General features: G+C 47.4%; 2 protein-coding genes and 1 non-coding gene across 3 annotated transcripts; 2 read left to right on the top strand and 1 right to left on the bottom strand.

The window, feature by feature from the left end:
• The first annotated feature begins 12,388 nt into the window (after positions 1-12,388).
• Positions 12,389-12,460, top strand: Trnaq-cug (transfer RNA glutamine (anticodon CUG)). The gene has a single exon. It is a non-coding gene; the product is annotated as a tRNA-Gln (tRNA).
• Positions 12,461-23,176: 10,716 nt separating this feature from the next.
• On the top strand, positions 23,177-31,749 carry LOC119435193 (FK506-binding protein 2). Its single transcript, XM_037702114.2, has 3 exons — positions 23,177-23,463; positions 28,646-28,922; positions 30,251-31,749. The coding sequence occupies exons 1-3, from the start codon at positions 23,279-23,281 to the stop codon at positions 30,416-30,418; spliced, it is 630 nt and encodes a 209-aa protein (XP_037558042.1). The 5' UTR covers positions 23,177-23,278; the 3' UTR covers positions 30,419-31,749.
• Positions 31,750-50,193: 18,444 nt separating this feature from the next.
• Positions 50,194-56,702, bottom strand: LOC119435192 (neprilysin-1-like; the record flags this gene model as incomplete). The annotated part of the gene is made up of 2 exons (XM_037702113.2): positions 50,194-52,413; positions 56,384-56,702. Coding segments are annotated over 2 exons (2,124 nt in total), but the record flags the coding sequence as incomplete, so codon positions are not given.
• Between the last annotated feature and the right edge of the window lie 3,299 nt (positions 56,703-60,001).

The raw sequence follows: 60,001 nt of genomic DNA, 5'->3' as shown, positions 1-60,001 counted from the left end.
GTACTAACATACGTGGAATCATCGCTTTAGTTTCTATAATTCCTCGCGTACATTTACCTTTGTGGGAGCTGATTATGCCATACCCCGGGCATCTGACACGAGGGTTCTATACAGCGATATCTAATAAAATTTATTTCATGCAGTTATCATGTCCACGTTTACTTGCCTCAAAAGCTGCCAAAAAAAGAAAAGAAAACTTTCTTTGCTCGCATAAACAATTCTACCTTGGCACCATGTTGGTCATGGTACAAACCAAACACCCTTTATAGGCCCATAATGTTGTTAAAATGTTTACTACGCACGCGAAAGCGGATCTGTGAACTGCGCTACCGATTACGTTACGTCTGCTCTGTAGGTTCCATGACATTGCACGCATTTAGCGCGACGGCCGGCGTTACATCCGCGAGTATTAAAGGATGTTGGCGATACGCCGCCACTCCCGCGCCCACTCTATGGACAGGCACATCCCGCGTTCCCAGGATGCGGCGGCGGTGAGTGGAGTCAATGCCACCGTATCAATGCAGAAGTAAATTAACGCACAGTACGAGGTCCTGGGCTTTAAATGTTCTACAATCTGTAGTACAGAATATACATCATAAAAGACGGCCTGGAAACTGGTGACGTAAAGGTATACAAGGAAAACACAGGGTTACGACGGATCTAGATGTCCGAGAATAGACGTTTGTAATCAACAGGGCAGAACGCAGATAAAGAGAGCAGACGACAACGTTGAAACGTCTCTTCATTCGCTGTTCGCCGCTTTGAGCAACGCCTTCGCCAAGTAAGTTTGGGCTCGACTATCAACCTGGCTTTCCGAGAAAATTAACTTCATTTTATGCCTGCACGGAGTGTTCGACAGCAGCGCCGCGGCGACTTCTGTGACGTAACACGCTGTAGTTCTCTCTATAGACCCCACTAGAAAGGTTAAACAAGAAGACGGGGCTTGTATTCAAGAAAGTGTTCGTACACTAGAACAGTTCGTAAGAGCAGGGTCCAGCCAGTTGTAACGTTGGACATCTATCTATCTATCTATCTATCTATCTATCTATCTATCTATCTATCTATCTATCTATCTATCTATCTATCTATCTATCTATCTATCTATCTATCTATCTATCTATCTATCTATCTATCTATCTATCTATCTATCTATCTATCTATCTATCTATCTATCTATCTATCCAAGAAGGCGGCCGGGGCCAATGACAAACAGCTCTTTTACGAATGAAAAGTTCTTGAATCCGGCTCCGGTTTCGATGCAAAGGAACTTTTGAGGCCCGAGCCACTACTTCGTTTCAAAGGGGTGCTCATAAAATCCATTCACACATCCTAATACACCCATCAATCCAACGCCGCACGCAGTCAGAAGGTACGCATCACCCCTGGCCGCTGAAGCACAGCAGCATCGCCTTGTGAGAGGACGAGGCCGCTATCACTCGCTCTCCGCTGAGAGAGCGACGACGGAGCGGAGGCCAGCGGCGCTCGGTTCATCGACCTCGCCCGATCAGCGTCGCCCGGTCGCGCTGCTGCTGCTGCTGCCGCTTCTCCCGCTGGCTGCTCCGAGGAGGAGGAGGAGGGGGAGAAGAAGGAAGGGGAACTCCTCATTTTTGCACGCTGCCGCCGCTGCACCGAGGTACTGCTCGTAGAGAAAGGCAGTAAAACGGGCCGCTAGGGAATAAAAAAACCAAAACCAAGAGGCGGACGAAAAAAAAGAAAAACTTTGTGCTACGGCGTTCTTCCGTCTCCCGCAGGAGCCCCAAAACGTCCCCAAGGGAGTTTTCCCAACGCCTTCCCGCAAAAACCGCTACAGGCGACAGGAAGAATGCCCACGGAGCTGTTGGTTGCTAAATATATATACGCCCAGTTTGCAGGCGAAACGAAGGACAACTTTGCGAGCGCCATAAACAGGGATGAGGAGAAAGGGGAATATATAAATGGAAAGTGCAGAGGACGGCGAATGGACAGGGTTACGATAGATTCGGGGCCCCAGTAAATGCAACGCGAGCGACGAAAGTTTTCTTTTAGGCACCTTTCTTCCCGGAAGAATTTCGTTTAGAAGCGCTGACATTCCGCTCGCATTTTCTATTTATAAGGCCAAACACGCGTGCCAGAAACGATATCAAAGGCATCAAGCTTAACAGTTTCGTTAGTTCTTCAAGGTCCACGCTCGGCGAACACATTCCCCATATAACTGGCCTGCCCAGCAAAGGCTTCCGAATCTGTTCGATAGGATGACGGCAGAATGACTTAACCCTGATTGAGCTGTACGTAAACAAATTGTCGTATGACGTTCTCTCTCCCATCCCACCCCTCTTACCAAACGAGTATCATTAGAGAAATAGAGAAAAGGAAAAGGAAAGGCAGACTGACAATAAATAAATCAATAATTGCGCAGAAACGACGGACGGTGATTATTTGTCAACGTAAACGAATAGCCCGAACTAACCAACGAACGCACGAACGAGTGAGCGAACGAACAAACGTTTCCCTTGCCAAGTCGGACCATTGACCGCCAACCACCGACCAACCACGAAAACAAGCCAAAGAAAGCTATTTCGCATTAATAAATAAATACATAAATATTATTTGCAAGTGTCATGCTCAGTGGCTGGGTATCGTGGGCGTAGCACGGGCTTCACAAGTTCTGACGTCAGCAAAATGCGTAGTAAAACGCCTTTAAATTGACCTTAAAGCAATAACTCGGTTCTTTTCTGAACTCGTTCGAAACACTGCTCCACGCTGAACGCCTATCAGTTGCCAAAACCAAAGGTCACATTTTCCTCTCTTGAATTCTGGGCCTACAACACAGCCTCAATGACGTCATGTGTGACGCGGCGGATATCGCTTTGTCCTCGCGTAATTGTGAAATACTTGGGGAGGGAAAGCCTGCTAAAAGCTTTCGGCTAAACTTATCGCCTGTTTTGAAACTCGAACGATCTTTTTTCCCCGTAAAGAAACGATTACCCAGCCTCAGCCAGATGTCGCCGCGACAGATGCCGTCATGTGTGAGCACATTAAGAAATTCGAAGCTGGCGTCAACGGCGTCGCCACTTGTGATCTCTGCGTCGTTTGCTCGAGCATGCATGCTAAATCTGCTCTTTGTATGTCACCCTTTCGCATTCCAGAATTACACGATATTTTCCTTCGAGTGGCATTCATTAGCCCACTGGCATTTGTTGAAAGAACAGGGATAAAGCGCTTGAAAAGACGAGGACCAATAAAGACGATACAACGGGAGCCTTTATTCGTTCTCGTCTTTTCAAGGGCTCTCTGCCTGTCACTATGCTATATACCAACAACGCCAAACGTCAACCCTTGTTGAAAGACCTGTCGGTTGCTACACAATACGCGTGACTCGAGAACGTACGGATTCGAGCCATGCAATGGTCGAAGAACCTGCATTAGACGACCCGTTGGCTCGCTCAGTTGCGCATTCCGTTCACTGCCATGGCGATTGCGCATCGATGGGGGCGGGATGTAACCCTCCCCCCCCCCCCTCCCTTCACACACACCAAAAATTAACAAAGAGAGAGAAAGGCGGTCAGAATTAAACCGGAGCCCTCCACTACGAAACTTCTCTCATAGCATCTAAGTCGCCTTAGGTCATTAAACTTGGTGAATAGATCAGGAAACAGACCGAAAATGCGAAAAATACCGCCCTGTTGTCGAGTCCAGCCATGCTGCCGTTCTTTTTCTTCTTCCTTTCTCTCTCTTTGGAGTAGACACACTTTATTCAAGAATCCAAACTACATGTGCAAATCACTGTTTCTACAGATAGCTTAAAAGCTAGTAGCCGGTCTAATATCAACTATGCGCATATACAGGTCATGCATAAAAGAGGCGCATTTTGAGCCAATGATTGCCATCGTAGCCGCTCAGTGAGCCAACCAGAGATGAAAAGATGGCGAATATGGTAGCATCTATAATAGCAACCGGGACCCGACGTCCGCTTCCATCCAATAAAGATTTTCGGCTACATCAAGCTGCACAGTGTCTCCGTAGCTACCAGAATCGATAGGCATCTCTGTGGCGGTGATGAGCCATCGAGAGATGATTCCAATTTTTTTTTTTTTTTTTTTTTTGGGGGGGGGGGAGGACACAGGGTAAACCACCTAAAGACAAGAGGCGATACCACTCGAACGAAATAATAGAGCTAGTTAAACAAAGGGAGAGGGGGACATTTTCCGCGGCGGGCACGATCTATTCAGCGGCAGCAGAGTAGCCATAAACACTGGGTATTCCCAGGTGGTCTTCTGAGTCCGGAATATCACCAACTCCCACAGCAGGGCCACCGAAAGCGGTTGCGTTGTTTGTCACAACTGCCCGCGGGTAAAGCACCCTCTCACGAGGGCTTGCATTGGGCTCATTGGCGTTCGCACGGTGACGCTGGCCCTCCTCGAGAGCACTCGTGTTGGAACACGAGCACTTTGAACTCTTCGTGTTCCTCTGTTCACAAAGCGCCATGCGAGACTCGTGCTGGCGATCAGCGCGCGTTTCCGTATCGAATACGATTTCTGCGGTCGCCGAGCGGGAGCGCGACACACACGCGCGTGCCACGCCTGCGACTCAGTGCCTGCCTCATTGCGAACCACAGAGGCCTGGCCGCGCCCTTCTTCGATTCCTTCGGCTCGACCTGCGTCCGTTTGAAAGCGCGCGCGCGTAATGATCATTTTGCGGGGTGGACTCGCGTGTACCCTGCAAGGCCGACCACAGCAGCGGAACCGTCATTCTCACGGTGGTCCGGTCGTCCCAGTACGGCAGCTACAAAAATACAGCCGGAATCCCATTACGGACCCCGAATTACCACCGCACGATGCGTGACGCCACAATAGTGCACTCGGAGTCAAAGAAGCACGGAAGTGCATTCGGAAACTTTTTTTTCTCTCTCTCTCTCTCCACCATCTCCGCCTTTCACGCCGCGATCTCGCACACCCAGCAACGACGACGCGGGTTCGATTCCTGCATGGTTCACAATGCAAAGAACGCGCGTGTACACCAACTCCGTGCAGCGCAACGAAACCTACGGGTCGCGCCAGCGCCAACTAGAACAGAGGACCAGACGAACTCCCCCGTTGCCCGCCTCTGATCACCCTCCGCGAGACACCAACGGAATGGGAGCTTCACGGAAGTATTATACAACTGCACAATGGGCGATCGATGCCTTAATTACTCCATTCCCTGATACACGCAGCCGGCTCTCGTTACTGATCGGATGGCACGAGCCTTATATATATATATATATATATATATATATATATATATATATATATATATATATATATATAGAGGCTTCGCGGTACTGCACGGAGTTGGTGCTTTGCGTGTTCAAAATCAATCCGCGTGGCCTTCCAACTATAAGCTAGGCGTTTCTCATGCCGGTAGTGCAACTTCGGGACGTCAACCGCAACTCCTGACGTCACATGGCGGGTTGTCAGATCTGACAACCCACCAGCCTCACTCCCTTCTGACCCTCAAGCTTTCGTCGAAGCTCAGAATAGTCCACTCTACGAGGGGGGATACACGTGCACTTTACCCCCTGTGTGTCTGCTTGCTTCCCCGCAACCTTTCCCGGGTGGAACAAGTTTGTCTTCGCAGGCTTCGGGCTAGGGTAGGGTCCCGACACCTATACTGTCACCTGGGTCTGGGGTTCTGAAACTGACAACCCTGGAACGCGCGTGTCCTAGTTATAAGTGCCCGGCTTCTGCACCTACGGCGTACAATCATTTATTTCTGTGACTGTGTCCTGTTACACCAGATATTAGGCGCAAGATGCTCACGGAGGATTAACTATAAAGACTATATAGCGTTCTAGAGGAGCATGTACTCGTTTGATAACGGGAAACAAATGCGTTAATTCATCGCTCTATATGCCTGCATCAAATAGGGCTGTGCTTATTTGATGCTCTTTTGCTCATTTTTTTACTACACATGCCTCGCTGCAAAACCACCGAATAAAAAACAAAAAGACTGCTGCGGGACCTTTACAATTCTTGCAAAGCGGTGGCACCGCACATAGGTATTGTGATGCTGTTTTTCCTCTAGCCTTTACACGATGTAAAAAAAAAAAAAAAGGCTGCAGGTTCTCGCGCTATAGGCCCATTATAGCACAGTGAAAGGATTGTGAAGGCGCGCGATTGCTGGAGAGCCGAATACCGGACAACGCAAATAAATTTCACCCGTTCCGGCAAGCAGCTGTCGCTAAGCGGACGCGACCGTCAAAGCTGGCGCGGTCGTAAATATCAGGCACATCAGGTCGCACATATCGGGCTGCGAAGGTCGAACAATTTCTATGGAGCAACTGCCCTGACTTTTGACACGTGGGTAAGCACTTGAGTGCATAGCTATAGTGCGCCGTAGCGCAGCCTTCCTCTTTCTTAACGCAAAGCTGCACTTTCTACATGTGTACATATATAGCCAACGCTGAATAGGCGTGCGTGTGTGTGTGTTTGCGGGCGAAAGGGGGGAAGAGGGGAGGCACTGCGTTTTCGGTATACTGTTTCCACGAATGGCGAGAACGGGAACAGAGTCGTTGGTATTTACTACTGAAGGCACTTGAAAGGCTATAGGAAAGGCTAGGCTAGGCTAGGTTCTGGCGATTCCAATAAACGATTTCTCGCTGTCCTTAAAGGGATTCATAGCAATTCACACGCCAGCGTTGTATAGCGTCGGCAGAGTAACAAGGGGCTGGGAGTATAGAATGAGTTCGTTAAACCCTCTCCCTTCCCCCCAACTACCCATCGTGGGAGTCAACAGTGGTGTTCTAAGTGTGAGCGCACCCTTTCCGAATACTTGCTAGAAAAGCGCATTTGATCACGTCACACAAATGAAGAGGAACACACACAGAAAGCGCTTGGCAGCCCGATAGCAAGTATGCCCCGTACAAACTCAAGCAAAATCTTGAACTTTAGCACCTTTTGGAAATTTTATTGATCCCATTAAACTCCTTCTTCCATATGAACGTAACAAATACATGGAAAGGGAACTGGGATGAATCCACAAAGCTTTTCGTTCGCAATAGCTTCAGCAAATCAGTCGATGGTCATCGATAATATTAAGCTTGTGAATGTGTGGGCTATGGGGACAGGTCAGGCAGGAAACGTTCCTCCAAATAATGTCCATAGTCTATTATTATTATTATTATTATTATTATTATTATTATTATTATTATTATTATTATTACATGCATGGGAACCTATCAACACCAAAGAGGGGGAAAAAGCAGGCTTGCAATTCTTTTGAGAGAGAGAGTGATTGCGGAGAGGAAGAGGCGCTATTTTCTCCAACCCTTTAGGGAGCACGGCTTGTGAAAGGAACACCGTGACCATCCGCTTGGAGAGGAGGAAGTGAAGGAGGACAAAGGGGGGAAACGAAGGCACAGCACAACGCATCACAATCCTCCAGAGCGGTATGCGCCAAAATATACTACTATTACTAACTATAACTGGTAATACTACCACCGCCACCACCAATAATACTACTAATACTACTATCACTGGGGGATCCAGACACAGAAAAAAAAAATTAAGAAGGGGAGACATGCCGGCAATTAAGCGCTGACATAATTGAGAGTACAGTAAGCTATCCCCCCCCCCCCCCCCTTTCATTCCCAGCTATCTTGGTGGTGTATGTTTAGATAAGACCCCCCTCCTCCCCTTGAGCGTGCCTGGATCCACCCCTGGCTAGCACAACCACCACTGATACTGCTGCTACTATACCACATCCCACAGGGACCGAAGAGGATCATTATCCTACAGACGTTCACAACACAACTCTGCCGCTTTATTCCACACAGAACGCATGCCCCTCGCTCGCCAAGACCGTGAGGCAGGTCGCCACGGCTCAGTATGAGCTCGTCAGCCCACCGATAACGCAGGCGCGATCTCATTCATTGATATGTACCGTCTCAGACAGCCACCCGCGGAGCCGTCCGAAGGGCGCGCGCTATCTGTTGAAACTGCTGGAAGCCGATGCCATCGGATTACTGTCCTGGATGTATAACACTCACAGACGAGGAAATGCGCTCAGCTGCGTTGCATGCCCGAGAGCAGTGCCTGCAGCTGTGCCGGGGAAATTGCGCTTCTGTTATAACAAAGGGGCCACAAACAATAGCCAGAAAACAAGCCAGAAATGACGCAAGAACCAAAAGACGGCTGGCGATGTCGCCCCGAAGTTCCCGCACCGCCTCGCCGTGACGTCATGGATTTTGATAAGCTCTATTCGGGTATAGTTAATTGTTAACCGGTAAAGAAGGAATGCGCACTGCGTTCTAAAGGAAACAAAGACTCAACCTTGAGAGTTCCAAGACCTTTTAATTTGCGCTAAAAGCGTCAAAATAGGAGGATATAGTCGGAAATCCGTGACGTCACACTGACGTAGCAGAGCTGAGGTTTCGGCGCAAAATTTAAAGAAGGGAAACTCGGCCTTCGTTTGTGATGCTATACGACCTTTTTTATCCTAGCTAAAGGAATGGAAATAGCCGCTTGGCTACGCTATGTCTAAAACTCCCTTACGTACGCGGTGCGCGGAGCTGCCCGCGTACGTCGCTTTGCGTTTGACGTCGGCAATTGGAGCGCGTTCGTGCGGTTGAATTTCGGCATATGCACGTAAATCCGACCTAATTAAGAAAGAAACCGGGTACCAATGGCTGCGAAGTCTTCATGGCGACTTCTATCAGCCAACCTTGCTTTACCAGCATCGTACGAGCTGTAAGACTCCCCCCCCCCCCCCCCTTTCACTTCCTTCCAAAACTAAAGTTTCGGAATAAACATGCTCGTCATTCCATCCCTGCAGGTGGTCTCAGCAGTGGTACATACGGTACACGCACATGTGCGCGAGATCACGGGTTCGACTTTTTGACCAACAAAGCCATAGCCGGGATACTGTAGTGGAGGCGTCCGGGTTAATTACCTTGGTGTTCTTAATGTACCCTCGCGAACAGTACGAGATGGATCTCCAGTTTGTCCACCAGCACCAATTACTCGTGATGCCCAAGTTCCTACCTGACAGTTAAATATGTACCAGATAGCTTCCTGGTTGAACATCTCGTATAACACTTATATCCAGCATAGATGTTGGGGCCGCTATGGCCTTCCAAAGGCAAATCTGGGTCTTCCCTATCGGACTGCACGCGGGGTCAAAATCTGAGCGCCCCAGGCGTACGCTTTCTTTCATTTGTTCCGAGGTCATTGTCCTCCTGACACGGTCCTGCGCCCTTGCAATACGGATCCATCGGAATGCGACGGTCAGGAGTCGAACCCGCGATCCGGTCGGCATCGAAACGGTATGCCCACTGCGCCACGGAGCGCGGCAGCAGGCGCTGAACATGCCGCGTCATGACACGATGGCGCCCCCCGGCACCCAGCGCTGCGTGTCACGGCGACGTCGTTGGCGCGCTCGGCTGGCGTGCAGCGGCCGCAAACGGCGCCCGCGAGCGCTGGGGTGAGTGAACTCAGTCGACCCAGCGACGACGGAGTCGCCGGCCGCCGCGTCCGCCGCGCGAAGCCCAAGGCGGCGCCCCTCACCCCTCGCACCCTATCGTTTCGTTTTTTTTTATTTTTTTATTGTTTTAATTTCTGTCCTCCACGCCACCGGTGATGATGGGCCACGCAAGGGCCAGCTAGATGGCCGACCGTTCCGTGGAATCGCCCAATACGAAACCGATCCTTCGTTGCTCGAGTTATCTGGCTACGAAATTTTGCAGAGCTCCTGCCAATACGTGCAGAAGGTTAGGCAGCGGTATGCGAACCACAAACTCATTCGTGGCCGCAGTTAAGAATCTTGTCTCGTATAACCCGGCTGCTTCAAACAATCGGACGAACCAGTGTCCTTTGCATAAGAGCGGTCTTTCTATTTTAAAGAACAAAAAGAGAGAAGTTCAATCCCACGATAAACAGTGGTTCTTAAATATGGGGTTACCACGAGGAAGAGATCGTACCTCACCTGACTACGGCATTGTCTTCGGTCCCCGCTTAAGGGCGACGGCATATGCTAGTAAATAACAAGCGTTGACATCTGTGTGCTTTCTGAGGAGAACGCAGTAACCGGGTATCGGGTAAGCGACCGGCCGCAAGTCTCGCTCGCAGCCAGCGTTCTTTCCTAACAGGAGTAATAAAAGGTGGGATGCTACACGTTCCAGAGCAACCACGAACAGTGCGAAGAACGGCCCACCCACAGCTGTACGCGAGTAATGAACTTCGATGCCCCGCCGCCCTGTCAAATATCATTGTATTCGGGATGCCCCCATCGAGAAACCCCAAGCGTCTTTCACCGCACTATCCAATCAGGGGTCTGTGAACTGCCGAACGGTTCCTTCAGCGGCGATGCCCGTCTATAGGTAACGATTGCTTCATCAAAAGCCGGTGTACGGCGAACTCTCTGTGACCCCGCAGCCAGCTGGGCCGCGCAGAAGACACAAATGTCTTCGCGTTTCTCGTATCAGTCAAATGGGCAAAGTCACGCTGCCTTCCGCGGTAGAATGACCAGAACGGGAGCACGACGGTGTCCGCATCAGCAGGCCGAGATCCCAGTGAGCGACACCACACGCACCACGGGATGCGCCATTCTCTACGCGCGCGCGGCCCGAAATGCGGCCGACTGCCTCACCGGGGTCAACGACATCGCCGCGCGCGCCACACAGCCGCCAAGAGCGCAGCAGCAGCGGAGAGAGCTAGCGCGCCTATGGATTCCGACGCGGGACCCGAAGCCAGCGCCGATAGCTGCTCTTCACAAAAACTTCGCCGCCGCCGGAGCATCTTTCGGAGTAGAGGATACGCGCGAGGCGCGTTATTAATGCGTGACAACAGGTTGATGTATGCCTTCTAGATGTGAGCCGAGCCTCCGGCGAATTGTGGCTTCGACGACCCACAAGTATTTAGCCGCGTTCTTCAGAGCGTCGGCTGTCGCGGAGGGAGCGGCTGCGGCAGTCCTGAAAATATATGCGCATTTTTGCCCCCGCCACCGCCTTTGCATCGTAAGATACGCGGATACGCTAAAAACGTATTCCAGGAAATATTCTAACGCTTATAACTGGCAGTGTCAAGGCTAAACAGCCATTATGTCATCCCCCTGACGCACAGTTTACTTTATTTTTTTATATTTTGTTTCGTTTTCAATTAACGGGCCAGCTTTTGTATGCGAGGATAAGGTTTATGTTTTGTTAATTTTGCATACAAGAATGCTTCAGCAAAGTAATGAAACTCCAAATTAACTTAATATAATGAAACACCAAGCTTGGAGTGAGCCTTAGAATGTACTTCAAGAGTTTCCCAGCTGCATTTTCATCAAGTTTAGCTTTTCATTTTGTTATCTTTCTGGACGAAAAAAGTGAAATGTTAGGCAGAATTCAAATAGAAGTATAAGCTGTAACTTTGTAACGCGAATTTTTTCATCCCCCTCCCCCCCTTTTATCTTTCTTTTTTCACAAAAGTGCACACGCGAGAACGTGGAAACTAGGAGAGGCTCGGAGGCGTCATCGACCTCTCCGGCACACGTTGCACCGTCACGGAGAATACGCGAAATGAAGTGTTACATTAAAAGATTAACACGTCCAAAGAGGCCAGCGAAAGGAAATTAGTCTATCTACCTATTTCCACAAAAACAAGCGATAGAAAAGCATAGGGCCCACAGCGGGACAGCGCGCACTACGTTCCGTCGCAATGGCCGATCGGCCAGCGCTCCCGTCGTGTCAACGGCCCCGAGAACGTCCTCGACCATCAAGTTCGCGGCAAGTCAGTAAAATGCCACCGAAACGCCAAAACGTAACTTAGAACCTGCTTCAAAACGCGTTTGTTGTCAATATCACTGCTTATTGTGCATGCAAACACTCACATTTTGCAGTACGGCGACAGTGCTCAATCCAAGGTCATTGACACGAAGTCACTGCACTCTGAACGAACGGCCCCAACTCCGGCGCTGGTCCCGGGCGAGTGTTTAATCCGGCGTAGCTGCCACTGCATCCACGGTCACTAAACGGTTGACAACAGCAGGTGTATTCTGTATCCCAGGGTTTAAAATCCAGGGCACAGAGGACGACGTCTCTGCTCGGGCACAGGCGAAAACACGGTCCCGCGGCCGACCCCACACACTTCACTCCGCGCACACTGTGAGCGGACATAGGCACATGGAGGCGGCTTCATTCCAGCGACTACAGGTGGCGTCAAGACCGCGTGACGTCACATCCTTGTCGTCTGCTACTTCCTCCGCGTCTGCTCTCCGCCCAGGCACGTCGCCTTTCAAATGCTCTCATTTCGTCACGCATTTGTTAGAAAATTGCGAGAGACGTTCTAAAAGAGCACCAAGGAAATTTTGAAGAAAAATTGTATCGTCTTGGTCTTTGTTAGAATGTTTTACCGAGCATTCATAAACCCTACTTTTAGCGCTTCGCCAGCGCGGTCCCATGGTGTAATGGTTAGCACTCTGGACTCTGAATCCAGCGATCCGAGTTCAAATCTCGGTGGGACCTAAATTTTTTTTTTTTTTTTCCTTTGCAATAATTTTTTTTATGCAAAGCGTTATTGCACTATAATTTATGCAAGCACACACTCCGTTTCTGCACAGCTGACCACATATTTTAGCGTTCCCGGAGCTTCGGCCGAACGTACCGCAAAGGGATAAAAGAGTAAAATAATGTTTTTCGGAACCGTCGTTATAACATGAAGTGGCCAAACTTTTGGCATTCTCAGGTGATTTCTTTCTTCTTTTGCGGATAGTTAATCTGTGTTTGCACGGAAAAACAGTTTGCTGACGTATTATAATCGACTGGATCGGTTCGCACTTGCCTATCGAGCTAACGGCTCTCAATTGTCTTTGTGCTGCTCATTCCTAATTGCACAACGGTGGATACTGTTGGGTTAGCTAAATACACGCGCGACTGTTCTTACATTCTTTCGCATTCATTCATTGCACTTAGTGGGCGAACTTCGATTAATGTCCGCCCCTTGCCACGCTTTCGTAGGTCGAGACGTGCACGAGAAACGCTACCACGATTTATATTTAGCTGCAGTGATAAAAAAAAAAAGCAAAATAGCGTTTGCATATTACCAACGTTGTCCTTGCGCCCAGCCAGCGCGGTTGAGCAACGTAGTGACGCGTTAAAACGAGGAAATTCTTCCAGCTACACGACATCCGCGCAGCGCAAAAGGAAAAAGAAAGAAAGAAAGAAAAAATAAAGAAGTCAGCAGGAGCAGCTGCTTGTGAGAAAGGCGCCATCTGTAGTCATATCGCCTTACTTTCCGTCTTATGGCACGGCCTTCGAGATTGCTAGTCCTGAGGCCGACGCAGCGGAGATCCTGATTTGACAAAGAAATTTCTACTGCTAACGTGAACCAAACATAGCTCAGTTGCTGCGCAGCTGGCATGTTGGACAGTGCGTAATTTGAAAAAAGGTAACGTCGGTGGTTGAGGTGGTCGTAGTGTCGGTAGTTAGTAGTAGTAACGTTACTAACGTAGCTGCAGTGGTAGTATTGTAACAGTGGTAGTAGTGGTAGCAGCTAGTAGCAGCAGTCGTAGTAGTAGCAGCAGCAGCAGTATAGTAGTAGTAGTAGTGGTGGTGGTAGTAGTACAAAATCTGAATTCTATAAAAAAACGGCACACGAACAATCGCTTTCGTTTTCCTTGACATACAGTAATGTGCCGTATTTGCGCGTATAAAACAGCACATCAACTGCACACAGGTGGCTTGAAAAGTGGAAGCGACGCGCAAATATTTGCAGCACAGCCTCATTCATTATGCCCACAAGGCTTGCAGATGCATCAAGCTATCGCCTTGTAACCACCGTTGCACTGTGCTGCACCACTTGACACATAAGGTAGGTGGAGAAGCCAACTTTAAAACGGTGTGGCACAATGGTTAATTGGAGTTTGTTTACTCTTATTGCTCGGACATCTTGTGGTCGAACCAAATGTAATAATAATAATAATAATAATAATAATAATAATAATAATAATAATAATAATAATAATAATAATAATAATAATAATAATAATAATAATAATAATAAAGAAATATCTCCGCGCAGTATTTGTAAAGTGGTAACGAACAAAGCGCGAACAGTTTTAAGCTTGAAATTTCAGAGAAAAAAAAATACAGCGGCGCTGTAGTCGCCCAAATACAGTACTATGCGAAACAAAATTTTTCAGAACATCGGTGATAAAGTATAAGTGCACAGCTTATAAGGAACATCACCGTCACGCGGGCTGCGTTCGCAATATACAAGCGTTCGTAATACGCGAACTAACCGAGACAAGAACGAAAAATGAGACGAAAATTTATATCGAAAAGAAGTTCAAAGCAGATAATTACTCGTCACTGAAGCCTCCTGAGAAGATACTCCGTTTCGATGATAATATATAATCACTGTCGGGGCAGTTACCTTCGTGGCGCGAACAGAGCAGATGAAACAAAGCCCAGTGAGGAAGACAGGGTGCGCCTGGTTCGTGCTGGATGGCCACCATACAGTATATTGACTCCTAGTGTCGGGTCACGCGTACTAGAAAATATGCGCAGTATGCCTTTCTTCCAGATACAATATTGTGACGGTGAACTGGAAGGAGTGCTGGTATATATTTTCGATGTTGCAGAAACTGCACCATACGCTTCTCGCACTTAAAATGACCACACTTAGCGATCGATGAAAGTTTGGAGAAACGCATAAGGTATTTTTATTCGATACTAAAAGTGTCTCGCAATTCAAAACCCGGCTCCATCGACATTATCGTGACCTCATATGACGCAGATCAAAAGTGGCTGACATCGTGTACGTAGCCAATAGGCTATAGCTATAATGACGATGTTCGTTAATAATAATAATAATAATAATAATAATAATAATAATAATAATAATAATAATAATAATAATAATAATAATAATAATAATAATAATAATAATAATAATAAAGGAGTGCAACTTACGGTTCTTCTGGCTGCGCTAGCTTGAGGCAGCTGTGGTGATCACAGGAACGGAGCGAGTGAGTTCCTGGGAACCTCCTGCGAAACGATACCGAAACTGGCTCGTAGAAACAAGTGTGATAGTAAACTATATATGACGCTCTGGCGCTTACTGTTAATTGTTTAATAGTTTTCGGACGTTCGTTTAACGCAAGAAAAAAAAAACGAAATAAAGAAGCCGAAAATGTCATGTCAGTACCCTTTGACCAAAACTATGGTGGGGAGGGGCGACGATCAGTCTAGGATGGTAATCGATTAGATTCAATCAGGTAATTTTGGATTGCCAAGCAAACATTTCTGTCGCTGAACCCAATAATAGAGGCTTATTTATTTACCTATATTAGATTTTTTTCATGATTTCATGAATTCACGATTTTCTTCCTATTCTTTTTTCCTCTCACAAAAATTTGACTTTCTAAGCTCGAACATTCAAATGGTTAATTCCCTTGCCTCGGTTTTATCCACCTAGTTTAACCACTCGTTTCGTGGCCAATCCCCCAGTGTGGGTATGCGCCACAACCACTCAGGACGACGACGACGACGACGACGACGACGACGACAACAACAACAACAACAACAACAACAACAACAACAACAACAACAACAACAACAACAACAACAACAACAACAACAACAACAACAACAACAACAACAACAACAACAACCTTTGAAGGAGAACGACAACGACTGCCGCTCTAAGAACGAAGAAAAACAACACATCCTGTTCCATGTTGGTCAGTGCTGTCTCTGTTGCATAAGTACGTCGTGTAACAACACCCGCGTAAGATTTTGATGGAAGTACTTCTGCGATTTAAAGTTTGTTTACGCATTTGCCATTATGTTTATTTCTTTCTTTTAATGAAGTTTGCATGCATTTGAAGTGTTCAGAGTCAGTAACAGCTCAGCCGCCCTTCATTTTCGTCACTAGACGGATGAGTCTGGCGCAGGTAAGTACAAAACTAACTAATACTAATACGTACTTATAAACTTCCGGAGTGGAGGGGATTCTCCAAAACTGAAGCCGGTCTACGCCATCTTTCTAGAGGCAAGAAGCCCCAAATGCCGTAGACGCTGCAGCAAAACGCGTAGTGCTTATCGAGCACTACGCGTTTGTGCGCTGTTGGAACAGTGTTTAACTAATCGTGGAATGCTTTCCGAGGGCATTACAACATTTCAGTAGATCATGGCTGCACCAATCACGTGAAGATGACACCGGGTATAACGTTCCACTTGTAACCTAAGCTTTCGTCACTTGAAACGCCCAGCTTCATGTCTTGCGTACCTTTGCTTCATTTGGGAACGGTTGGGTAGGTGCTCGTGTGTACACACATGTCAATATTAAATTTAAGCTTAAAAAAAAAAAAAACGTTGGCACGTCACTGCATGCGGTTTTTATGTAGTCCATGCATGGGCTCCAAGTTAGAAGGAGAGTGGGATTTCGCCACTGGCTTGCAACAGTTTCGTTGTGCTATAAAACACAGTCGTGAGTCTAGCGATAGTCCTGTGTACGTCTTCCCTTGTTTCACTTGCTTCCTATTCATTCACAAGTATATGCCAATTAACTCGCCCAGCAAGAAATTATGTTGTAGGGTAGCTTGAACTCAAGAGCGCTTGTGCTCAACCCCTATTAGAAAAAAGAAAAAAGATATTGCAGGTTTCGGATACACCACGTCACTAAAAAAGCTAATCGAACGAATTGTGAAGAAAAAGCGAGAACACTGCTTTGAAGACTTGCAATATCTAAAATTGAATGGACACAAAACGTGAGTTCCAAACTGAGCTTGCAGTGAACCTATATACATTTAGAAAATTTCAGGCGTTTATTGGAAGTGTTTTCTGCTGTTTCTATGTCTGTCTAGCATTTCTGTTACAATAACAATAACAATAGCTGTTCTGTTCCGACAATAGCGTCCTGCCTGGTAGCTTTTCTTGCAGCTTGCAACAAGAAATGGACGCAGGAACTATTTTCTTGACAGCAACGACACACAGTTGTTAACAGATATACATCTTAAAGAGGTTTCTTCTCCATTTTTCATCGTAAACTGCGAAGGCTATCGAGCGGCGCAGGTAATCTGAAGCCGCCTATGCTCGGTGCGCCCTCCTTTTCTTCCTGCAATACGGGCGCGCCGCGGCTTCACTGGCACCTGTAGGCCGCTGCAGGGACTGCCACTCCAGAAGCTTTATGTAACCTCCTTGGGTAAGTAGTTTAAGTCACGTTAGGCATCACTGATGGATCTAAGTGAAGAAACACAAAAAATAAAGGGGAGAGAGAGAGGATATTTCCTTAAAAAAAGAAATTATACAGACCACGCAACCCAGAGTCAGTACGCATCCCTTCGCGTGATCTACCAATTTCCCAGTCGTACGACTGGAAAATATGACCGACCGACCGATAGATAGAGAGAGAGAAAAAATGTCACAGTTTCGCCCTAAGGGCGAAGCGATGAATGCGATAGCAACACAGCAATGTCATACGAAGTAAGGTGAGCGGCTTTGGTAGCAATATGAATTGTAGTAAACATGAACTGATTAAGTAAGCAGGTGTGCTGCGGCGCAAGTAGACCGACATGAAGAGAGACTCGATGACCACGAGAAGGCGCGTGTGAAACGGTGGTGTAGATGAGAAGCGCTTCCCGTGGGCAGCGCGTGCGAAGGGACACACCTGTAGCGCTGCACTGCCGATCCGGGCAGCATTGCATGTGTAGCGTGCGTTGGAAAATGTGGCCCGACTATAACTAACTGAATGAACAAGCGTGGTGTGAGCGCGCACAAACAAACATGAATAGATCACACTGAATGACTGCAGACAACGACTGTCAAAACGCTGGCAGCAAGCGCATAAGCGTGCAGCGGGCGAAGGTACGTGCGGTCTATCGCTTCAACGGAAACTGAGCGGCGAATGCATGGCGCATAAAGGTCAGAGCCGTGTGGAGATAAGCGACGGTGCGAGCGAGCGACGAGCGCGGTTGTTGGCAGGGGAGAAGTGCGCCCCCCCCCCCCCCCCCCGCTCCCTCCGGCGCTGGCTTCCCGCTTCCTTGCTTGCGCGTGGGAGATGAGTGCGTTCGCTCTCCGTGATAGCGCGCGTCCCCGCACGCTTCCGCTCGGGCATACGGCGCGCGGCGAAGATTTTATCTATAGGGAACCTCACGGCGACGGCGACGACGGCGACGACGGCGACGACGACGGCAACGGCGACGACGGTGACGGCAACGGCGACGACGGTGACGGCGACGGCGACGCCGACGGCAGAAATCCGGTTGAAGTGTCCATATAATTGCTATCGCAATAAAAGTTGATGAGAAAGTCAACCCGGCGTGGTTGCTTAGTGGCTATGGTGTTGGACTGCTAAGCACGAGTTTTCCACGGCAGCCGCATTTCGAAGGGGGCGAAATGCGAAAACACCCGTGTACTTAGATTTAGGTACACGTTAAAGAACCCCAGGTGGTTCAAATTGTCCGGAGTCCCCCACCACGGCGTGCCTCATAATCAAATCGTGGTTTTGGCACGTAAAAACCCATAATTAAAAAAAAAAGAAAATCCCCCGACCAGAACGAATTTCTTTCTTCAATTGCGAAGCTTTCTTTCTTACAAACCCTTCCTTCGTGCTACACTCGGGTGTACTCTCGGGTGGATGACAATTTGTTTCTGTCAGATACTCTGAGAGGTCGGCCTGAAGTACATTCCCCTAGCCAGCTACTCTGCGTCGGGGGGAATTAAGACACAAAAAATAAATAAAAATAAAATAAAATAAAAAGGGGGCAAGATGGGTGGCGATATCCACAGAGCACATCAGGGCCGTATACAGGAATTATTTTCGGGGAAGGTCTTGCGTGGACAGCTGCGGCCATTTTGAAATATTTATATTCACTTATTCTGGCGTGTGACTCAAGCCCATCACTGGCAGTTGATAGCATAAACGTATAATATATGTACACTGAAACGTACATTTAATTATCTGTGTATGTAATTTGAGCTGCAGCGATAATTTCGCGGGCACGGGGGGCCTGTAGCACGTATACATCTGATTTGACTGGACATCAGGACTACTGAAATTGCGCTGAGGCCAGGCCGATCACGGCTATGCTTTTTGCTCCAAGCTGACATTCTCTCGAACTCATCCCGGTGCGAGCATGCCTCACCGGCCTGGGGATTTACTGTTGTGGACATCGGCGAATTTCGCTATAGTGCCAAATTCTGTTATGGCGACATTCAGAGAGGCCGTAGCCAGCCGCACGCGTAGCAGCCCTCTGATGCAATCAGAGCTGATAGGATAAAGAATTCGCCGATGTCAAGAATACCACCCTTTGGAGCGAGGGGGGAGGGGGGCTATTCTGTAAGTGTCCACCTGGTGGACATGTCCATTTCGTCTGCTGCTGAAGTGCTGATTGACTGGGCTGACGTACGCGTCAGAAGGAGACAGGCGCCCCCAGCCAATCAGCACTTCAGCAGCAGACGAAATGGACATGTCCACCAGGTGGACACTTACAGAGCACCTCCCCTGTTCAGACAAAGCCTCGCCCTCCCCTGCGCGGATACGCGGCAGGACTGCTCAACAGCGCGGCAAGGCGTGCCCTGGAATGGCGCACCAACGCCGCCTCTCTGTCTGTGGCGAATTGCGGTTTCGCATTTTGACATATGTAATCAATTTTATAATGCATTAGGAGTGTCAAAGTGGAAAAAAGTGCGTGCGCGCGCGCGTGTGTGTGTGTGTGTGTGTGTGTGTGTGTGTGTGTGTGTGTGTGTGTGTGTGTGTGTGTGTGTGTGTGTGTGTGTGTGTGTGTGTGTGTGTGTGTGTGTGTGTGTGTGTGTGTGTGTGTGTGTGTGTGTGTGTGTGTGTGTGTGTGTGTGTGTGTGTGTGTGTGTGTGTGTGTGTGTGTGTGTGTGTGTGTGTGTGTGTGCGCGGATGGCAGCAGCAAATGGGGCCCTGGACTGAGGGCTCCACCCTCTGGGACTTTATTACAAAACAACAAATAAAGTTTTCTACTGCTACTTACTACTACTGCAAGGCTAAGTGACGCGCTCGTCACTTATTAGCCACCATGGTGGCTAAGTCACGTCTCATATCGTAACGCGGCATTTTACCATTGCTGGCTCATGAAATATTCGTGTACACCGATTCCCACTGTGCGTGCAATCAGCATAATTTTTTTTTCGGACAATGCGCTCGTGGAGTAGTGGTACAGAACACCCACATCACAGCCTTGAAATTATTACTTGCAACGTCCAACTGCTGACGAGAATTATTTCCTTGATTCACATTGCAGAGGCATTCGAGCATGACGTCACGTGATGGTGCAGATAGCCCGGGCGGTTCCGAGCTCTTAGCGCACTATAGGCCTGAGACGTGTAGACGAGCCGGATCATGTATGGTTGAAGCCCCGCACTATTTATAAATAGGTGCAGCCACGTACCTTTAACTCCTCGTCCATTGTTCTATACGGTTCGACACACTCTGTTTCGAATTCATCACCGCGTGGCCCTGTCACTGAATCACATTTTTTAAAATAATACAACGCCGTACTCTAAACAGCCATCTGGCTCACCGCGGCATCGATCTAGAGAATAGGGAAAACAAGACGTCCCACAAATAACAGCGGCCTTGTTCAAGTGATTGAATGTCCACGACGGAAAAAAAAAAAAAAAAAAAAAAAAACCATCCGGCTCAGGGTAAAATGAGCGAGAAAAACTCCCAGGCCAGCCCACAGACAACGCTGCCATCACCAGCAACTCACAACTTCCAAAAAGCGTAATTTCTTTTCGCTAGTCGCCCCGCGGCGATGTTAATTCTTGCTGGTGTTGCAGACGTCACGGGGCGCCCTTTTTTTTTTTTTTTTTCGCCGCGCACACTGTCCCAGACGCCAAATTACGCGTCTGAAGAACCTGACAGGCGTGAGTGGCGTCGCACAAGTCCATCGAGCTGCCAGCTATAGGCCCCGAGGGAAGTGAGAATTTGCGCAAGTACCAAGTTTAAGCAACGTGCCCTTATTTAGCGTACTTTGGCGGCGAAACTAAACGGGCAACGGGATCACCAAAGCAGGAATCCGGACGGGTCCGTGGGTAAGGTACTCGCCATGGCCTGTAGCTCCGCGGCGCGTGTTTGTAAAATCGGCTGTCCGATCGAAATTTCAACCTCGTGCTCGGCAGCTGAACGCCGTAGTCAATTGATAGGTAATTCATAAAGACAATTGCAACAGAAAATAAGAATATAAAATTTTGAACGACGCATTGCCTAGGTACCGGCTGACTTAATTGTGCGATAGTCACTGATTGACTATTTAATTAATGCACATCATTCACTAGCTCTTAACTTACTTAACTTGGGAGGAATGTTAAAATTGCGCAATTGAAGCCTGTCCTGAAAATGCTGAAGGCATGTCCGCATAGGTGCGCCATATATAGCTGTCACACGCTTTGATCAATTAATTGTGCCTCTGATTTTTAACATTTCTCCACATCGTTTCGTCAAACACTTCTTCAATCTTTCTCCTGTATTTAGACCGCGTTTCACGTTTTTTTTTTCTTCTTTTTAATGGAAAATGGCACGCCCTGGAAGATCACATCGACCCGCAATCTGTTCATTGAGCGAGGCCGGACACTCTCCTTCCGAGATCGCGAAAATTCTAAAATTCGTCGCAAGATTGTCCATGGGCTCTCAACGTAACTCGCAGTGGTCGCCTTCTCTCAGTGGCCACTCCTCACCTTAACAAAATCGTGAGGAAGAGAATTCAATGCTAGCCACGGAGAAGCATCAGAAGGCTGGCCTTGGAGCTTAATGTATCGGTGACATCAAAGAGAAGAACCGTGCGAAGGGACCTCAAGGTGTTCCCCTACAAGTTCCAGAGAAGACATTGACTGACGGAGGTGCAGAAAGAAGGAAGAGGGAAAAAAGTGTTGTGGGGGACACATGGAATTTCTCTTGAATTAATGAATAAAACTTCATTTAAAACGGTTCTTCGTTCTTGAGTCAACTAAGATGATTTGGTGGGTCTTCTCATCAACGCGAGAAGGTGAGTTATCAGGATACGCCAAAGCACCTTTAATGTAGCGAATTACCGTAGAACATAGCCAGTTTACTTGTTTCGCTGGGCGGACACTTGGATTTTATTCGTGAGGTATAATTATTCTACTACAGTCATACCACGCGCCTTTCTCCAATGTGTTGCAAATTATCTCACAGTTTCAACTGCTATGACAGCGTCGATAGTGCGAGCGCAGTTGGACGCACAACGTACATTAATATTTATGCCGACTTCTGTGCTTTTTTTAATCGAACGTAAGAACGTAGCATATAATATATGTACGCTGTCGCCATCTCTTTCCGGCGATCTTCTATCTCACCGTCACACATCCTACTTTGAAGCATATATTTCAAGTTTCAGTGACCTTCCTCGCTCTCGCTCATAACGTTCTTTTTTTTTTTTTTTCTGTCTCCGTCTTCTACGTCCTCTGGATAACGGAGGCACGTGCAAGTTATTGACCTTTCTGCTTGGAGTGTATGTCTCTTTTGTGCACGCACGAGCGCGCGCGTGTGTGTCTCTTCAAAGAACTTACGATCAGTTTCGAACATGCTTATTTTTGCTTCAGGAAAAGCTGCCACTCAACACACAGCAATTATTTAACTCCGTTCACAAAATACAGCGAAGCGGGTCGGGCCGGTTTCGTCAGCTGAAGCTAGTTAGGCAATCACGCGATTTGTTTCAGTAGGAATCACACACACAAAAAGAAAAAGAAAAAAAATATTGGTGTTGAAATGTTAACACCAATTTCACGCGTCTGCAACAAAGCAGAAAGAAAGGAAGGAAGAAAGGAAAATGTCCAACGTGTGAAAGCAGGAGGTTTTAATAAAATAAAGAATGAGAGGTCGGCCGGGAGAGTGTGTCTCTACTCTCTAGCCTGCTATTCATTCGAGTTACTGTATATGCTACCAAATGTACCACTCATCACCGATGTAGGCCATATGTAAAAAGCACGTAACAGTATATGGTGCCGATTAGCGTACCAAGTGGTAAATATAACTTACAACCCGCGTACATTTTGTAAAGCGCAGTGAGCCTTGGTCTGCACTTCAGTCGCGCCTAGTTGTATAACATGCTCACCAAAGGGTACATAACAGAATAAGGAAAAACGTTTCTCCCTTCCTGCACGCTATAACGCATCCACAGTGATTTCTCCACATCTAGCACGGAAATCCCACGGAGGTCTGGCCACTGTGGCGTTGTAGCAGACGTGGCTTTTCGCTGTCCGCCGATCGCTGCAGCGTGGCCGGCTTCAAAACGTTTGCGTCTGCAGCTGTGTGATCGATCTCGCGTCGCTCACTTTTCAAAGAGGAGCACGATGAGGTGCCTCGTGATACTGATTGCTGTCGCCGTTTGCGCGCAGCCTGCCTTGAGCGGCGAAGAGGAACTCAAAGTCGAAGTCGTAAAAAGTACCGAGAACTGCAGCCGCAAGAGCAAAAAGGGAGACATCCTGTCGATGCACTACACTGGCACTCTACTAGACGGCAAGGAGTTTGACTCCAGGTGCGTACTCGTCGCCCCTGCGCGCAGATGCCGCCAATTACGAACGCGACTTCTGCGACACGCGGAGGCGTGTAATCCGCGCTCGGCGCTTGTCTTCTCAGGTAGAAAAAAATGATGAGAAATGAATGGCCTCCGCGTTGTTACTACGCCTTTGAGAATCGCTGAGTTAAGCCGACAGTGTGCGAAGTCCTGTTCGGCTGATTGGTTTCATTCGTGTTTTCTATCCCTGTTTATGGAAAGTGTCGGGAGGTATAGTGTAATTCATTGATTGGATTGGTTTCCAGTACACCACGCCTTGACGTGTGCGTTTGACTGGTGAGTTGTACGTTGCGCCACATTCAACGGTCGTGCCACGTAACTGCAAGATAGTTGCCGATACAAGCGCATTTCCACAGTGGTTCGATCTTGTGAATCATTCAGAAATTGATATGGCTTTTCGTAAAATAAGCTCCCGATTATAGATATTATAATAAATTAAGTTAAACTCATATGTTCATTTTCTTTTTATTTCCTCGCGTTAGTTAAGACATGTACATTACATACGATTCAGCCTTATTACTGCAGAGCAAAAGTATACGGACCAAAGGCTAGCCGAAAAGAAAGCTGTACTTCTTTCGTAGTTCAGACGCTCAAACTGAATGGATAAGTGCACTGGAAAGTTCGAAATGCCAAGTTTGGATTGGACTACTTTCATCAATTTCAATTTACGTTCATAAGCGGAGAAGACAGTCGGTTTTATCGCGAAATCTTTGGCCTAGCTGTACGTTTTTTTTTTTTTTTTTTTTTTTTTCCCCTCAGGGGAGTACGTGTCAGCTCACTCTGCAGGTATTATCACTCAACTTCAAACATTTCTCTGGTTCATATACAAAATTACCCTGTCATGGTGGTAAAAAAAAAAAAAAAAAAAAAAAAGAACATTGACTCCTGGACCAGGATGTAAGCACAGTTTTCGCAAAGAGAGATCCGAAATCGCGACCCATTTCGTTGAAGACCCGGATAGGTGCTCACGAGTTCCCACAGCTGCAAAAACGCACCTGGTGGGACGTCGACGGACAGCTCGACAGCGGATCACACGCCGCGATTGCCTTAAGACAATCGGTCCTGTTTCTATTTTTATTGCTGGGTCTCTCGGCTCTGTATCAAATGCCGATCGTTCAACAGGCTTTTGCGAAACATGACGTCTGAAACCTCTTATAGCTGCAGTCTCGGATAAATTTCCGTTTCACGCATGAAATGGCAGCAGTATAAGATAGGCTTGTCGGATAGCGCCGCAGACACTGTAAGTTAAGGTTAGAATAGTTAGCGGATTAATGCATGATCGAGTCGCTCTTCGAGCTTACGAGGAAATGACAGGCGAGAATTTGAAAATTTCGCCAGTGACGTCGATTAAGCGCAGTCGCTTATGCAAGTCGGGAGCTGCTGCTATTACAGCGTTTTTTTTTTTTTTTAACTTCGACCAACAACAAAATTTACAAAAGTTACTCGAATCACGTCACTACAGATTAATTATCTGCCCAGGCGGACATCATTTGCAAGAAAAATCAAAGCATTCTATCCACTAATTAGACTAATTACATTAATTAAATTCTTAGTTACAAGCTTTACGGCAGTTGAAGGGAATCGTCATACAAGTGGAGTTCCATGTTTCTACATTTCAAATCGCCATCTAAACTGAAATAACTGGCCTCAAATTATCCGATTACACACGCAGCACAGCAAAGCGGAGGCTCGCAGTGCAACAAAGAAAAATGCATTACCTATGTCTCCATGCTTTCATTTGCTTTTTTTTTTTTTTTCTTATCTCTCTCTCCTTTAAAATAATGCCAAGCAGGGTGTGCGCTGCTGCTGCCCGTGGGGACAGAGATGGGGTTATGTTTCGTTTATTCGCGCTGCCATAAAGCCCCAATTTCCACTCTGTTCATTTCATATATAATGCACCTCGGCGGCGTAAAAAATCCCCCTGCCAGAGCAAGTGAGTAATACATAAGTTTTCAGGATCATTCATCCTGGTTAATGTGCACTGCTTGAAGGACACATCCTTGTGTAAAAAGACTAGCGCGCTAACGCTGTCGCGGCAACGTTGCTCGACATTTAGAGGCCCGTGTCTTGCTGGGGAGTTCTCAAAAAGAAACAGCCGAAAGTTTGCTCCTTGCAATGAAAACCTGCGGATGAGATGAACTTCCTCTCAGCGACGCGTCTCCTGCCTAAACTATAATAACATAGATTAAGCGCAGAGAGCGCATTAAAAGGAAACGCACCTAATAGCGGCGAATATATATCGCCGAGGAGAAAAATAGGCGCGGTGAATACCTCTGAAAACGCTTTTGGTGTGAATTAAACGAATTCTTATGGTTTAATCTTCGTTGGTTATATTATTAACTGCGTTGGAGATGCGTCAATATAAAACATATACACTTTCTGGAACATCTGGATGGGCGCCGCCATTTTGGAGACTGGACTGCATGTGATAAGCACTTGTAAGCTATACATGGAGTTTGCTGACTCGATGCTCCTGTACGCGACTTGCGCAGTGGGATGATCAAAACAATTATAGAACGGATGAGGGGGTATGTCCCGGCCTCCCAGGTGGACTCCACCCTCTAAATCCGCCAGTGTCATCTATGCAAATAAGGTGTCCCCTTTCATATTGGTGCCGACTCTAGACAAGGTCGGTTCTTTGGGATGTCTGTCTCGTCGAATGCCTGTGGCGACTGTTTCAACTGCTCCTTAATTCAGTGTGGATGAGTTCCTAACAGCTCAACAGCTGTGGAGGAGTGGACCATGCACTCCACCACGAACGTTAGCAAAAACATGGCGTTTGTGCAGCACCTCAAGAATGTGCTGGGCCAGCAGGAGGCAAGAGCGTATACCAGGAGGCCCATGTATACTGGGGCGTTTTATTTCCTATGGGACTAGTAAATGTTATTTCTCGCTATCGTAACTGCCGATTGTCGCGTGTACTTGCCACGCGACAACGGCCACGCGGTACTTGCCGTACAACGGTACTTGCCACGCGACGGGTGAACCCGACAGGACAGCTGAAGGGACAGATCTGTGCGGAAACTCCCCATAACATCTAATGCGGTTGCGAAGCTGTCTCAACGGGCGCCTTATGAACCTATAGGTCTATACCGGGGAATCATTTTTAAGTATTCCGGAATTTTTAACGATCGCCTGTTGCAGATAAAAATTACGAAAAACATAAAAATGATCACCCCGTATAATGCACCTTTTCACGGCGCCGCGGAAACTGCTGCATGTTTTGGAATGTGGATGCCGCGTACAGGAACATTGTGCAAGGGGTTAGCTTGTGTCTATTTCAGTACAACCAGCATGCATGTATCTGCCATGGAGGCGTTCTTCTGCAGAGCGTGACGTCACGAGGATGCCGTCGCATTTAGTGCTGGTAAACGTTCCACGAAATTCCGCTGAGGTCAATTTGTTCAAAGGCGAGAATGCGCAAGTCCAACAAAAATTTTAAGTTGCTAGGTATGGATTATTTTTTTTTAAGACTACACAGATTCTTTATGGTTTTTGCAGAGGAGTTCTGGCGAGTTGGACATACTTTGCCGCTAATAACGTAGCTTGAGAAGAGTAATTAACAATTCCTCAATTAACTTTCTATTAGTGCCTTAGGGGCAGCTTAAACGGCGAACTTGAAGGCAGTCACATTCTAATGCACCCTCATTTTTTTACAAAAAAATCTGAAAGTCGAACCTAATTCGAGATAATTGTCGAATTTACACAGTAAGTCCAGGCAATATCGAAACCGAACGCGCCGGGAGCGCAGAAAAGGCGGCCCCGCTATCATATCAGACGGAAACGCCCCGTGACGACAAGTTCGAGGAAGTTTGAAACGTGTCGGCCCCGCCGCGACATGCTATCATTCGAACTTCGCCCCACACTTCTTTACGGGGCGTTGCCGTCTGACACGCAGCGAGACGCGCTCGGTCCCGATACTGCCGCGATTGAGCTTTGCAATTCGATTATGAATACCTTGAATTCGGTGGGATTCCCTGCCCCCCCCCCCCCAAGAAAAAAAAAAAAAAAGCGGGCAAGTTTGCACTCGGTCGTGCAAAGCTTAGGCACAGCGAAAGTGTCAATCCTCAAGTCTTACTGGCTGCTACTGCTAGGTCTAAACTTGGTTTAAATATACGCATGTAGGGAAGGTGTTCTCGAGCTATCATTTTCGGGTACCTTCCATTCCGCGACATTTCGCGTGACTAGCGCTGGACGCGTCGGCGCTTACGAGCGACAGCGTTCCTGGTATGCCACAAATGCAGGCAGGCAGGCAGGAGCAGGAGCAGTGTCTATGTCGGGCGAAGCGAGCGCGCACCTGCGCCGGCGGTTACTAGGCAACGCGAGGTGACGTCATCGCTACTGCTTCGGCGCATGCGCGGCTAGGCAACGCGGGCGGCGTCGGCAGCAGCTCAGCGCGTTGCCTCGTTGGTGCTGCTACAATTTCTTTCTATCTCGCTCTCATTTGCTCTTTCACTCTCCCGAGCATTGCGCGGCCCATGCCCATGCATAGCTCGGCGAGGTTTTTGCGACAGCAGGCGCCACTTTTTAGTTTATAGAACAGCTTCGCTGTTAAGAAAAATTGCCATTTAGACAACTCTCCCCAAGGCACTAATAAAAAAGTTAATTTTTGTTAGGCGAGTGCGTGGGCGTGTGCGCATGCTCTCCTTACCGTTCCATCAAGGTAGATGGTCCCATGTCAAGGCAACATGTGCACGGCACGGAGAGGGGGCGAGGCACACGCTGCTCCGCGAGGTTGTTGTTAGGCAACGCAGTGACGTCATAGCTCGGCGAGGTTTTTGCGACAGCAGGCGCCACTTTTTACAGTTTATAGAACAGCTTCGCTGTTAAGAAAAATTGCCATTTAGACAACTCTCCCCAAGGCACTAATAAAAAAAGTTAATTTTTGTTAGTCTTCTGAAGCCCACGTTATTAGCGGTAAAGTATGTCCACCCCGCCTAGGCACTCGTCTGCAAAAATGACACGTTCACTGCGCTCATTACCTTATCCAGCGGCCGTGCCCTGTATATCAACGCGACAAGCACCTGTCAACATAGTTTGCCCTCTTTGCCTACGCCATGCGCCGGCATGCTCCGCTGTTTACACAATGTCTATACAAATAATCTAATCTGGAACGTTTCGTGTTCTGCTGCTGCTGCTGCAGCCGCCAACGGAACGAGCCGTTCCGCTTCCAGATCGGCTTGGGCCAGGTGATCAAGGGCTGGGACCAGGGCTTGCTCGACATGTGCGTGGGCGACAAGCGCAAGCTGACCGTGCCCCCGTCGCTGGGCTACGGTGAGGCGGGCGCCGGAGACCGCATTCCGCCTGGCTCGACGCTCGTCTTCGAGACCGAGCTCACCAAGATCGAGGACGGCCCGCCGCCCGTCAACGTCTTCAAGCAGATCGACAGCGACCAAGACGAGCAGCTGACGCGCGAAGAGGCGAGTGAACATTTGTCAGTTTGCGGCGTTTTACGAGCAGCGAAGAATCGCCAATTCTTCGGGTCTTAGAGTGTTCAGTCATAGATCTAAAAGGACGGGCAGCGTGAGCTGGATTAAGGTATTCTCGGTCAATTACTTTCAGGGATACTGTATCACTTTCGCGTGACTCAGCACCAGACACGTCGGCGTCCGTCGGCAACGATAGTTCCTGGCTCTATGTCTTGACCACGTGGTCTTCTTGACACAGTGACAGTCAGTGCTACAATTGGATACTGTCTAGTTCCGCCATCTTGTCAACTCTGATTGGCTCGCTGGGCTGCTACGGTCTCTCCGATTGATTTAAAACGCAAAGTTGGCGGAATTCGTAAGACGAAATTTGAGCATCTGAATAGCACACAGAACGCTGTTCCCCGGAAACGCCGACGTGTCCGGTGCCGAGTCACGCGAAATCTCGCGAGTGTGATGGTATCTCCGAAAGTGATCTAGCGATCGAGAATACGGCCCCTGAGGTCGCCCGTGGCTCTTGACCGATTCCGGAATGCTACCGGATACTCAAATTCGCAACACCGTCGAAATCCGCCATGGTGGTTTTTTCGAGCCAATCGGAGAAGCTGTAGCAGCCGTGTGAACTAATCAGAGCTGACAATTAAGATGTCGAATTCCTCCATATCGATCGAATTCGGCATCGTCTAAATTAGTACCTTCGGAGACGCGTCCCATTGTGTAGGGTCGTGGCGGTTCCGCACCTTGTGCTGCGGACGGCACGAGAGCGCGCTTCGTTGGCGGCTGACTCAGCTGCGTCGGCACGCGTCGGCGCCGCCTTTCGCACAGTTATTGTGTCAATATTCGAAGGAATGAGATTCCCGGCTTGCGAAGTCGCTACCATTGCGGAGCAACACGTCGTCGCGCGTTTCCTTTTGCATTTCCGGAAATGACGCTAAAATACTTGTAGGTTTAAAAGCGAGTTTGATGGCCTAGACAGCTGTCGGTAGCCGCGTGACGCATTGCCGTGCTAGATAAGGGACTACTCGGTGCAACTCTTCATGCTCATTGCCGTCGTTATGACGAACCATTTTCGTGCCGTGGCTGCTTACCCGGTGCTCCAAGAAGGTGGCCCCGGCGGTCATATGTCTCCACCTTTATTTGTGGAATGCCTTTTGGGCGTTCTGTGCAGTGCATGGGTAAATGCATAAAGTGTGCGCACAAATATGGACTTCTAAATTTTCTCACAGAACAAAGACGTCGAACGAAAACCGCGAAACCGTTAATGCTATCACCTCTGCCAGCCCCAACTCATAAAACTGGATATGTATCGTACTTTCTTGCAGATCAGCAAATACCTGAAAGAACAACTCCCAGCCGCACAGGCTGCTGGACTCAAGGACCTGCCAGACACGGACAAGATGGTAGAGGAGATCTTCCAGCACGAGGACAAGGATCGTGACGGCGTCATCTCCAAGGAGGAGTTCAGCGGCCCCAAACACGACGAGCTCTAACCGTGCCTTCCTTGCAACTATCCGTCTTGAGTCAGTGCGAACACGGGACATGACAACAGCATGCAGCATCCATTTCCAAGGTGCCCATTTGTCAAAGCGCACGTGCACTTCAAAACGGGCGTTAAATGTTAAACTTCTAGCTAAACTTCACTAGTGCCTAACTCACCAATGTACGTGCCAACCAAAAACTCATCTCTGGGGGGGAAAAAAAAGGAACAAATCATGTGGCAGCTACAGCCACATCCATTGCTCAGTTTTGTACTCGTGAAAACGTCCCTCCTGATGATTGAACACCTTCTTATCTACCTTTTGACATGTTGCTTTAGTGGTGACTAGAATGTTTTAGCATAACTGAGGCGTACTCACATAGGCGTAAGTTGAAGGCGCAGAGGCATGCAGCAATGTTAGGAGTGACACCATGTTCAACAAAAGCATGCATTGTTTTTCGTGCAATAACTGACTGTGTTCCATGTATTTGAAGATGCTAATGTGTCAAAGCGACTTAATCATTGCGAAGATATTCTAGTACGTTTACGGACAAGTTTTGCAAGACAAGATTTTTATAGAAGGGACAGGACATACACCAACTACCAACTGAAGTATATCCACAGAATACATTCACATTTAAGCGCATTGTGCCATCATGAATGACTGACTGAATTTTTCGTTGCATCATTCCTAGTGCCACATGGCAGTGATCGGATATGCAAAACTCCAACATGAACGACCAACTAGATCAAAACAAGATTCTGCTTGAAGAATATCATATATTGCGGTATAAATCGACCACACAGCGCCACAGTGTGTCGCCACGTTCACTATCAGATGCACTTTCCAGCATTCCTGTGCAACGTCTGTGCTAGTAAGTCTCTGTTGTGCTAACTTTATCGCTCTACATAGGCCAAAAGTTATACAATATTGTGAAATGTTGAACCTCCTTCCCCTTAGGCGTGCGCACTGTCTTTTACACTCTACAAGCAACAGCTTGAAAACCTGGTGAAATTGTTGTTTGGTGCTATTTTGCACACTGCAACAACATTATACATAAAGATACATGTACATTATTTATACACCTGTTTAGCTTTTTATGAGTCAATTTAGGACACATATTGTGGCTGTTTAACAAATGAATGGAGCAAATTGCAACGCTAACGTTTTACAAGAAACAAATATTTGCAGATCGAGTATGCATCCTATACACATATTTTTTTTGTCTAGCATGTATTTATTGCTGCTTATGGCACCTATGTTTTCATATGTATATCGCATGACTATGTTCACAACTTTGTTAAACTTCTAAATAGGCCTTTGTTTTTGTCAATAAAGTCTTTAAACAAAAGTTGGCTAAGGTTGTGAAAAATTACTGTGCTCACAGTAGCGCTGATGTCATCGCAACCGCAGTGCTGGTTACATTAGGAACATGTACCGTGAAAACTTGTGGATTCTGCCTCATTTGCACGCTTTACAGTAGCCCCGATAAAAACTATGAATGGTGCACAAATTTAGTGCTTGCGACGTCGGGTCACTAAGATCGATCACAAAAATGAAACGGCCTGCATACACCAATCTCTAGTACTGTACTTATATAGTGCATTAGCAGCCTGCAGTGATGCCCTTGAGTCGTGGCTCCGAAGTTGCAGAATTTATATTATAAGCAGAGTATAAAAAAATTAACGGGTGCTATCAGTCCTTGTATTTGAGCATGCGCAGTGTCGCCGTTACTTTTCAGAGTTTTACGGGTTTTCGAAACGAGACCCAAAGCCAAAAGGCACTATCAACCGTGCATACAAAAGAACACAGAAAGAGTGCAAATGAGCCCAAGCGGAGTTTGGGAATTGTGCAAGTGCAGTGCCGTTTGCGCTTTCTAGGAAGCTAGAAATACGGGACTCAAAGTTAAGGGTTGCTATCAGGTGTATGTTTCAAAGAAACACAAGCGTAACACATAGTGGAGGCTCAGTGGCTATGCCCCACCGTGTCCCTCATAGCTCACTGCATGTGCTGATTCATAACGTTAAAGGCCAACAGCAATGAAATTTTGGATGCCTAACAAGCCTAGTTAAAGATATAATACATACACAGCATCCTCCGTGTAAAATTCTGCGTTTGAAACACGATTGTATGCATCACTAAAAGGTAGCAAAAATGCATTTTTTTATTCGGATAGAAATTTTATAATGCCGCCATTGCCTCTCATCAGAAATGATGCAGCACTCGGAATGTTGAGAAGCAGCGTGCGGCTCCTCGGAACTAGATTCGGCAGCGCCCACAGTATGCAGCGGTGGCAGCGGTGTGCTGAAAGGCTCCGAGGTGATGTGGTAGGATTTGCATCATATATTCGCTAACCACCAGGTGCACGCATCATCCGCTGTGCTATACTTTAGAGGCTGCTAATTAAAAAAATGACATGATTGCCAGCCCTGCAGCTATGCCAAGATTGATTTGACAGTTCATTTATAATTTAGCCAAAGTAAAATTCCATTGCAGTTAACTTACAGAGTTTGGAGGAGCCTTACGACAAGATCCGGTTGGTTGTACAAGCACGACCAAATATTGTGAAATCGAGCAAATATCATGCAAAGTCTTCTTCCAGACTTCGGTACGTCAAACTCGTCTTGCTTTGCATATTACATCTCCTTGAGGCACTGTGTGCACAATTGTGTACGACAAGACCGCATCACAAGCAAAAGCACCAATGAAAATAAGTATGTTTAAAACATGTTGCATACATCTTGAAACACTTCCAATCATACCTGTGCTTGAATAACATGTGTAAGGTGTGTTAAAAACAAGTTAGAAGGCAGACAGTTGAGTGTTTGCTCTCGATGTCAGTATGTCGTAATGTAGCAGGTTCCCTTCTTTCATGGTTTTTCGCAGTGTTTTACATCAAGCACATTTTCCAAGTGGCTGGATGGATGCTTTCGAAGTATGCTAGACCTGAAATAGTTGATTTTCTCATACCTGATGCTGTTCTTGAGTTTTCTCGCATCAAGTTCACAATCTGTAAACTTGATAGAACTAATTGAAGAACCGAAAATTCTAATCTGTTCTGCATTTGAATGCTTTTCGTGATTCTCACAACATGCAAGAAATGTGGTGAAACAAAATTTTTAATGGGAAGAAATAATCACGCCTAAAGGGTGTACTGGGATATCAACTGTTTTAGTGGTTCGTGTGCATATATTTCAGACTTTTCGCCGTGACTGCAGGTTCGAAACGCCATTAATTCAAACCACCAGCGCCACCATTTTGGTCATCTTGCAGCCCCGAACCAGTGCTCTCCCCCGCGAATTAACTGGCAGCTGTAGTAGTCGTTCTGGCCTGTCGTTAGCTCTAACTATTTCGACGTTCACTACAAAGCTTCCTGTTGTTTGGACCCAGTTGAACGAAATTTGTTACATTTAAGAGAGTGAGATAAATTCTATCGACTCTTGGATCAGAGTTTTAATTTAGGACCCTGAAATTTTTATAAATGTTGCCGGAAATTGGTAAGTTAAAAAAAAATACTAGAAGCATGAAGTTTACAAATCCATAACTCTGCACCAAAAATAAATATTGTAGTTTTGCAAACTGCATCTTTTCTATAAATTCATAACTCATGTGAATTCATTACAATGTTTACGAGGGCTTTGCAAAAGCTCTACTTTCAAGTTAGTTAATACATCAATTTGTACGCTTTAGATATATTATTAGATGCGGTTTACAGAAATGTGACATCATTAGTTATTACCGAGTTACAGCGTTGTAACCTTAACAGCTTTTTGTTTTATTTTTGCAATTTTCAATAATTTTCCTTTAAAACATTTATGCTCTAAATGAAAATATGCTTTCTACAGTCACCAGATTTTAACTTTTTTTTTAATGCAACAGACCTCATCAAACCCGGTGCAGAAGTTGCCAAAAGAAGATGTCTCTGTACCCATGTATTTAACTAGGTGCTCCCAAGCTAGAGCTACACATGACAAAGCTGAGGTCTGTGTCTAACAGAAATAAGATGGCACACATGCTTGCTCATCAATGTTATTATGTACATTCAGTACCAAAGTTCTAACCAATCAGTGTGCCCTGAAGACAATAGATGACTAAATTTGAGCACAGCTTCCGATCCACTGTGGGTGTCAAAATAGCGCTTGAAACTAAAGCATCAACCAGTCAAGGAAGCACACAGGTTGACAAAACCTTGAGCAACTCTATAATTTCTCACAGCAAAAAGGCTGTTGGCGACTTGACACCAGTAAAAGATAAAGAAAAAAATAAAATAAAATGCGCTTGGCAAGAAGACCAGCATGTCCATGGCACCTACTCCTTGAATTCCAAGTTGAGGCAATTCACCACAAAGCTGTACGTGTCTGTCAGTTCATCAATCTGAAAAAAGATTAAAAAGAAGGAATATGTAATTATGTATAATCTAGTTGAAAGAATACCCTAAGCAAATTACATTAATGTGTTTACTTAGCAAGGACGGCAGGAGGCATTGCAATATATGAAAGCAAGCAATCAAGAATGTCACAAAGCTCTGTATGGGCAGAAAACGTGCAATGAAGCTATGAGCATAATTAGGCTTAATAAGATTGACTTGCCAATGGCAGGAAAGAAGTATTACCAGAACAAGAAAGTGTGGAGCTTTCAGTGGTGCAGTGCGTCAGATGCTTTGCAATGCAACCTCACATAGGTAACTTTCTTTTGCACAAGATCACCAGGCTGCGTCTCAAAACACTCAATTTCTAGCAAAAAGCTGCGAATGATAAGGATGACTAGCACGAAACTTTGTTTCTATTATGTTTGAATAGTTCCAAGACATCTTTCTTATTATTTTTAAACCACAGCATTAAATTAGCTCCCGCTGTGGCAAGTAGAAAAAAGTCGCAACGTGAGAAGCAAAAGCAACCTCCGGTTTTTTTAAACAGTATCAGATTGCAACATGGTGCTTCACCTAGGAAAGCAACTTTGATACATCTAGAATTCTAGACGATTCATTAATACGCACTTCAGTATGTCTTTAAAGCGGCCCTGAAATACTTTTTATGATGAATTTGAAGTTAAACTACACTAAGAAATATTTCGCAGCAAGAAATACTTGAATGTGTGCAGCAGAAGCAGAGAGTTATTAGTGGCAATCAAATAACGCCTTTGATCCCCTTCGCGGTGCTCCCACTCCTTCAATGCCTTCCACTGCGAAGGCTGCAGCGGAGTGGGGAGTGCCCACAACACTCTGCTTACTGAACATCACCATGGTGTGTAGTTCGAATTTGGTTTTGAATGTTCATGTAGAAGCCGTCATGCCAGATTTTGGCGCCTACTACGCGCCAAATGCAGTTGTCCTGAGCGAGCTGCAGTGCACTCGGTGAGTAGGCTCGTCACGGCATCCTGCGAAGTGCCATCATTTTGAAGCGCTGTCAATAGCTCAATATGAAGCGATATCTGCCAAGGCATCTAGCCAGAAGCAGCCAGGAGTGAGCATGCGCTGACGAGTGTATGTGTGGTCTGACCTTAAGAGGAAGCTTCAGCTCGGGGCCTCCTATGTAAATGCATGGGAAAGGAGAAATCGTCTTTCTCGGCAACCACTGCACCAAATTTAATGAGGTTTGTTGCATTTAAAAGAAAAAGTTAAAATCTAGTGACTGTTGGTTGCAAATCTTTGATGATTTAGGTCGTTATTACTTTTATAAAATTGGTAAAAAATGCAAATTTTCAGAAAATGACACTATCATGTTTACAACTCTGTAACTCGGCAATGATTAATGATATCACAATTCTGTAAATTGCACTTTATTGTACATCTAAAGCGAACAAAACTCATATATTACACATGGCTCTCAAAAAGCCGAGTATTATCTGAGTAGAGCTTTTGCAAAACCCATGTAAACAATGTAACAAATCCACATAAGATATAAATTGATATATCAAATTTGTCCACTTTGGATGAACTAATGGATGCAGTTCACAGAACTGTGATATTCTTGGTGCTGAGCTACGAAATGATAAACTTTGTGCTTCTATATATTCTTTTTAAACTTCTGAATTTTTGAAAATTCCTTTAAAGGGACACTAAAGAGAAACCGGAAGTGCTTAAATGGTAGATTATCCTTTCACGATCACAGCCATACCATTCTTACTGCAAACAGATGCTTAATAAGCGAGAAAATAGCAAAAAACTGAAGGATAGGTGCTGACGCCCCTTCGAATTTCCCGCACTACACGTTCGTGACGTCGGAGATTACAAATGCAGGCCGGTCGCGATTGGTCGAGAGCTATTTATCGCTGTTAATAAAACGCAAAATGAAATACACCTTAAACGTACATAAACAGCATTTGCCAACTTTTAAACCGTTTCAAGCAAGGAAGTACAAGTTTAGCACAAAATTAAATAAATAAGAAAAAATGGCATGGCGATACATGCGGTCGTGATAGTTTCGTAGTTTCGTTTTTTGTCAATGCATCGTCGCGCGCGCCTGTTCCGCTCTACGGTGTTTGGTTGCGTGTTGCGTGGCTCGAAAAGCGTTGACTTCGCGGGAAACAGCCAGAAAATGCCTCGTGTGTGTAGTGTTGAGGGCTGTATAAATGGCCCAAGGCGCTTGCTCAGGGGCAGCGGCAGTGTTTGACTCGATTGTGTCCTTTCATGTGGTGTCGCGTGGAGAGCCCCGGCTCCCCGGCGTTCGCAATGGCTCAGTGCTCTGCCGATGATAAAACGGCAAAAGAGCCAGAGAAACCGATGGTGTGCTCTCTGCATTTCTCGCCCTTGGATTATGTGTATAATCTTGCCCTCGGAAAGTATCTTGGCGTGCCCCAGAGGCCAGTCCTTTCTCGAGCAGCTGTTCCCTCAATGTGGCCTTCATCAAACCCCCTACCGGTGCCCCTGCAGCAGCAAACTGGCGGCTCGGTGAGTGCTGAATGTCATTAAATAAAGCCACGAATAACCATACCGAGTACGTGCGCAACTTTCTACGCTTGTTCTGTCGGGAACATCGTCGCCTGGCGGACCGGACGCTTCGCCTTCCGTCGACGAAAACGAAGCTCTGCTTTCCGCCGGCGCGGCCGGCGGCTCATCGTCATCGCACGCGGAAACACCTACCGCTCGAGCACGGAGGATCATTTCACGCTCCGTTTCACTGAATATCGCTGAAATGCAGTCCTGCTTCCCTGGCGAGCTCTTCGTTGCAAGGTTCACCGGCAGCAACGGTATCCATCGCGGCGAACGCAAACGCAGCGACCATGCATGCAGCCATGATGCATCCAGCGCCTCGGCCATTTACGCAAGCAGTGACGTATCGTGGCGCATTCTGATTTGCTGAGAGCAATGAAATCTGCGACGACATTGCTTCAGCGCCAAATCTGGGGTGAGAGAAATTGAGGAAGAGATATTTGGTTTTTGTTTACGAATTTCTCCGCTAATAACTCATATTTTTGCACCCAACAAAAACTGCATGCATTCCTGAAGGTCCCTATTTTATTCCAGCTGAACTTCCTGTTTCTCTTTAGTGTCCCTTTAAAAGAGTTCAGGCCCTAAATCGAAATTTCGCTTCCAACAGTCACTAGAATTACTTTCTCTCTCAAATGCAACAAATTTAATATCGTGGTTATCCCAGAAAAGCATTTCTGCGTTTCACATGCATTTGAATAGGTAGCATCAGAGTTTTGCCGGAGCTAAAACTTGCTATTGAGTTACGCGTGGTTCAAAGCTAGTTGAGTGTTCAAAACTAATCGAAATAAGCAAGGCCCAATGGCTACGACACCGGTGAGCAGGGTGGCCAATTCAATTCCTATGCAGGCGGGCGCGGCTGAGCGCGAGGAGACCGCCTAATTCTTCTGAAATTCAGCTTGTTTATTAAACTGCGTTTATTAAACATGCTCTTGTGATGGTAGAGATGCAAGTGGGGTCTAAAGAGTTGCTGCGTAATGTTTGGGTCATTCGCCGCTTGGGGGCCGAGCTGAGAAGCCGCGCTATCCATGGGCTCCGTCAATTTTCCATGATTGTGAGCGAAAATTCAAGACTCTAAACCGTACTTCGACGAAGAGAGACGTCGGAACATCACTGCCTTCGGAGAACGACAAGTTTTTGGCAGGAGGGCTCCTCTCTGGGGCACAGTAACGACTTTCTTGAGCCGCCACGCCGGCGGCCCAGCTAACCCTTACCTGGCATACGACGACACCGACCCGCTGCGCCGGCGGGTCTCCCGCACCCTGGCCTGAGTGGAGACTGGGCCCCACTCCGCCAAGGGCCAACACCGGCAGAGGACATGGACGTCGTCGGAGTGGAGGGAGAGACAATCTCCCCTGAAGAATACGAGGATCCAGGATGGATGGCGGCACACACCCGCCGAAAATCTAGGACTAAGGAACGCTCGAGTATCGGCGACAGCTTAAGGAACGCCGACGAGACGCATCGGCTGGCAACGAGACGCAACAGCTGGCGCAAGCACGGAACGCCGGCTCCACGACAGCCACAGCTACCAGAGGAGGACTACAAGGTAGTCATTCGTCCCAGAGGAGGTTTTGACACGATGCAGAGCTCTGCGATTATAAAAGACGGCGTTCTGCGTGCAGCAGGAATAACTATGAAAGACGCGGAAGAAGATATTCTTCGAGTGAACTCAAAGCAAAACACTTTCATCATGAGCACACCGAAGCTGGAAAACGCGAAGCGTTACAGTCAACTAAAAGAGATCCGGATTGGAACAGGCGTCTTTGGAGCAGCCGCGTATATCACGGCACCTGACAACACATCCAAAGGTGTTATAAGGGGAATCCCGGACTACGATGCACCAGAAGACATAGAGGAAAGTCTTGTAAATCGAAGAAATCCGACAATTCTCCATGCGAGACGCATGGGCCGAACGGACTCTGTAGTGATAGTGTTCGAAGGCACTTACGTGCCGCACTACGTGTACTACAGAGGCGCGGAATACCGCTGTGTGTTATACCGAAAGAAACACGAGCTGTGCACTACATGCGGTCGCCTAGGACACCGAGCGGACGTCTGCCCGGCACCCAATACCAAGCACTGTAGAGGCTGCAGAATGCTGAATCCCACCGAGGACCACCAATGTGATCCGAGATGCTCTTTGTGCGGAAAGGGACACCTTACAGGGGACAAACAGTGCCGCGAGTGGTTCAAAACACCGTACCTACTGAAAAAAAGGTACTGGGAGCGTGTGCAGCACGAACAACAAGGGACCAAGCAACCGAGGGACGACTCCACACTCACCACATCGGACCACCAAGGGAACCGCTCAAGCCATGAAACCCTCCGTACAAGACAAGACAACGCGACGCCGACGAGGGAAATTAGAAGGAGAAGCCGTTCCAGCTCCTTCCCAAGACTTCCCCCTCCGGAAGGGAAACACAGAGGACATCGCCAGTCACGGTCTCCATCAAGAACCCGGTCCCGGTCCCCATCGAGGACGAGGAGACAGGCGTCACCACAAAAGGCGACCAGCAGCACCAGAGGAACGCCAGCAGACGAAGGTGTAAAGGTGAGCTGGGCAGATACGGTCTCCTCTGCTCCGAAGAACGGGAATAGATCCGCTCTAGAAAAAGAAATCTATGATATTAGGAAAGCACTCGAGGGGGTCATTCGTGAAAACGCGACACAGAGAGAGGAAATCCGGCGCCTCCGCATAGAAAATAAGGAACTTCGTCAAAACAAAGGGAAAGAGGCCAATCCCCCGACAACTTTGGGAGGAGAACCAGCAAAATGCACAACAGGAGCACCTCCAGCAAAGAGGAAAAATACTGAGGAATCTAGCACAGATGATATAACTGAGAGAATTGAAAAGATCGAGAGCATGATAACCAAACTGGCCGAAACCGTACAAAAACAGTATGTAGGCATACAAGCACCACTAGAAAAAATGCAGCAGATTATTGAAGGAATCGATTCTCGGGTTACAATGCTTGAGAACGTGCAACAAAGTGGACGCTCGACGGGAATAGGACCGATAAAAATCCACAAACCCTACGATAGGCCTGCGGGGACCGACGTCACTAGAGCCCCTGGTGAACTAGTTCCCAGTAAACATGGCGTCACGTAATCATTACAAAATTTGGCAGTGGAACTGCAGGGGGTACCGTCGGAAACGGAGTAACCTTCAGCAGTTCATAAATAACAAGGAGGCGCCAGACATCATTGCTCTGCAGGAAACGGGAGGACCAGCCAAACTGTCCGGATATAAAACGTATGGTACTTCGAGCGAGAAAACGCCCGTCTCAACTCTAGTGAACAGAAATTTAGCGGTATTAACGCACGATACAGGGGTTTTAAACGTAGACCACGTCCTGATCGAGATAATCCCTAAACGACAACATCAGGGAAGTTTATTCGTACTAAATGTTTATAGCAGCCCTAGAAGCAACAAGATGAGGTTTGGAGAGTTAATTACACAAACACTAACTATAGCCAATCGCCAGGCAGTGGTAATACTCGGAGACTTTAATGCTCCACACCAGTGCTGGGGGTACAAAAACGACACCGCGAAAGGCAGGAATCTATGGCTTGAGGCGCAAAGAGCCCACCTTACCTTAGTAACGGACCCACAAACACCCACCAGAATAGGCAATAGCGTCAGCATCGATACTACGCCAGATCTAACATTTATCAAAAACATGCCTGATGCCCATTGGACAAACATCCAGGAAAATCTTGGGAGTGACCATTACATTCTTGAGACAGTAATAAAGGCCGGCCCCCCGCAAAGGAAAGGAAAATCCCTCACCATGGTAGAATGGGACCTTTTCCGACAAATACGGGCGGAGGAAACAAACGAAGATGGCGACACAATTGAGGATTTTGAGGTCTGGACACAGAAACTTCTCAATAGTGTAAAGAGAGCCACAAAGAATATACCAGACGAGGCTGGGCTAGAACAAGCAGATGCAAAATTGCTACACTTATGGGAAGCACGGAACAGCATAGCAACACGATGGAAACGGAAACGGCTCAATAGAAATCTTAGGCGGAAAATGGCCGAACTAGACAGGGAAATCGAGAAACACACAAATAGATTGACGCGGCAAAACTGGGAAGCTACGTGTAACAGAATGCAGAGAGAAGTAAACTCGGCAAAAACATGGAATATCCTACGGCACTTGATTGACCCTGAAAATGGCAAAATTGCACAAAGGCACAACATCAATAAGCTAACCCACCAATATGCAGGTACAGAAGCAGAATTACTGCAAGAAGTCCAATCACTATACATAGGCGACCTAGCGCAGACTCCCTTACCGCACTATACCGGAGAGGAAAACCTTGAATTGGACATGCCTATAACGGAAGCAGAAGTTAGACAGGCGCTGCAGGACTTGCGCCCGAAATCCGCCCCGGGTCCCGATGGTATCAGCAACAAAATGCTACGGAATCTCGATGATCCCTCTATAAAGGCGATTACCCAATACATGAACGACTGCTGGGAGAAGGGGGCTATACCTCAACTGTGGAAAACAGCGCATATAGTCATGATCCCTAAACAAGGAAAAATGCTGAAGTTAGAAAATCTAAGACCAATATCATTAACATCGTGTGCGGGAAAATTAATGGAACACGTGATACTCACGCGTCTAGTAAGATACATGGACGACAATAACCTCTTCCCGCACACGATGATAGGCTTTCGATGTAAACTTTCCACACAAGATATCATGCTTCAAATCCAACACCAAATTATAGACACAGCCTCAAAAACAAGAGACAACAAAGCCATATTAGGCCTAGATCTTGCAAAAGCTTTTGACAACATTACACATGAAGCTATTTTAGGAAACCTCCAAGGATTAGGAGTTGGTAAACGGGCCTACGAATACATTAGAGACTTCCTATTAAACAGAAAGGCCCGAATTACGATCGGAGACATACATTCGGACGATATAAGACTAGGGAGCCGAGGAACACCACAGGGATCAGTTCTCTCGCCACTACTCTTCAACGTGGCCATGATCGGCCTCCCGGAGAAGTTGAACACAGTGGAAGGGCTACATCATAGTTTATACGCTGATGATATCACGCTGTGGGTCACAGGGGGCAGCGACGGATACATCGAGGCTACCCTCCAAGAAGCAATACGCAGAGTAGAGGAATATGTTGGCAGTAGGGGCCTTCAGTGCTCACCACAGAAGTCGCAACTCTTGATTTACCACCCACAAAGAAGCAGCCGTAAAGACAACAGCATATCCCAAATACGACTAAGCGCGGGGGGCCAACAAATACCAGCAGTTGACAGTATTCGGGTACTAGGCATGCGGATACAAGCAAACAGGCGAAATAATGAAACGATAAAGGCTTTAGAAAGAGGGACGCAACAAACAATGCGCCTGATCGCAAGAATTGCAAACCGACACAGCGGGATGAAGGAAGCCAACCTAATTAAGTTAGTACAGGCTTTTGCTATTAGCCGAATAGTATATGTGACTCCTTATCTGAACCTCCTCATGGCAGAAAAAGCAAAAATTGAAGCCTTGATAAGGAAAGTATATAAACAAGCGCTTGGAATACCTGTCAGTACATCTACGGAAAGACTACTTGCCTTAGGTGTACACAATACCCTAGATGAATTAATAGAAGCGCACAAAACGGCCCAATACGAGAGACTAGCTCAGACTGCTACGGGCAGGACGATACTTGATTGCCTCCATATAGGCTATGCAACGCAACAGGGAATCAAGATGGATATACCGCGAGAAATACGCGGAAGGATAAAGGTTCTACCAATTCCCAGAAACATGCACCCGGAGAACGACGCGGGAAGGCGTGTGGAGAGGGCAAAGGCCCTCAGAAATAAATACGAAAACATCAAGGACGTGGTCTACGTAGACGCCGCGAAATATCCAAATGAGCAAAAAATGACTGTCGTAATCACTGATAAAGAAGGCAAGATGACAGCTGGCGGCTCACTACGAACGCACAGCGTAGAAACGGCAGAGGAATCAGCCATCGCATTGGCGATAGCTTCCTCGTCGGCCAGACACATAATTAGTGACTCAAAAGCAGCAGTGCGAAATTTCTTAAGAGGGCGAGTATCGCCAGAGGCGATTAAGATTTTAACCAATTTGAAAGACTACAGACACATACAAATTATCTGGACACCTGCGCATGCCTCCCTCCCTGGGAACGAGGCGGCTCACACATTGGCTCGAGAACTCACTAACCGAGCCAGAGAGCAGCCTCACCCAGAGATGAGAGAGGAGCGCATGGTTAGTTACAATGAAATCACCAAATATTATAGATTGGCGAGGGCTCGGTATCCCCCCGCCCACCCAACACTCAGTAAGCCGCAGACGGTGGCCTGGCGCCTCCTTCAAACCAAAACCTATCCGAATCCCGTGGCCTACAGCCGGTATTATCCAGATAAATATGAGGGCAAATGTCGGTTATGTGAAGGATGGGCGGATCTGAGACACATCCTGTGGGCTTGCCCTCAGGTGACTCGACAGGGCCGCAAAATAGATAATGAGGAGCAGTGGGAGGCCGTACTACTCAGTTCTGACCCGGAAGTACAACTCTGGGCCGTCCAGCTGGCTGAAGACGCCGCCAGGGCCCAAGGGCTTCTGGCCGCCGTTTAGGCGGGGGCCTAGTCCCCAAAACCGCTGGACCTAATAAAGTTATTTCTCTCTCTCTCTACGATGGATCATATCCATGTCATCAATCAGGTAATCGAGAAATCTGCGGAGTACAATCAACCTCTCTATATGGCTTTCATAGATTATGAAAAGGCATTTGATTCAGTAGAGATACCAGCAGGCTTAGAGGCATTGCGTAATCAATGAGTACAGGAGGCATACGTGAATATCTTGGCAAATATCTACAAGGATTGCACAGCAACCTCGGTTCTCCAGAAGAAAAGTAGAAAGATACCTATCAAGAAAGGGGTCAGGCAAGGAGACACAATCTCTCGAATGCTATTCACTGCATGCTTAGAAGTATTCATGCTCTTAGACTGGGAAGGCTTAGGAGTGAGGATCAACGGCGAATATTTCAGCAACCTTCGGTTTGCAGATGACATTGTCCTATTCAGCAACAACGGAGACGAATTACAGCAAATGATTCAGGACCTTGATCGAGAAAGTGTAAGAATTGGGTTGAAGATGAATATGCAGAAGACAAAGATAATGTTCAATAGCCTGGCAAGGGAACAAGAATTAAGGATCGCCAGTCACCCTCTAGAGTCTTTAAAGGAGTACGTTTACCTAGGTCAATTACTCACAGGGGACCCTGATCATGGGAAAGAAATTTACGTAAGAATAAAATTTGGTTGGAGTGCATACGGCAGGCATTGCCGAATCCTCACTGGGAGCTTACCACTGTCGTTGAAAAGAAAAGTGCACAATCATTGCATTCTACCGGTGCTAACATATGAGGCAGAAACTTGGAGGTTAACAAAGAAGCTCGAGAACAAGTTAAGGACCGCACAAAGAGCGATGGAACGAAAAATGTTAGGCCTAACTTTAAGAGACAGAAAGAGAGCGGTGTGGATCAGAGAGCAAGCGGGGATAGCCGATATTCTGAGTTGACATTAAGCGGAAGAAATGGAGCCGGGCAGGCCATGTAATGTGTAGGATGGATAACCGGTGGACCATTAGAGTTACAGAATTGATACCAAGAGAAGGGAAGTGCAGTCGAGGACGGCAGAAAACTAGGTGGGGTGATGAAGTTAGAAATTTGCAGGCGCAAGTTGGATTCAGCTAGCGCAAGACAGGGGTAATTGGAGATCGCAGGGAGAGGCCTTCGTCCTGCAGTGGACATAAATATAGGCTGATGATGATGATGATGATGATACAATTCCGGGCAGAAGATCATACCAGTCCCTTATTGTCCAAGGAACAAATGAATACGGTAAGCGTCACCTTTAAAATGAACATTGCAAAGCTTCAAGCTATGGTTCGGTCTCTGCGAGATGCATGACGGTGGCCTAATGTACTTTTCTTTATCAATACCAGCTTTAGAATAATAAACGCTGTGAAAAATGTTCAGTCAGAGTCATTTCCGGCTGTCATTTAAATGCTGTCATTGAAGTTGACATTTACTTTCTGTGATGCTGAGATTTGTATTATAGTTTGCAAATATAAATAGGACTGCCATATTCTGGATATCTTCAAGCAGTTCAGCTAGCTCACAAGTAAATAGATCTCAACAAGCGCACGCGTACTTGAGAACCATACATACTCGTATGCGAGTAAAATATAGCCATTCCCTCCGATTTCTAAGTAATCGGCTAAATTACGACATGGAATGCCCAGTTTACGCGCCCCGTTATTAACATGTCTGTTCTATTTTAAATTTGAAGGTAATAAAAGAAACAAATATTTAGGTTCGTTAGCCTTGCGTAGAGAAATCGTAATTTACTTTACACTCGTATGATGTATACGAAGCTTTCCCTGTAAAGGTGACATGCTAACACGTTTTACAACATTGAGTGATGTTTTCTAGTTCGTGAATCAAGACGACACAATGTCCAGTTGACTGTGTAGACTAACAAAATCAGTACTGCTACTAATGACTAATACACCACTCAGTCGCCTGCGAACACTCTGATGAGCGTTGACGATGAATACCTGAACGATGAATACCTCGCACCACGTTCGCGTGACTCGTGCAGTATTCCCTGCGGCGGCTGCTGAGAGGCGCTCCACATAACGTATAGCAGCGTCTATTGGTTCGTTACAGTTGCGCCACGAGGCTCGGTGCACGCGGCATCTCTTACAGGACAATCGAGTAATCTCATAGGAAATTGTGTCTGAACTGTGCAAGACTGTTGATGTAACGATGCGGGCGCGAAACGCTAAAGTCCCCCGCTCAATACGAATGTGCACTACAGTCAACGAAGCGTCGTCATTTTGCCGTCATCATGTCGTCGTCACCGTCGTCGAGCCGTTTTCGTCGTCAAGACGTCATTGTCGCTATCGTAACGCCACCAATGTTGTGCCGTCTTCGTTGTTGTGGTTGTTGTCATACCACCGTGGTCGTCGTTGTTCTGGAATCATTGTATGCAGCCTCCTGAATTTTTAATAAACTCGCGCGAGATTCCGGCTCGCGGCGTGTCAGCGCTTGACAAGGGCGAGAAGCCGCGAAATCGGCGATAGCGAGCGCGTGCGCGCAAAGCAGGCTCCAGTGCGAGCGTTGTCTGCTACGCTGTTCACTTCAGGAGCGCGCGCGCCATGCCAGGGTATATCTTCGCGGTGCCGTTCACGAAAAGCCGCGGTGCAGCAGAGCACGTCAGCGGCTATAAGATGTGTTATTTTCGATGCGTTTTCCATTTCTCATTCGTATTACTCGATCCACGCAATCGCCGTGTAATTAGAATGAAATAAAGAAAACGGGAATTTATTAGCCCGGCGAGGTATTAACTGTGAACGATTGGGGCTCACTGATAAGGTAGGGCAAGGCATGTGCATACCTGAAGTGAACAGTGTGGCACGTTACGCGCGTATAGTGTGTGCCGATTTCGCCGCTTCTTGCCGTTCTAGATGAAATTCGTGGACGTGTTTAATCTGTGGACATGTACAATGGGGACGTGTTGGCTTGAATGAAATGAGAGAAATGTTTTACATGGGTAACTGACTTGCGCAATAAATGACAAGGATGCCGAAAGGTATTCGAGTCTGTGTCTTCTTTTAAAATAAAAGTTTGTAAGAACAGAACATTTTTTTGATCGAAATTGGTTACACTTGCTTCATTTGGTGGCTATTGGCGTTCGAGTGGTTATAATTGAGAAATTACAGTGTATAACCTGTTACGTCATGACTTGTAGGTACTAGTCTCCTCTGCACGGCGACAAAACACCGCTGAAGCACTCACGTCATCTGCTACGATGTGCCTCAGGCACTAATTAAAGAAGACAAATATAGCCCTACGTCATCATATGCGCACGGTCCTGTGTGCTTTGGAGTTGTTTGTCATTTTAGAATCACGTTGCCGCTGTTCACAGACGACTACAAAGCATTTTAACGCGATAGCGTTAAGGGCCCCGTGTCGCAGAAAATCCGGCGTCGGTGTCGGCGTGCGTCGTCCGCCGCCAAGAAAGTCATGCCGAACCACCCCGACCACGCAGACCCTCCGCGTGGCGCAGCTGGTGAACTAATTGAATTTCTCAAAGTAAAATGCGTCATAGAAATTGTAAAGTACGACTTAAGCACAACCTGCAGGCGTGATAGCGTCGGATTGTAATTTGAGTATACGAGAAAACATAATTATGTTACACGGAAACTCGAACACAAACTCCTTATCCAGCATTTCTACCACTGACACAGCGGTGCATGCGCCCAGTATAGGTGGGCCTTGCAAAAACGACATCCAGATTGCGCAGCGGCGCGCCGAGGCGAAGGTGTAGAAAAAAGAAAGCTGCCGTTGCCGGGAAGCCTTACAGTCAGGATCTTTGAATGCTATCGCGTTCCCACTCTTAAAGGCGAAGCTTAAGCGTCCTCCAAAGTGTTTCTGCCGCCGTTGTCGTCAGACGCCTGCATGCGCATTATTGTTCAAAATTTATTTGATACAGACGTACCTCTGAGCACAGAACACTTCGCAGCACGTAGCCAAACGAGGCTTCTAACGTATTAAAACGTATTTTAACGCATTAACGTATCAACAAGGCGGCAAAAGCTGAAAGAAGAAAAAAACATTGTTTACAACGAAAGCGCCTCATCGGAGCATCGCACCCTGTTACTCACTCACGGAAGTGCAAGCCCGACTCGTCCGACTGGCTGAAGACGCCACCGGGGTCCAGAGACTCCTGGCTGCCGCCTAAATGGGGAAGAAGACAGAAGAGGATCTCCCACCTCTTCCCCTTCCCTTGACGCCATCCCGGGCACACAATAAAGTTGTTTTCTCTCTCCCCTTCCCCTCTCTCCCACAGATGTCGTTTAGAACTTCACAAACTTACTTGTCACACGAAAAGTAGCACTTTATTGGACAATTAAATTTGTCATACAAAGGTATACACAGGCGTACTCATGGACAGGCATTCTGACAAAAGAAACACTGAAATGGCCTTGATGCGTTAACCTAGACCCTGAAATAACAGGTAACGCTTGTTTCTCGTACTTCGCATTTACGCGAGCGCAAAGCCAATCGCTGAAAGCGATTGGCCCTAACCATCCCTTTCATCGAATTTGCAAGATAATTACAGGCCCCTACACAAATCCGGCCAGTAAAGAAGATTCATATCTAAGTGGGCCCATCAAAAACACACCATTTCGTTGCTTTCTTAAAACCAGACACCAGGGGGTGTCGAGCTCGCTACTTCGTCTTCTGCTGCTTCTCTTCGTTCTCCCTGTCGTCCTGGTTGCATTTGCCATTGCCGTTGTTCCCGTTGTTGTTGGTCATGATGCCCGGACCACCGGCGCGCGGCTTGTTGGTCCTCGCCGCTGACTGTGGCTCCTGGTTGCGGCCTCCAGCGGGATGCGTTGCTGTTAGCACGACCGCCAGCAGAACGACGAAGAGGCAGAGCGCAAGGTGGCCTTTGTTCATGATATCCCGATGCCTCGCTTGTGCTACCGGGATGCTTGCAAGCGCGCTCGCGGTGCGCAGGTTTTCCCTCGTTTGGACAGTCGATGTACGATGTTCAAGCTGACCGCGCTGAACGTGAAGATCGACAGGGAACTTCCGGCGTTCTGCTTCACTCAAATCGTTGACGCAGTGCTCGATAGCCGTCGATTTATAGAAAAAAGCGAACTGGACCGCACAAGCAGAAAGTGCTTCGAAAGACACCACGGGAGCCAACGTGTCGTGGCTCGCGCAATGTAGTTCAACAGACGGCCGGGTCGAAGCTTGAAGCCGTATTTCAAGCCTCTGTATGTCGCGTGCCGGTACCTGTCGACTTGCGACGACGGTGCCGCTTTTGTACCCATTTTAACAAATGGGAACAAAGAAGCATATTGTCGCTGATGTCGGCGGGTGAATCGAGCCTCCAGCAAATGCGTTTTGCCCTCGTGTTTACTGCGCTGAGGCCACAACGCACAGGAGACGCGTTTCAGGCATTAGATAAGGCCGCACAAACGGTCCTTGTACAACTGTATACCGTTATGAACACTCGCCGTTCCACCGTTGTATTGTATTGTCCAGCTATTGAGGGCAGCTGTTAACATTTCAACTACAGTGAATACACACTTTTATCCTCCTTGATGCGCACGCGAATTCTCGTACCACTGCGAGGAAACGACGTTGTGTCACGGCAGCTTAGAACTACGCTCTCTGTCACTTGCACACATGTCAGTCCGGTCTTAACGTCTCAATTACAGAGAGACGGTGGTGGTGGTTCCCATCGCAGACCAGGTACATACTGTTTTTCTATATAACCTTCGAATCTTCTCTCACTTTCTCATCGTCACTACAGCTACTTGTAGGTATGTCAGTTGAATTCGTTCGACCAACACCATTTGAAATAGCTCTGACGCATGGACGAAGGTCATAAGCAAATATGCTGCACATGAAGTTCTAATAAGGGGAAAGCTTCCTTCACTGCAGTGAAAAGAAAATTGTAATAGCCTTCTCAGTCTATGTAAGTTTGGCTCTCCACCTCACAGGAATACAAGACCTACAAATATCTGGTTTCGTAAAGAACAATTCATTTTATTAGATTTTAAGTTTTCATGGGGTTTCCTATGCGCTGTTGGAACGTGTTCACTACGGTACACCTTTACTACAGGCGGAAGTGGAAATACAACTACGTTATAGCTGTGAAAGGCCCGAACACGTAAAAAATAAAAAAAAAACATTGCGTCCTTCACGGTTGCCTCGCTGTCCTGATGGGCGGTGTCCCCATCTACAGAACGAACAGTTCGCGTGTACCACAAATATAAAGTATGCTATTCGAAACACACGAAAAGTTGCGAAAGCGTACCATCCATAGCGTTCGTATAGCACAGTACACAGTAGCTATAAAGAAGGCGAGAAAAACACAGCACGATACAAGTTAGAGGAGGTGCACATTTTAACGCCACAGGGCGGCTGAAAGACGAGATTAAACGGTGTTGCAGGCACCAAAGATGGCCGCTTGACGGTGTTCAGAAGCGTACAAAATGACATCGTCATCTTTCAAAGATTTGGTTCATTGAAAAACAAGCACGATATGAACACTCTATCGAAGCTAAACATTCAAACAACAACGAAGTGCACACGGTGAGGAGCGCACATCTAAACGCACAAAAAAGCAGGGAAACATTTCTAGCACTAAACGAATGCGAGAGAAAAAGCCGTGCACAATATGGTCATGAAAAAAAGCCGCACTTGCGTCGTGGGTTCATTCGCGAACCGACGCTGCACTTGAATGCTTTCCCGAAGGGCGCGAAGTTCCTGAGCGGCACGTTGCAACTGTCCCCGTAGTTGGCTCGGCTGCCGGCGCACTGAACGTAGCAATAGTTGATGAAAAACAGCTGGTCGTGGGTGTACTTCTCGAGACCCGGTAGCCTCTGGTCGTATTTGGCGTCTCCCTCGAACGCGTGGTAGGCAATCTCGAGGCCCGGCACAGAGGGAAATAGCTGTATGGAGGAGCAGCACTCACTGGCGTTCAGGTCGCACGCGAGCCGTTCGAGGTAGTCGCGCGACCGGTTCGGCCCCCACCACAGCGCGCCGCGCCCTTCTTCGTCCAACGCGATGCCCTTGGGGTCGAACGCGCGGGCGACCTCGCGCGCCAGGACGGAGCCCGCTCCCGCGTTGAGCACGACCATGCGGCTGAGATTGTAGTAGAGCGGCGGCTGGAATAGGGTCATCGGGAAGCGTACGCTGTTGAGGGCGTAGACGTAGAAAGGGCGCGCGTAGCCAGACGACGTGCGGAGGCCGTACAAGCCCAGGCGGTTCCGATCCTTGCGGGTCGCCTGATACCAATGCGACGCGTCGACGAAGTTGGCGGCGAAGTCGGCGCCCATACGCGGGAATGTGTCGAACAGCTGCTCCCGCCTCTCCAAGTTGAGGAAGGCCGGCCGCGGCAGAGAGCTGCTCGTCAAGTACTTGGTCTTCTGCAGCGCGGCGTGTCGAGCGTTCCCGATCCATGCAAGCTGGTCGAGGAGCGAGGCCGCCGAGTCCACGAATGTCCCGAAGAATTGGAGCGAATTTGGCGGCAGACCGGTAATTGCCTCGCCGAACGGAAGCAGCGAGCCGAGTCGGGACTGCACGTACTCGAGGCAGCTGTATTTCTTCAGCGTCATGAACAACGTGAGGTCGTCGCTAGCGCCGCTGCGGAACCTTAGTTGCGGAAGGTCCAGGATAGCCCACAGGTGTGTCTGGACAAATAGCCACGACATGCCGATCAAGAACTGCCTCTTGGTGTACTTATTCAACAGCTTTTGGATGCCTTGAACGAGCCCGAAGTCTTCCACCACGACCCAATGGTCGGAGGACCAACTCAGGTCTGGAGAGAAGTGCTTGTTGAGCAAGCTGAGCCAGACGCCGGCATCGACCCACGGCGTTGGATTGTCGAAGAGGTCTAGCCGGAACCAAGTCTGGTTTGCCTCCCCCCTCGCGCCATCTCTCTTGACATTGAGCATATCGCGAGTCAGATTCCTGAGGACGTGGGGGTGGGCTTCGTTGCCACCGGCGGCTTTGCTCAGACCCATGTACCCTAGGTAGTCTTGGACGTGACCCTCGTAGTTAGCGGGCTCTTCGTAGTGCACCCAGCCGGTCAGAGGCTTCCCACGACTCAGAAATAACGTCACGGGCCGACCGCTCACGTTGACGAGCTGGGCGTCGAAGAGGAAGTTCTCGTTCCAGTTAATGGCCAAGTCGAGCATGACGTCCAGCGGTTCGAGGGCTGCGTAAGGCATGTTTTCGGGCCATGGAAGCCGCATTCTCGTGCGCAGCTCTCGGAATCGCTGAAGCCTCGTCTTTGATGTGGCGGAAGTCGCGGAGTAGGTGCCGCCGCTGCTATCAGACCTGGTGCAGCTCCTGAAGAATTGCGCGGCCAGATACACGGTTTGGTTCGCATCTTCTGAAGCGGGTCCTTCGAGCTTTTCCAGGTTCGACTGTAGCTCATCGATGGCCCTTTCCGCGAATGCCACCATCAGACGGTCCTGGTACGCTGTCACGATCAAGAAAAACTTCAGTCAGCGAGTGATACGACGTCTACGCTGCGAGCGAAACAGTTCAACGTATAACCGGAGCTCAAATATACTAAAGAAAGTTAGCAGCACCCGTCGCACTAGCAAAACTTGAGTCCACTTTTAGTGTTGTTCGTTTAATGTGAACGAACTAACGCAAGACAATCCAAAGGGACACGAAAGGTGGAAAACACAAAAGCGCCTGCGGGCATATTTTCATATCCAGAGAGCTCGAATTTTTCCTAAATATGTCTACCCTGATATCAGGGTTAAATTATTCAGCGCTCGCCATATCTTTAATGTCGCCAAAAGGCATTAAAAGAAGTTGACAGCTTTTTCAGCGCTACTTCGTCATGGAGCCACCAGTCAGTCCGTCCGTCACGTAGGACGATCGCTGCGCGAGGGCCCGCAGCAGCAAGCGAATTGGCTTTCATGCTGCCTCTCGCTTCAACGCAAACTAAGCGGCGAGAACACAGCGCACAGGAAGCTATCAGCACTCGGCGCACTCTGTCCCCATCACCGATCGCTTTCAAGATAGGGCCCGCGCGTCCACACCATACGCAACCGCCACCGGAGTATGGTTGACCACGCTTGATAATGGTTCGACGAGGATGGGTAAGGAGCTAAAGAGTGATAACGGCTTATAATGATGGGAACGTCATCAGCGCACCTGGCGCCACCACCTGCAGTAGTTTGCTTGAGGCATTAATTCCCCTTGCGCCGCCGTCCGCGCTGTCGGTTATACTGGTCAGGTCAAGTTTCATAACAGTGATAATGACACCAAGCTGCGTGGAGACGAGCACGTGGCACAGTGTTTACGCATACTTAGACAGAAGAGCTTCTGAGTGAATTTTTTCACACTTATATACATGTGGTATATCAAACATGACACCATTACGAGAGGTAGTAATACATGCGGGCGGAACGAATGCGTTTTTATATCGCATGAAATCAGTGGATTAGAATATAGGGTGCAGATTTATGTAATATATATGTCGGGATGATCAACCATGGGGTTAACGCATCAAAAAGAATTAAATAGTTCGACCGACCGACAAGAATGTAGAAACAGATCCAAGTATCAGTTTCAAAGTAGCTTGTATAAGCACCACAAAAGAACTTCTTAAACGTTTGGTTCATTGCGGAGTTAATTAGGACCTGCGATGTTAATAACTTTGGCTATGAACTGTCAATAGGTGTAGGAATCATACACAAAATATTATATTTCTTACCCCTTTCGATAAAAATACAACTTTACAGCGCGCTTTCATTATTCCAGGCATTTCTGGCGTTGTATAGAGTGGGCGATGAGTAGGTTTAGATACGCACAAATTGTAACCCTACAAATGAAAATTATCCGTTCTCATATAAACAACAAAGGCTGTTTGATAGACCTGACAACTGCGCCTCTCTTCACGGTATTTGTTGAATTGCGTACTGGTTCGAAGTATCATATATAGCGATTCCCGTAAATACATTGTCACAGGCAGTTGAAGAAGACATTGTACATAAGCCTGAAGACGACGACGATCTTCGACTTCGCGTGCTTACCGCCATCTCTTCAGCCGCTAAAGATATTTTAGATAGTCAGCAAAAAGTCGCAGTTTCGTCTGAAAGGCGAAGCATCAATTGCGATAGCAAATTAGTAGACAGCTATAAGAAGTAAGGTTATTAGTCTTATCGGTTGTATAAACTTGCAAACACTCGCTTACTAACTAAATTAACAAGCACGGTGCCACGCACGCACAGGTAAACATGAACCCATCTTACTCGATGACCGCGGAAACACGCTGTCAGAACGCTGGAGTTCTGACAGCGTGTTTCCCTTCCCTTCTGCCATACACCCTTCTACGCCCTTCCTGAAAAATTAATTTGTATTATTTTACACCACGTCCGCTTCGTTAAAATTTGCGCTTAAGTGAACGCTAGCGTCCATATAAAAAAACATTTATTGAGATTTTTATGTGAATATAATTCTCTGTTATAACGACACACTGAGACCTTTTTAAGCGCTTTAATTAAGCATTTTAACGGCCAACGAGAATGTATTTTGGAAATGGCATAAACACGCTTCGCGAATTGTTGTGGCACACATTTTGCTCTAATATTTAACCATAACAAGTAAAAATGAACGAAGCTTGTAAGACAGCACTTTGTTTACGAAAATTTAATTTCAATTGCTACGGGTGGGGAGGGGGGGGGGGTCGCTTTGACACGTTTTTATAGGCGTGCAGATAGAGCATAATTCCTTACTGCAACTTGTTACACGAGAACATGAGATAGTTGCTGTTGAATCGCATGCGCATGTTCTCCGTACTTTCCTATGGCATCTAATAATATTAACGGTGTCTCTACGGCTGTGGTATTGAATACCGCGCTAGTGATCGTATCCTGGCGTCTGCAGGTTTGCTGATGCTCATCAGTCCATGTTTATGAGGTGGTGCTAGTAGACTAGGCGCTTGTAAACATGGAAGTCTTCACGTTAGAGATGCCTGAAGCACAAAAACAGCGCTACAATTGAGCAGTGCACAGAACGTGAGCCAGAGCAAACACGCGCAGCGCCCTTGCGAGCGAACCTTTCGTATATATACGGGCAGCGGCTTGCAAAAGGAGCAGCGCACGGAACCAAGGGCTGACATCTAACTTGCCGATCACATTCGTACTCCGTCATCCCAAGGTATGTATGCGTGGTCTGACTTGACTTGCACAATTTCAGTTCACGCACTCGAAGCGAGAACCCAACGCGAGCGGAGATACCACACCATGCTCATTAGTCGCGTGCATGGAGCTGTATTAGCAGCCTCGACGAACAGCACTAGTCCCTGAGCTCCAAATTTTCACGTGCGACACATTTTGTTGTGAACGTAACAAATCTGGGAAATCGCCGTGCAATGCAACGTTCTTTTAGGAGCTTGGCGCTAAAATTCGGGAGCCGTTCGTCACCTTTGAGTATACTGCGAAACCACTGGGCTATCTCCACTTCTTTTATTGGGCCGCGATTCTATATATATATATATATATATATATATATATATATATATATATGCTCTACGTTTCGTCACGCTCCTACCTGCTAGCCGACTTACAGGTATCAGTACCCTCGTGAGCCCAGACTCACGGCACAAAAGGCACGCCACATTGCCCGACATCGAATTGCGGACTCGCAGGGAAATTAGAGGTGTCTATATGAGGCCAGACGGTGCCACGCCCACCAAACACCCGATGCCCCAGTTTTACTGTGCCCCACGTCGCGGCGCGTTGGCCTCTTACTTTCGTGCTACTGTGGCCCATATCGCACCTTCACTCAAGTGATCGACATAACGCATGAAATCGGCACTCGTAACTCCACAATGACTCAGTCTCAATCCGAAATAGTCCACGTCGCGCCGGCTCAACCTATTATACCATTCCACCGGCTTCTTCTTTACCAGCAGTGCCGGCGCTTTACCCACTGGGGTCATGTCAAAGGTTGATGAAGACATTCAACAACAGGCGAAAGACGACAACGTGCATCTTGTCAGCCTCTAAAGCTATTGTGAATATTGTGTAAATACATTATACAAAATCATCGCAGAATTGAAATGCGACAAAATGATATACGGATAAACAAAATAGGTGCGTCTCCGTAAAGCTATAGGAGGCACCTTTTTTTTTTTTTTTTTTTTGGGGGGGGGGGGGTATTCTGTAATAGTCCACATAGTGGACTGTCCATTTCGACTGTCGCGGATGGCTCCAGGTGCACGAGCGCGAAGGAGCCAGCCAGTCTTCTCACTCGTGCAGCTGGAGCCAATCGGCGACAGCCGAAATGGACAGTCCCCTAGATGGACTTTTACAGAATACACCCCCCCCCCTCCCCCCATGGCTAGGCGAAGCATACGCTGAGCGGGCCCTTCTGTAACGTACTCTCTAAGCACCTTTTCCCCAAGCCCATTGCGAGAGGAGGGTTCTCACCGGGCGCGGCGCTGGCGGGCCCTTCGTTCAGTCGGCGCTCCCAGGAGCCGCAGACGAACGCGTGGAAGTCGTCGCATGGGTCGACGGACAGGTTGAGCGCTTCGAGCAGCACCTGTCCATGCTGGAGGCACGCCTGACTGTTGCACGTGCTGATCGGCTCGCGGCCGCTTTGCTTCTTCACGAACAGCGCGAGCAGGAAGAGCGCCACGAAGAGCAACGCGAAGAACAGCAGCAGCGCGAACCCCACGCGCGGAGACTTGTGGGTGCGGCGTGACCGCTCTAGCACGTGCGTCACTCGGACGGCGCTCTCGCAATCGACCTGCGCGCGATAGGTTCCACATAGAGGCCCCCGTACTTACATGTGATTATCAATATATGAGTGAGTGCTGGTTAATATCCGCATCAAAGGACGTCAGTGACGGTGGATTAGAGTGGAGGAGAGATGAGTATGAACGTGAGTGAGTGTCGGCGAGCGTGAGTGGACTTGAGCATGTATGGAAATGAGTGTCGGCGAATGGGAGTAGACGGGAGTGAGTGCTGGTAAGTTTGACTGGGCGTGATTAGGAAAAGAAGTGAGTGCTGTTTAACAGAAGTATGAACGAAAATGCCGTGACGGTGAGGTGCATACTTTTGATTTCATACTACGGGAACCTCGGTTTGAATACCTGTCCGCGCCACTCCATGCTTTATCCTTGGAGTAGCGCTTGAAACTGGAATAAAATTACCAAGTATGCTAAAGGAGTTATGTCGATTTTTTAAACACGGTAACTGTCATAAAGGCACACTCTTCTATAAATGAGTCGGCAACAATAGACACATGATTATGATAGTTGCCTCTCGTGGTGTGCATAATGAAGCACTATAGCCTTCAATTTTCTCCGGCAAAGAATCTTGATTTTTGAGTTCTCACTTGATCATTAGCGTGTACGTTCCAAAACTTCAAGTTGGATCGACGTGAATATTGGCTTGTCATTTAAGAGCTCGTTAGTGGACTTTCGGCAAAAGCTAATCAGTATCTTAATCGTCGTCCAGAACTAGCTGCGAAATGTGAAGGCATGTAAGTGGTCCCAACTGCGCACATTTTATGCGCTAATTGAGGAACAATATGGTGGTCTACAAATATTTGCGGCTCCCAGAGGCATCTGGCGGCTGGTTTTCACACTTGTCACCCTAAAGAAATTTAGGTACGAAGGCTTACTACGGCCTACTTGAACCGGAAGCTCATAGTCGTGGACAGCGCTTGAGAAGGCAAACCTCTAGGGCAGGTTGCAGCACACCCCTTTCGAGACTTTCATTCATTCATTCATTTGTATTTCCTTAAACATCCCCGAGGGCATATTAAATAAGGGGTGCTTTTTTTTTTGCAAACAATATTGTCACAACGATCAATATGATGTTACATGAATGAAGCTTGATGGGCAGGTGATAGTGGAAATGTTGTGAGAAAGGCCGTTCCAGTCTTTTGCTGCTCTTGGAAAAAATGAAGCAGGAAATGTTTTAGTACGGGCACGTGGGCGAGAAACTTGTAACGTATGACAAGTGAGTGCGATGAGATATGGGAGCGGCAGGCATAACGTAAGGAGCGCAATTAAGTGGCGAGTGATGATGACGATGATGTGTAGTGTTTAATGGCGCAAGGGCCAGCTATGGCCAAAGAGCGCTATGACATATGGTTATGAATTGTCTAGGTAATATGTATGAAGTGTTCAAATGCCGATGTACTATGGCTGTAAAGAGGCCTAAAAATGGGTCGCTCAAAACAATGACAATGACTAATGAAAAAAAAGGATAAAAGTTTCGCAACGATGAAGTGATATAAAAATATACACAAGCACTGCTGCCTCCAGCAGCACTGAAGTGAAGCACTGAAGTGAAGGGCTGAGAGGCGCGTGCTGTAATAACCTATGTCATTGCGGCTATAGCCTGGAGGCGAGGCTATGCTACACATGACCCGGCCAAATTATTTCTAATATGTTAACTTCATCTAAAAAGTTAAAAAGTGTTTTCAGGGTAAAAAGCGGTTCGTTACTAAGAAAGAACGCTGGATGGAGTGGGGTATCCTGACGATACGCAGAATGAAAGTGCTTTTTACGCTCCCTTTCTATTTCCCTGCACTGAATGAGGACATGGAGCACTGTGAGGGTGTCGCCACACCTTTGACATGACGGAGGATCACTTCCAGTCAGTAGGTAAGAGTGGGTGCCGTAGGTATGACCTATTCTTAATCGACAGAGGAGCACTTCCTTGTATCGTGCTGTTTTCTCCGATATCCAGTGCCCTAATTTAGGTTTGATAAAATGCAGTTTATTGGATACCTGGGTATCCCACTGTTTCTGCCAGTGCTTCTTCAGCTTATGGCGTAAGTACGGTTTAAGGTCTGTGGCTGGAATTGTTATGTTTGTGTCGTCGTCGCTAAAAGCTACTGAGGTTGCGTTCCCGTCAGCAGCCTTGTTGCCTTTTATGCCACTATGGCCAGGCACCCAACATATGACGATGTCTTGTTTAGCCGTATAAGCTGAGCACAGCAATGCATATAGTTGGTTAAAAACAGTGTTCTTGTGTTTTCGTACACTCATTAGAGCTCGGACTATGCTCATTGAGTCCGTGAACACAATTGCCCTTGTGAGATTCATTTGTTTTATGTGTTTAACTGCAGATAGTATCGCGTACGCTTCTGCCGTAAAGATACTTGTATATGGATTCAATGTACCGGATATTGAAAACGATGGTCCTAGAGCTGCGTAGGCAACAGCAGCAGGAGACTTCGAAGCGTCTGTATAAAATTCAGCACAGGAATATTTCTCCTGAAGTTCAAGAAAATGAGAATGTATGTGTGCTTCAGGTGCTCGTTTCGATATTTCAACAAAAGAGATGTCATACTGGATAATTTGCCACTCCCAAGGCGGCGGGAGCCGAGTAAGGGCCATTGGAGCACGCACTGGTTGGGTGCAAGAACGGAAATGAGCACCTAGTGAGAAAATACATACATTAAAAAAAAAAAAAACTGTCATCTCATCGCCATGTGCCAAGCTTCCGATTTCCATAAGTATACACTCAGATGTAGGTCTGATCGCTTTGGAAATCGGAAGCTTGGCATATCGGAAGCTTGGCACATGGCGATGAGATGACAGTTTTTTTTTTTAATGTATGTATTTTCTCACTAGGTGCTCATTTCCGTTCTTGCGCCCAACCCGTCGAGTGGCGAGTGAAAGAACTTGTGAAATAGAGAGAGGGTTATGAACACCATAACACTTTTCCAAGGTGTTATGAACCACAATGTGACAGAAATTGGATAAAACCGCCTACACGGGTCGCTGTGATTATTTGTCGGTTGCCGCGTTTTGACGGCGTACTGGTTATACGGTAGCATACCGTTACGGGGCGCTTAGGAGCGGGAAAGCTCGATTTTAAGATCACCTTTAGTAGTGCGACAACCCTTCAGCGTGTCCCCATCTGCTGATTAGAAAAAAAAAGGTTTACTCGTGAAGTTTACACGAGGATAAACATTTCACGAAGTTCACGCGGAAGCACCGATTCAGGTGCGCATTTCATAAGTATACACTCAGATGTGGGTCTGATCGCTTTGAAAATCGGAAGCTTGGCACATGGCGATGAGAT

The sequence above is a fragment of the Dermacentor silvarum genome, unplaced genomic scaffold (assembly GCF_013339745.2).
Source record: "Dermacentor silvarum isolate Dsil-2018 unplaced genomic scaffold, BIME_Dsil_1.4 Seq516, whole genome shotgun sequence".
In the NCBI taxonomy this organism is placed as follows: Eukaryota; Metazoa; Arthropoda; class Arachnida; order Ixodida; family Ixodidae; genus Dermacentor; species Dermacentor silvarum.
The sequence above is the reverse complement of the archived record's forward strand: the minus strand, read 5'-3'. Positions and strand labels throughout refer to the sequence as shown.

Bases quoted from the DNA above. Each gene is read 5' to 3' on its own strand.
- LOC119435193 (XM_037702114.2), top strand. From the start codon at position 23,279: ATGAGGTGCCTCGTGATACTGATTGCTGTCGCCGTTTGCGCGCAGCCT. The intron at 23,464-28,645 runs GTGCGTACTCGT...CTGCTGCTGCAG, and splicing joins GGCAAGGAGTTTGACTCCAG to CCGCCAACGGAACGAGCCGT. The intron at 28,923-30,250 runs GCGAGTGAACAT...ACTTTCTTGCAG, and splicing joins AGCAGCTGACGCGCGAAGAG to ATCAGCAAATACCTGAAAGA.